The following is a 72,089-nucleotide window of genomic DNA, read 5'->3' on the forward strand; positions in this document are numbered from 1 at the left end:
TGGATGGTGGAATAAAGACTTAGGGGTTATTTATGAAAGGCAAATCCACTTTGCACTACAAGTGCAAAGTGCACTTGAAATTGCACTTGGAAATGCAGTTGCTGTAGATCCGAGGGGGACATGCATGGAAGATAAAAAACATAATTTTAGCTTGCACATAATTGGATGATAAAATCGGCAGAGCTTCCCCTCATTTTAGATCTACCCCTCAGATTTACAGCGACAGCGAAACTAATAAGGTAGTGTTTAGAGAGAGGAAAATGATTGTTGGAGAAGCTGGTCGGAGTGCATAGGCAGGAGAAAACAAGGTCAAGGGTGTTGCTATTAGTGTGAGTAGAAGTGCATATCCATTGCTTCAGGTCAAAAGAGGAAGTTAGAAGTAGCAGGAGTGTTAGTATTAACAGGGATGTTGAAGTCACCAAAAATGATTGTGGGGGTTTCAAAAGAGAAAAAGTAGGGTAGCACATAAATCATCAAGGAAGATTGATACTGGTCCAGGGGGCCGGTAAATCACAGCATTTCTTGAAGAAACTAGAAAAACTAGACAAATACAATGTGCCTCTCATGAGGAAAGTGACAGAGAGGTGGGTGAAGTGCCTGGAAGGTACTATATGGGAATAGGATTCCCACTCCTTTTCCCTTTTGTCCCTTTTGTTTGGGTCTGGGAAAGTGAGTCCAAAGAAGGCCACCTTGGGAGAGGGAAGCAGTAGAAGCAGTGTCAGATTCATGAAATCAGGTTTTAGTAACAGCAAGTTAGCAATAAAGAGGTCGTGGAGAGAGATGAGTTTGTTACAGACAGAGCATTCCTAAGGGCGCAAGAGAAGGGGAAGCTGGTTTTGGGAAGATGAGGATTGGAAACTAAATTCTGTGGATTGTGGCTGCTGCCAGAAGGCGTGGGGTGATGGGAGTGTTGGGCACAGTTAAATGATTGAGGACCAAGGTTTGGAGATATATCTCCAGAGGTTAGAAAAAGCAGAAGGGTGAGGCAAGTAATATGTGTAAAGAGACATGCCCCAGCGTCCTGGAGGCTTTATTAGCAAGTGGGTTTAAAATGAGCAGAAGTAAGTGCAGAAATATGGAGAGGACAGAAGTGAGGGTGCTGTATATAAACTACCATGATTTTTAACTCTGCCAGATCCTGACACTTTTGGACACTTCTGTCTGTTTTTAAAACTTGTGCAGGCCAAAAATCTGAAGATTTCAGCATTTTTTCATGATATATAAATTAGTAAAACGTAAACTGTTGTGTGTCATGGGCAATACCCAATTTATATAAATATATGCAAAGTACAGGATTATCCATTTTATATCCTACATACTTTTTTCTGTATCTCCTCCAAAAGTTCCATATGATGAAAAGTAGCATGCACACTCAAGGCCAGTGGTTCTTAACCTTGTTGGAGTTTCATATGCGCATTCACCGAACCCTTCTTAATTGGAAAAATAAAATATGATTTTGCGTGTGATGGGCACAGTGGCTGCGTGTGATGGGCACAGTGGCTGCGTTTGATGGGCACAGTGGATGCGTTTGATGGGCACAGTGGCTGCGTGTGATGGGCACAGTGGCTGCGTGTGATGGGCACAGTGGCTGCGTGTGATGGGCACAGTGGCGACAATTGATGGCACAGAGGCTGCATGTGATGGCATAGTGAGGCTGCAATTTATATATATATATATATTTTTTTGCTAGTCAGAGAAGGCTCATTTAAAATAACACAATTTTTTTTTATACTGGTCACCTTACCTCAGTCAGCCCCCCCCCCCCCCCAATCCAGCCATTTAATTATACTGTATGCTCTTAACAGGTTCTACTTACTTTTAAACAAGTTCAGTAGTCTTTTTTAGCACACTGTCTGCTAGGTTCAAATTCCACTAGTCAGGCAGGCTCCTCGAGACTAGTCCTTGCCTCTCTAGCTCGTCACAGGCAGCGCCGACACACAGCTCTCTGCGCATCACTCCGAGTCCCCCTCTTTCAGCCGTGAGTGGAGTGACATCACGCCGCTGGAAGGGACCAAGAGACTCCTTCAAAGGGGGAGTAAACAGGCTTCAGCAGACAGGAAAGGGAGCCGGGAGGTGACAGTAAAGTATGCAGGAGTGCACTCGGCACACAATTTGTACAGTGCCGCTGGCCGCTCTGGCAGCCGCGGCCGTGGCAGAGCTTCACCTGCGGCTGCGCTCCCCCTCCTATATGAAATGGTATCGCCCAGGGCACCCGTCCGCCCCTGCCTTGTACCGGCGGCCCTGTGTGACCTCCGCCGAACCCCCGAGACTCACTCACCGAACCCCTGGGGTTCGATCGAACCCAGGTTAAGAACCACTGCTCAAGGCAGTCTGAAGATTTTTTTTGTTAAGCTTCATAGCTCCAGAATTAGAGAAACATAGACACATAATCATATTAAGAATTAAAGTAATAAACATAGGTAGAATTTCTAAATTAAGATTTCTGAGGTAAAAAATATGGAATGTGACTAATAAAGTTAACCAAAAAAAGAACTGTGGTGCCTGTATATACCTTTTTAGTCTGTAAGTAATAACCTATATTGTTAATGTAGATAGTTACACTGCCTTGAAAAGTATTCATACACCTTGACATTTTACAGCAACTGCAAACCTATCAAGACATTGCCGTCCACCTAAACTAACAGACTGGGCAAGGAGAGCATTAATCAGAGAAGCAGCCAAAAGGCCCTTGGTAACTTTGGAGGAGCTTCAGAGATCCACAGCTCAGGTGTGAGAATCTGTCCACAGGACAACTATTAGTTGTGCACTGCACAAATCTGACCTTTATGGAAGAGTGGCAAGAAGAAAGCCATTATTAAAAGAAAGCCATAATAAGTCATGTTTGCAGTTTGCAAGAAGCCATAGGAGGACACAGCAAATATGTGAAATAAGGTGTTCTGGTCAGATGAGACCAAAATTTTACTTTTTGGCCTAAAAGCAAAACGCTATGAGTGGCAGAGATCTAATACTGCACATCACCCTGAACACACCATTCCCAGCGTGAAACATGGTGGTGGTAGCATCATGTTGTGGGGATGCTTTTCTTCAGCAGGAACATAAAGAAAAGAAAGGAGAGTGCACTGACCTTGTGCATTACCAAAAGTAAAATGTATTTAAAGGTATAACAGCATTCATCATACTCGCATACAAACATGATAAAAAAGCTTGGTCAATGCAACAGCAAAGTGAACCATGTCTCTAGAATCTGCAACCTGGAGCAGAATTTACGAAAGATCAGACGGCATTGTAGGGCAGCTTACGCATTGCGAGGGAGAATCCTCTTCCTCAGAGCCAAAGCGATAAGTGGCTGGCCTCCTCTAGTTACCACTATATATACACATAATGTGTAAATAGGTGCTACAGCGCTACTAATAATTAGTAATTATATCACACAATCAATAAACAAATAATAAAGCTGCGATTAAGAAAAGGTGAACCAAACCAAAAAAAATACAAACTTATATATAATGCGCTAAATCAATTTGATTTAGCGCATTATATATAAGTTTATATATACACATAAGCATGTATCTAAGTATACGCCTACAAGATCGTTCCACACCCATCCTGATGGGCCCCACCTGCCATGCAAACAAGTCAAAACACAAGTATATACAAAAGTATAGAATATAAACAAAAAGTGCTACTACCCATACATCACATGGAAAGCAGAGCTCCCGGGTGCTCGATCCACAGTCGCTGGCTGCATAGAATAATGAGGAAAAGATGATCCGCATTCCGGTGTCACAGTGGTTATGACTTAGGCCTTATAGGCTGAAACGCGTCAACCTTTCCTATTGCGTTTGTCTACTGTGGCTTGTCAATAAATACGTCAATTGTTTAAGAACAATGACCGGAGTGCGGATCATCTTTTCCTCATATACAAAAGTATATATCAGCTGTGGGGTTTAGTTAGGGTCATCGGCTAGCACTTCTAGATAGGAACTCAACTCCAATGCTAAGAGGTAGCATTGTTAATCTTCCACCGATATTAGTCGGATCACACATATCAGACTAAAGTGAGATTCTGGGTTTACCCAGGAGTAAAGGGTTCTAGCACTCCCATTATTTCGATTGGTTTTAAATTATTTATAATTAATAATATTAATCTATTTTGACTTCTGTTTTTATTTCCTCTAAGTTAATCGCTTTCAATTAGGCTGGTTTATTAATCTTTATGATTTTTGTATGTAATTTTTCTATACTGTTAATATACATTTTCCTACGGGTCTATTTGTACAGCAAAGGCTTGAATAGTATATTTACTAACTACTATGCATAATAATAATTTTTACTGTTTACATACGTCTGAATGTGCCCTCCCCTTCTCCTTCTCCTCCAGGGGGGGGGGGGTCGCTGGAATCTTATGGGTCCTAGGTGTCACTGTGCCCTTTAGATGTGTGGTTAGGTGATTGGGAGATGGGACATGGCCATTAGTTTATATGGCAGATTGGCCCCCATACTCTGGCAAATATATTGCTTCCCAGCCATTAGATGGGGACGGTGATGCTGTGGGAGTGTGAGAGCTAGTAGTCCACTCCTTATGGACCTTGGAGCCACTAGAGGGAGATGGGCTTAATAATACCGCAGTTCTTTTGAAAGGACTGTGTGTACACTCGGGTGGCAAGAGATTCTTGCAAAGAATCTCGTCCGGAAAAACTATGTTTTTTTTCCTGACGAGATTCTGGCCCGTGTGTACGAGGCCTCAAAAGAAAACCTGTTAGAGTCTGCAAAAGACTTCAGGCTGGGGTGGAGGTTCAAATTCCAGCAGGACAATGACCCTAAACATACAGCCAGAGCTAAAATGAAGTGGTTTAAACCAAAGCATATTCATGTGTTACAATGGCCCAGTCAAAGTCCAGACCTAAATCCAATTCAGAATCTGTGACAAGACTTGAAAATTGCTGTTCACAGACCTCTCTATCCAATCATTAATCACAATCAATGTGCTGTACTGCAAAGCCTGGATATGTAATGAGAAGTATGTCTGCTTCAAACATTGCAAATCTCATGCTAAACTAGATGCAACCAGATTGGTGCTAGAGTGGCTCATCATTCAGTATGTTCCTTGCTTAAAATGTAACTAAAGGTAAAACCTTTTTAGAGTGAAGATGGATTAGAACACCTGTTTTTAATTTATTTTATTGCTACACACTTTTTCTATTTGTCTTGTTTACTGTTATCATCAAAAATGAAAGTAAATTTCGGGTTGTCCACAGAACAGTACTAGAGGGAAAATCTTCCAATCGGCCCACTAGTTCTGGTGACCCTGGGGGGGGGGGGGGGGAATGGTGAATGAAAAAATTACTGTTTTAGCTATGGGACAGGAAGTGAGGGGACAGCTCCACAATGGGACACAGATGGCAAAAAAAAAAAAAGTTAACAGGGGTTATAACCTTCCCTTACTCTATCCAAAATGAAAAAAAAATTGCTTATAATTTCACTTTAATAAATGTATCTAATACCTTATAAGGAATTTTCAGACTTGACAGAAAAGAGTGACCTTGCTTCAACAATTTAATTCTTCTTCTACAAATCAATAATTAAGTCCTAATACCTTAAGCAACTAAACTCCTGATTATAAACCACAATGTATTAAATAAGCAGAAAGAATGATTCTAATACTGTACAATGTACTCTTCATGTGTCAAACTATAGTAACAACAGGCTCGATTAGAGCACAGAGAGAGGCTCACATACACCATTTCTAAGACTCAAATAACATATTGGAGGACTGTCAGCCAAAAACAACTCCACAAAACTGAAAAGATTAGTTCTACAAAAATGTAAATCTCAGCAGAGCATTAGTGTGAGGAAAGGAAATAGATTGAAAAAAAAAAAAAAAAGCAAAAAAATCCAAGTGTATTTGCTTAAGACAAAGGTTTAAGATAATGAATGTCCTCTAAAGCAACGGCACTGCCAACAATTAAAGAAAAATAAATTACTCTCTTATATTTACTAATATAAAAGGCTAGAAGTGCTGTGTACATACATGACTCTGGCTGGCTAATTATATAGGGTCAAGTTCTAGGGGCCCCAGGACACTGCAACAAGCTTTATATTTCAGGCAAATACCTAAAGTTTTTGTCTTCATTTAGTTAGCTTTAGGTTCTAGTGTATGAATATGTGGATTTCACTAAACCCTCGGAGTAGTGCTCCAAAGTTCATAAATACACTTATGCAGAACACAATTGAATGCATGTAACCTATAACACCAGGCACGGGTTTATGTGATAGGATGCCACTTGTAACATGACAAGGTTCTGTTCACATCTTTGTATTTTAGGAATATTTAGTGTTATCAGAGTTTTTTTGTGTAACTTCTGAACTCTAAGCAGCATGCATTTTGCTTGAAATAGCATAAAAGATACAATAGGCGGCATTTTTTTTTTGCCAATACACCTAAAACGTGCCAATATGAATAGATGAGTGAGAGTTTCTCTGTCTCCCCATTTTCCCCATCCAGGGAGGCTGAGCAATACATAAAACCCTGCGTACTCCTAGGATTACATTTCTTTATTTTTGTATACCATTAAAAGCACTTGCATTTAAGGACATGCATTCTTTTTTTTTTTAATGGTCGTAAAGCTCCTTTTTTTTTACGAAAACAATAGACATGTTATACTTACCTGCTCTGTGCAATGGTTCTCCACAGAGCAGCCCTGGACCTTCTTTTCTGGGGTGTCTGGCTGGCGATCTTGGCTCCTCCTTTTCTTCGACAGCCCCCATAGCAAGCTGCATGCTATGGGGACACTCGTGCATGCTTTATCCGGAGCTGGGCTGTGTGCGGCTATAGACAAGTACAGAGAGGCTTAGCCCCTCCTCCAGCTCCTTCCTCACAGGATTTGACTGACAGCAGCAGAAGCCATTGGCTCCTGCTGAAGAATAAAGGGGTAGTGCTGCACTACCCCTTTATTCTTCATTTGTTCCTGGTTTGATACACCATCCAGTGCAGCAGCTGTACCCCTTCTCTCTCCCCCTCCCCCCATACTTGTGGTAAGCGCGGTAATACTCACCCCATCATTGGCTCCTGCTGCTGCCGAGTCTCCTGTCAAAAGAGAGAGAGTTTTTCTGCAGACATGAACAGCACTGAATCGAGATAGGCTCAGGTAAGTGTTTTTGGGTGGCTGGGGCTGAAGAGTTTATTTTTACCTTAATGCAGGGAATGCATTAAGATAAAAAAAAGTTTGCCTTTATAACCACTTTAATGCTTTCCAAATGTAGGGAAAAACGGAAAGCTAAAGGATAACAGCCTTTAAATGCATTTTCAATTTTTGGTGTTTAAATGTCAAATTCAGACTTCACTATGAGTGCTCAGACCATAGTCTGTCACATACAGTACCATGGGAGAAAAGGCAAGGTTGTGTTTAACCACTTGCCGTCGCCGCACCGTCATAATACGTCCACAAGGTGGCTCTCCTAGGCGAGATCACGTATTATGACGTCCTACCTTTTAGCCGCCACTAGGGGCGCACGCGAGCCGCCGGAGGCGCGCGCGCGCGCCCCCCGCTCGCCCCCGACTCCCGTGCGTGTGCCCGGCGGGCGCGATCACCGCCGGGCACACGCGATCGCTCGGTACAGAGCGGGGAACGGGAGCTGTGTGTGTAAACACACAGCTCTCGTTCCTGTCAGCAGGGGAAATGCTTTTCTTCGGTTCATACAATGTATGAACCGAGGATCAGTGTTTCCCCTAGTGAGGCCACCCCCCCCCCCACAGTAAGAACACACCCAGGCATACTTAACCCCTTCCCCGCCCCCTAGTGTTAACCCCTTCACTGCCAGTGGCATTTTTATAGTAATCTAATGCATTTTTATAGCACTGATCGCTATAAAAATGCCAATGGTCCCAAAAATGTGTCAAAAATGTCCGAATTGTCCGCCATAATGTCGCAATACCGAAAAAAAAATCGCTGATCGCCGCCATTACTAGTAAAAAAAATATTAATAAAAATGCCATAAAAATACCCCCTATTTTGTAAACGCTATAACTTTTGCGCAAACCAATCAATAAACGCTTATTGCGATTTTTTTTTACGAAAAATATGTAGAAGAATACGTATCGGCCTAAACTGAGGAAAAAAAATGTTTTTTTATATATTTTTGGGGGATATTTATTACAGCAAAAAGTAAAAAATATTCATTTTTTTCAAAATTGTCGTTCTATTTTTGTTTATAGCGCAAAAAATTAAAAACGCAGAGGTGATCAAATACCACCAAAAGAAAGCTCTATTTGTGGGAAAAAAAGGACGCCAATTTTGTTTGGGAGCCACGTCGCACGACCGCGCAATTGTCTGTTAAAGCGACGCAGTCCCGAATCGCAAAAAGTACTCTGGTCTTTGGGCAGCAATATGGTCCGGGGGGTAAGTGGTTAAAAATTACTAGATTCTTACAGTAAAGACTTTTTTTAAGGTGTAGATTTTTATTATTAGTTACAGAATAAAAAAAAGCATAGCGAGTGCATACATGTTTATAATGCCAATTTTCATTGAGCTATCATACAGATTGTTCATACATCTGAATACAAAAACCTAAAAGAAAATGAACATTTAACCTAATAAACATTACAGTGTCTATATTCTAAATTCAGGCAATGTGACAGTAATGCAATGCATTTTATTAGCAACATATGGTTCTTATGTTTGAAGGAAAATAGTAAAATATTCCAAAAGTATTTGAGCATCCATCATTTTTTAATTAACATATGGATTTAGTAAACAGGTAGACAAATATAACCAGCATGTTTTAAACAGAACTTCGGTCCAAGAGGATGGTTTGTTCCTACCCAAGGCGACCACAGCTTGTCAAACATTTTTGGCCAGCCCCTTACTTAATAGGTCAGTTTATATAATGGTAATGTTTGATTAAGAAGTGCCTGCCAACTAGCAATGGTGGGAGGGTCAAAGGATTTCCATCGCAAAACAATATTTTTCTTAGCATAGAAGTTTAATAGGCGGAGGAGGAGTTTGTTCTATTTAGATATCAGTATCACCTAAATAGCCCAAAAGACATCTAGTGGGGTTAGCGATGTTAGGTATATCTAATACAATGGTGATGAATCCTGATACATCAGACCAAAGAGATCTTATTTTAGTACATTCTTAGACCTTGTTTAAACAGAAGTCTATCTCGATGTAGGGTGTGTAGTAAAGCCGGTTTAAGTACTTCAGTTGAATTGGTCTATCCCAGAAAAGGGAACCAAAGTGATATGTGGGCCTATAATATCTGGCCATGCATTCTTTTGGTGGTTTAACAAATCAGTATACCAGTCATTTAATTTTAGAGTGTATAAAGAAAGAGTAATACTGTATGTAGAAATCAATTTTTAATGTCTTGGGCCAGTGAGTAGGTGCTCCAATTTAGAAGAGAGATAGAGTTACTACAACCAACCCCAGCTGAGCATCTGCATGTCTATTCTGCAGATATCGTAAGAAGGCAGTATTATGTACACCAAATTCAATTTGAAAGTTTTAAAATGATATACAAACTCTCCATTCATATAATTGATATAAATATTTTACTCCATATCTAGCCCAATCTAGTCCTTCACTATAGTTGAAAAGCTCCTTAAGTTAAAGGGGTGTTCCAGCCAATTTTTATGTTTATTAAAAGTCAGCAGCTACAAAAAAGTGTAGCTGCTGGCTTTTAATAAACATACACTTACCTGCTCCAGCGTTCCAGCGATGCGCCGGCCGGGGCTCCGCTACTCTCCCCCCTCCCCGGTCGGCGTCTTCATTACAACTGTGGGCACTCGGCCGTGACAGCTTTCGGCTTCACGGCCGGGCACCCACTGTGCATGCGCGAGCGGCACTGCGCATGCATGCGCGGCCCGGCGCTGCGCCGTCTGATTGGACAGGAGATCGCCTAGGACCTGTGACGTGCCCTAGGTGATCGCCTACAGGGAGGGGCTGCTGTAGGCGATTAAGCTTAATCGCCTAACCAGCCTCTCGGCGGAAGGAGGAAGTGGGACAGGAAGTCCCACTCCTCCTGAAGCCCCCACTCCCCCCCCAAAAAAATGACATGCCAAATGTGGCATGTAAGGGGGTGAGGAGTGGGATAAGCGGAAGTTCCAATTTTGGGTGGAACTCCGCTTTAAGGATAACACCATAAGGGTGTATTTAGTAAGTATGGGGTTTCACATTCAGATAGAATCCTATTGGCTTAGAAAACAATATGTAATGATATACAGAGAATCTCCATAGCTACTTTTACAGTTGGTTGCTTTCTATGTATAAAATTGCGGAGAGTCACAAATGAGCTAAGGATAGAAGCTTCAACCTACATTGCAGTGTTAGCCTTAGGGAAAAACCATCAGTGAACGTCGACGTTGGGAGGCTATATAGCAGTGATGGTGAACCTTTTTGAGCCCGAGTGCCCAAACTGCACAAAACCAACTTATTTATTTCAAGGTGCCAACACGGCAATTAAACATGAATACTGAGGTTTTTGTTTAGAAAACTGTTTTGTAACAATCTTTGGCTATGCTGTGCATATTTGACAGTGAAATGCATGTGTATGGTGCCTAGGCCCTTGTATGTGTTTTTTAGGGTGACAACGTTGTCTATCCTATTCCAGATCACTGCTCCTTATCATGACACAGCCTGGTGATTTCTGACGTGTCCCATGTTCACCCCCAGACATTACAGCACACTCTCATAAAGATATGTATATTTTCCTCTTACTGTTCCTGATGCAGACAGACACCCAGCCAACCAGGTGATGATTGCCCACCCCAGGAGGGATTACAGTCAGTTCAGCACTTTCCCAGCTCTAGAGTCCAGTGTCAGTGCCAGTGTCAGTTTCTCCTTTTGATTATAAGTGAAGTACTAATGTGCTACCAAAAGTGTTAATAATGAGAGTAATAAAGTGCTTAATATAAAGTGTAAAAAACAGCTAAGCTTCTATAGCGTTGCCAGCACCAATAAATATAAATATGGTATAGTGAAACTGCGCTAAATACTGTAAGCAAAAATAAAGTGTGAATATAAATAGCTAAAAATACATATAACACATCCCAATGTATAAAAAATACAGTAAAATAACATCAATAGTTGAAATAGATAGTCCAGTGATAAAGTGCATCAAAAATCTCAAACAGTTGAGGAAAGTAGTCTCTTTAAATTCTTATAAAAAAATTCTGTGCAAAAAAGAAAAAGGGGGAAAAGGACAGGAAAGGGCATCCAATTTTCAGATAGAGGATGATAGTCTGTAGGTGTCCTTCTATAATCCACCCCCAGTGTGTGCTAGCCTCTCACCTTAACCTCCCTGGCGGTATGATTATTTCAGATTTAAGGTGCTGAAAGCGGTACCATTATTTTGCAAGGAAATTTGGCATTTTACATTGTAGGCCTGTAATTCTTAGGAATAACTCACTTAAATCTGTCCGAACAAGAGTCTAGTAGACATCTCAGGTATGAAAAAGTTTGAAAAACAAAATCATAAATTATAATATAATAAATAATTATAAATAATTATAACAAATAATAATATAATTAGTGCCCCTTGATGAAGCGATTTCTCGCGAAACTAGTAGGGCGGAACGAGCGGCACATTTGGCATCACCCCCCTGGACTGCTTGGTTTCCCTGTACGGACGGGTCTGTCTGTATGTATCCGGCTGGGACATCAGACTACAAGGTTTTCTAATCACTGAAAAATTGTGAGTGTTTAGTATGTACAATTTTTTTATATTAAAGTTTTAAAAGGTTTTACACGATCGAGGCCCTCTTTTTTTTGTCTTTTTTTTTCATATCTATGCAACATGAACATCAATGTTTTGGAATAATGGAACGAGGTGATGATTCCTATTAGGCTGCTTCCATCCAACTTTTGGCTTCGCAATCCCTTATACCTTCATGCTACCTGGGGTCCCCTATAATCAAGGGACCGCCGGGATCTGGTAAGCAGATTTATATGCTTTGTCGGTGGAGGATTTCAGCTGATTGGTTGTCACTCTGTATTGGTGATTCATCTGATTACACATTTTGAGGACTCTTTTCTTCACTGGTGAAGGAGCATCCTACTTTATCTTTCCATTGCGGTCACAGATGTGATCCAACGTTTTAATCATTCTGATACATGGACTCTCGCTAAAGGCTTTATGTATTGTCTCACATGTTTTATTAATACATGATGATTGTTATGCTTTAGTTGATCATTATAATTCACGTTTGTTTTATATTTGTTCACACCATAGTTGTTTATAAGGTTTAGCGCAACTTTTTTTCTTTCTATATCCTTATCGCTGTTTAATGTTACACAGTAAGTTGCAGCTTCACATTTTGCTTCACTAGCATCCACTTTTATACCCGTTTGGTTTACTGGTTCTTCCGTTGTTTTACTAGCACAGTTTTTTCCCCCTTTATTTTTCACAATAATATAATTATAATAAAAATGATTCAATAATGTAATCAACTCAAAATCACTGAAATTTGCTCAGTTGCAGAATTGTTGCTGTCATTACTTTTATTTTTTTTATGACGAATTTCCCCACAAATCACTATCGCTCAATTCTGCAAGTGATTATAATTTATTATCGCTGTTTTCTAGCTGGTCTAAAACCATTTTTGACATAAAGGGACACTTTTTGGTTGCTATGGACAATCTACAGTTTGCAGGCAGAAAAAAGAACAGTTTTTATTATATAAAAGTACATGTAGGACACTGGGCAGACCACTAGGGACAAAGGGGGTGTGTATTTTTTACATACAGTATACTGTATGTATTGTGTTTATTTACTTTTTTGAATTTGGCACCGTTCTCCGCCCTTGTGCGTCGTAACGCCGCAGGGAACGGAGCTCGGCGGCACACAGAGACACTGTGAATCGAGCGAGGAGACACCGCTCTATCAGGATCCAGAATTGCAGGATCCAGGGACAAGGTAAGTAAACCATGCCTGTGGCTGCTGCGAGGCGATCCCGAGTCTGGCTCGGGGTTACCGCTTTTGGTAATGAAATACCACCCCGAGCCAGACTCGGGAATACCGCCAGGGGGGGTTAAGGGTATACCCCAACGGGTCTAGTATTGCATCAATGAATGTTTGGCATCGAACAATTTATTTATCCTCCTCCTCACTGCAGTTTCAAAGCTGTCTTTCCATCCAATCCAAGTTCCATGACATGCTCCTCTGAAATAATATCTTCAGACCCACAGGATTAGAGACAGAAGAGAAGAGTCTCCATAGTGTAGTAATTAAAAAACGTCTTTGGTTTATTTATAAAAGTAACATGACAGTTTAAAAATGGCATAACAAGCCAGCAACAAAAAACGTGTCAAACACAGGGACTTCCGATCACGGGTGTAACTGAAAGTGACGTCACCAAGCTCCAGAGGGAGGATCTTGGTGACATCACTTCCGGTTACGGGCGTGACTGGAAGTCCCTGTGTTTGACAAATTTTTTGTCCTCCTTCATGTCCTCCTCCACCTGCTTCCTCATCGCCGCCTTATTGGCTTTGTTCTTCTTGGGATCCGGGGCACCCACTGCGTGTTTTGCGCCTCCGGTTTCCCCAATGTCCTTGTGTGCCGCTCCACGGGTGCCCGCTTTGCCAGAGATTTTTCCACTTGACGATCTTGGTTCTGTGTTGTTGTCCTTGTTTTCCCACCAGGGACAATAGGAAGCCTTGACGGAGTGCTTACTCTTCCCTCCCGGTCTGTCTTATTCTGGAGATTGTAGGCTGTCAGGGACTGATCGGGCACAGGACGGAGGAGAAGATGCTTTTTCCCTTTGTTTGGCTTCTTCTACCACCTCTGCTTGCTTTGCTGAGCATCCAACAGGGGCACTGGAGGGGCGCAGAAAGGGTAGAGCACAAAGTGAAGCTGACATGAAGGCTTGCTCATGTATAGGATTTTGAGGGAGGTGATATGAAAGCGATGGCCAGTCAGCGTGCGCTCGTGTTCCCACAGAGAGGGCTCTGTGTGCCAGCTGTGGCACGCGTGCCATAGGTTCGCCATCACTGCTATATAGTATACCTGTAGCATTGGGAGGGCTTCTTCCAATAATGATAATTGTAACATTACAGTTACGTTTACAGGTAAGTAAATACAAATATAAATACACCTTTTTTTTTATCAAGTCGTGAACTATTCATAATTTAGGAACCAACCAAAATACACTGCTTAGTCTGTGCTCTTGGTTAGCTGAGCCACAAAAAAAAACAATAATAAAACTTCTATTTTTTTTGTTTCAAATTAAAAAGACACAAACATTTCCAAAGGGAGGCACTGCCCATCAGGAGCTCTAATGTTTATTGCTAGAAAACACCTACCTCACCTCTTCCAATTCTGGTCTCATCTATTTGCTGTACAGCCCCTGCCCATGTTCTACCAAACCATACCTGAGGACAATAGTTTGAATATTTTTGAAAGGGTTGGGGATAAGGGGATGGTGGACAGAATGTGTTGTGGGCAATCCTAGGGACCATGACCTGATGCCAGTTTGCAGTGAAGAAAAGAGGTGACCACTAGTGTTTCCTTTCCTCCGGAGTGCTCTGACTTGTGCTTAACCTTCACACCCTGGGTGAGCCTGCTTCACCTACCAGGGGGGCAATGTAACACTATGGGGTTGATTTACTAAAACTGGAGAGTACAAAATCTGGAGCAGCTGTGCCATGGCAGCCAATCGGCTTATAACTTCAGCTTGTTAAATAAAGCTTTGACAAAAAAAGAAAACACTGGAAGCTGATTGGATTCTATATAGAGCTGCACCAGATTTTGTACTGTCCAGTTTTAGTAAATGAACCCCTATGACCTTTAGATCTGTTTTGGCTGCTACTTCCACCAGTCAAAGAAAGCTGAAGCCCTGTACACACGACTGGGATTCCCAGCAGTATAAATTCAGCCCGGAATCCCAACGGGAAAACCAAGAACCTGCTTGTTAAGTTTCCCTGTGTACACACGACCGGGTTTCCCGTTGGGAAAACTGCAGGGAGAGCTTTGTCTGGGAATCCCGGCCGTGTGTATGCTCCATCGCAGTGTTTCTCCATAGGAAAACTACCGGGTTTAAAACCGCCAGGAAATCCTGGCGGCAAAATAGAGAGCAGGTTCTCTATTTTCCCGACGGGATTCCCGGCAGTTTTCCTATCGGGAAAACTTCGAGAAAGCATACACACGCCCGGTTATCCCGGCCAAAAGCTTTCCTGGCAGTTTTCCTTGCAGGAAAATTGGTTGTGTGTACGAGGCTTAATGCCCTGTGCACACGATCGGTTCGTCTGATGAAAACGGACCGATGGATCAGATATCCGATGAAGCTGACTTTCATCAGTCTTGCCTACACACCATCGGTTAAAAATCCGATCGTGTCCAACATGGTGACGTAAAACACAACGACATGCTGAGAAAAATGAAGTTCAATGCTTCCGAGCACGCGTCGACTTGATTCTGAGCATGCGTGGATTTTTGACCGATGGATTTCCCCACATTTTTTTCTACCGTTTTTTTAACCACAAGAAAATTTTTAAACAGGTTCTATTTTTTTTTTACCGATGGGGAAAAAAAACGATGGGGCCCACACACGATCGGTTTGTCCGATGAAAACGGTCCATTTTCATCAGACGAACCGATCGTGTGTACAGGGCATAAGTCTTTGCCAGCGGCCATCTGATGGAAAGGCCTATCTCACAAAAAATAAAATTAGATTTAAAGCCTAAATTCGATTATACGAGGGGTCTTCAAAAAGTTTCCACACTTTTTAATATTTAATAGAGTTACAAAAAAGTGTGTAAACTTTTTAAAGAACTCAACTCTTGTATTAAAAAAAAAAAAAAAAATTTGCAGCTTTTTGTCACATTCTAATTATGATTTGCCTGGAGTGTGCTTGAGTAAGCTTACATATATCTACAAATGTACTTTGAATGAAAATAAATTTGAAAACAAATACTGGTCCAGATATAAAGTAGATCTCTACTTTAAAAATGAGCTGTTTTGTTTTTTAGAAGGGGACCCACAAACAGTAGCACCTGCTTAGTTTTGAAAAGTATAGACTGGATTTGCTTAGCAGCGTGCTTGCATGCTTGCTGCTCTACAGCTGTGGGTATATCAGCCTGCGTGCTTGCTGCACTAGGTTGATATTTTTTATAATTTGTTACAAAATCATAAAGGAAGATAACACACTTGTATTACATACTGACAGGTATTCTTATGCACATTGGTCTAATCAATTGATTCACTCATTTCTATAACCATATCCACTAAAAAAATCTTAGTAGAATAAAATGAAATACTTTACCTGCAGTAATTTCTCCATGTGCCTTGGGTAGCATCAACCCAAAATACAACCTTGGACAGAAGTCAAGTTGGTCCTATTGATGTGTTGATAGTTGGCCTGTTGGCGTCTGTCCCTACAGTTTTCAATAAGCTGAGTTAGAACACTGTGTTTTTGGCTTGAATCCAAATGGCATAAAACCCTAGGCTTTGACTGAAGCTGGAGAAAAAGTTAACTATGTATGTGTTGAGTGAGTGACCATTATTATTTGTGCTTTGGCAAGTGTTCACTTTCTCCAGTTTACAAGATCCAGCTCCAATAACAAAAAGACCACAAAGGAATAATTTAAAGGGGCATTAAACACAACACAAAAATTACATTATGTACTATGCATTTTTATTACGGACCTTTTTTTTAATTTACTGTATATATGACTGCAGCCTATTGGTCTATATTATCAGTCACTCTTGCTTTCTTACAAAATCCTAGCTGCACCTTCAAACCTTTTTTTTAGTTTCTATTGCCATGAGCATCCTTAGCGCTGGGCACCCAGAGCCATCCCTTGCCATCCCTTGCGGGGTTCCCTGGGTTTGATGCTGCGACTGCTCAATTTTTTTTAACTTAACCCCTGACACTTGCACTGCAGTGCTTGCTCATTCTTCTGTCATAGCTTAAAGGAGTTGTAAAGGAAAACATTTTTTTTGCCTAAAATTAATGTCTGCAAGGCAGACAGACAGAATAGTGTAATGATTCTGTTAAAAAACAAGTAAATACCTATTAAATTCCTTCATCTATATCACCTCCGGCATTCTAGTTTCTGTTCTCTCATTCACTTCCTGGTTTGCAGCGCTCGTTCATGTAAGAACTACATTTCCCAGTATGAACTGCGGCACGCCCAGAAATTCACACCTCGTTGAAGTCTCTAACACGTAGAGAGCGTCCTGCCGCACAGATGTAGTTCCCAGGAGGGGGCGAGCACATCACTGACCACCGCAGTAAAGCCTCCCTTTACGGTGGTCAGTAAAATCAGACAAGCAGGAAGTGAACAAAACAGAGAAGAAATAGAGCAACTTCTGAGCAAAAACCAACAATGAGGAAGTGAAAAGAGGAATGTCTGCAGGTAAAGGATGCTTATTATGAAAAACATTTTTTTCCTTTACAAACCCTTTAAATACAGTATAAAGACAAGGAACGGGGCCTGCGCAACTCTGATGTGGGAACACTTTACCTTACTCAGCACTGTACTGATCTGAGGTCTGATAGTTGGATTTAATGAAGGGGGTATGCTTTCCTACCCCCTGCCCTCTGTGTTACACACTCCTGACCCCTGTACTTTGTGCGTTATGTACTCCCAAGTCCTACATTCTTTGCGGTACATACTCCTGACCCCTATACACTTTTGATCCCCTTCACTTTGTTCGTTCTAAACTCCTGACCCCTGAATTCTGTGATTAATGCACTTCTGACCTATGTGCTTTGCATGTTATGCACTCCTGATCCCTGTGTGTTTTGTATTATGTCTCTCTTACTATTGTGCCCAGTGAGTTAGGCACTCTTCACCCCTGCACTCTGTGCATTATGCCCTCTTAAACAAAGCACTGATCACAGCACTCTCTGCATTTTGTATTTCCGAGCTCTGCACTCCTGCACCCCTTCAGACTCTTACCGCAGCCCCGCAGGGTTGATATGTGTTACAGCATCCACACATTTCACCCTGCTGCCAGACATCCATTAGACACACTTCTCAGTCAATGAACAGTCTCTTGCTTGTTTTGTTGTTTTAATTAATATTAAAAATGTTTTTTTTTTAATTGCTGGTAGTTTTTTGTTTATAGCGCAAAAAAAAAAAAAAAAAAAAAACGCAGTGGTGATCAAATGCCAAAATAAAAAAAGCTCTATTTGTTGGAAAAAAATACAAATATTGTATTTGGGTACAGTTTCGCAAGACCGCGCAATTGTCAGTTAAAGTAACGCAGTGCCTTATCGGTAAAAATGGCCTGGTCAGGAAGGGGTGGGGGGTAAATCTTCAAGAGCCAAAGTGGTTAAAAATACATTTAATGAATATATAACTAAATTAAATGATGTATGTTTTTTTATATGACTGGAGTGAAGCTTTTCTGTTTGCATGCATACTGCTAAGGCAGAGTGCTAGTCTGGAAGAATTTTTGTTTGTTTGAACTTTTGCCATTCCAGAATCAAATCGTTAACTCACACAGGTTAGGTCTTGATTTCCACTCCATACTAAATACACCTTTAAGTATTCACTTCAGCTGACTGCATTTTACTAGTTTGTTTTTGAAGTAAAAGCCCACAGTTTTACAACTTTGATGCTGGGAAATCTGTCTCCGAGATGGAGATCGGGTAAAACGTGGAGATAAATAGGACCTTCAAAGCTAAGGCTACAAACCTAGCAAACCGTGTCAGTTAATGGTATTTTTATTTGGTTGCTTTAGACATTAAAACAACATTCCGTGTTACTTAATTTTCAATATACATGTTCTGCTGTTTCAGCACTTACAAAAACCCTGTATTTGAAAATACCAATTCTTGCTTGCCCAAAGATTTTTTTATTTTGTTGGAATACTGGGAAATTATAGAGGTATGTGGAAAAACAAATAAAACTGAATAGTGGCCTTTTACCTATCAGTCTGACTGAAGTATTTATTAAAATGTGCATTTTTATAAGAATATAGGGCCAGATTCATAGAGAACTGCGGCGGCGTAAGGTATCGTCTTTAAGTTACACCGCCGCAAGTTTTCCTAGTACACAAAGCACTTGAGTATAAATTTGCGGCGGAGTAACATAAAGATGTCCGGCGCAAGCCCGCCTAATTCAAATGGGGCGTGTACCATTTAAATTAGGCGGTATCGGTGCTATTTAAATTTAGAGGTAGATCAGAGTTTAAAACAGGGTCTCTGTCTCAGCTTGGCTGTACTGTGGGCTCATTCTGTTGTACTGGGGTGTTCTTCACACCCCAGTGCAGTAGGTGACAGCAGTGGAGTCAAGGTTTGGGTGCTCTTCCCCAGCAGCCAATCAGGAGGGTTGGGCCTCGCTGTGCATGCTAGGGGAGGGTATTTATGGGGCAGACACCATTGGTTCTAGGTTCGTCTTCTTCGTCCGGTGTGGCGCCCACTTTTGGGGTGGCCACATCACGGCGCCCCAGCGTTATGGCCTACCCGTCCGGGGCGTGCGTGCCACGCGATGTTCCTGGTTTAGGAGCCATGTTGGCCCGGAGCATCTGAACAGCGACGGGGACCCAGTGAGTGACTGGGTTCCCACCTTTGAGGATCCCAAGCAAAATTGCTGTTCGGTGGAGAGTCCATCTGAGGAGCGCCAATGAGAGGATGGCGGTCCAAAAGGATTTCGACAAACCACCGGGGATCAAGGTAGCCGGACACTGAAGGATTGATCACCTGTCAGTCGGTACCTGGGCAACATTAAGAAGGAGATCCAGGCGTAATTGCCTCCATAACTACAATCAGAGAAGGCCGGTGGCAGAGGTGTCTCCCTGACGTTCACCAAGGAGGGTCTGTAGCAGAGACTTTTTCTCAAGTTCAAGTTCACCAAGGAGGGTCTGTGGCAGAGACTTTATCCTACAAATGTTTGAGTGATACTCCGGCTGCCAGGTCAGTGAGAGAGGCCTGTCAGGGTACACTAAACCCACTCAGGCAGGAGTGGTACGGAAAGTGTTACATACGGAAACAGGACTGTTCCAAACACTACGCCTGAATCTGCTGTTCTCCTTCTTCTTACAAACTCTATCTGGGTAATAAAGAGCACAGCAAAGACACTTGTTGCGGACATTCTTTTACTATTGCTATATGCACCATTCAACCCTAGGAATTCGGAAGAGCCACAAGGTAAATGTGCCACCCAAAACAACCAGCAGCTCCTCCGGGGGTAGTGCTACAGTAGAAAGTATTTACAAATGAAACGTGTAAATATATGTTAAAGGTGTAAAAATATTAACAAACAAAGCAAACCTTTCTGTTTCAGCGGCTGGGCAATGCTGTTGATATACATTGCCCGGCTGCTTTTTTGACAGCCCTGAATGCCAGGACTTTGTTCACACTTCAGCTGTCAACAGGGGAACCCCACTGACAGCTAAATGAGTCATCGGTTTGTTACCCGTAAGTTATATTTTGAGATTTAATATATCTCAGATATGATTTTGGATTAATGAGTTATTTGACCATGAGTGAAAGCTTTAACAGAACAGTAGAAATGTATTGGTAAATAGTATAAAAGTCTAACAAACATCAATCTATCTAGTTACATAAAAGCAATATTATTCTGAGAACTCTAACATAGTACTAAATACAAACAATGACAAACATTTAGATACAAGTGCAAGGGATATATTCCATTGTTACCATGCTCCTGCCCACGAAGGTCCCAATCTGATGACTGCTCTACCAGAGAGAATTTTCTCACCTCCCATCTAGTCTGTGTATATGATTATAAGCCGGGTGCCTCATTGGTTGGCATGGCGTGGCTCTGATTGGTGGGCCTCTCTATTCCTGTTTAAAGATTGGCTAATCTTCAATCCCTATACTTTGCATAAATCCGCTTTTTTACATACAGGATTAGTAATTAGAATATGGCCTCCTGGTAACTTAACACATCCTGCTTAACCACTTGCCCGGAAGAATTTACCCCCTTCATTACGAGAGCACTTTTTGCGATTCGGCACTGTCGCTTTAACTGACAATTGCGCGGTCGTGCAACGTGGCTCCCAAACAAAATTGACATCCTTTTTTTCCCCCACAAATAGAGCTTTCTTTTGATGGTATTTGATCACCTCTGTGGTTTTTATTTTTTTGCGCTATAAACAAAAATAGAGCGACAGTTTTGAGAAAAATTCTAATAGCTAGATTCAGGTAGATGGGCGCATCTTTGAGGCGGCGTAGCGTATCCAATTTACGCTACGCCGCCGTAAGTCAGAGAGGCAAGTGCTGTATTCACAAAGCACTTGCCAAATGAGGATGAGGGGGGCGTGTTTTATGTAAATGACTCGTGACCCGACGTGATTGATGTTTTTTACGAACGGCGCATGCGCCGTCTGTGAACATATCCCAGTGTGCATGGCTCCAAAGTACGCCGCAAGGACGTATTGTTTTTGACGTGAACGTAAATGACGTCCAGCCTCATTCACGGACGAGTTACGCAAACAACGTAAATTTTTCAAATTTCGCCGCGGGAACGACAGCCATACTTAACATTGACTAGTCCAGCTATTTGTTCGACTAACTTTACGCCGGGAATCGCCTTACGTAAACGGCGTATCTTTACTGCGACGGGCAAGTGTACGTTCGTGAATTGGCGTATCTCGCTGATTTACGCATTCTAGACGTAAATCAATGTTCACGCCCCTAGCGGCCAGCGGAACTAGACAGCTAAGATACGACAGCGCAGGCCGTCGTATCTTAGCTAGGTTTAAGTGTATCTCAGTTTGAGCATACACTCAAACATACGACGGCTTAGATTCCGAGTTACGACGGCGTATCTACTGATACGCCGGCGTAACTCTTTGTGAATCTAGCCATACATTTTTTACTTTTTGCTATAATAAATATTTCACAAAAACCTTTAAAAAAACTAATGTTTTCCACAGTTTAGGCTGATACGTATTCTTCTACATAATTTTGGTAAAAAAAATCACAATAAGCGTATATTGATTGGTTTGCGCAAAAGTTATAGCGTCTACAAAATAGGGGATAGATTTATTGCATTTTTTTTTACTAGTAATGGTGGTGATCTGCGATTTTTATTGTTACTGTGACATTGCGACGGACATATCAGACTTTTGACACATTTTTGGGACCATTCACATTTATACAGTGATTAGTGCTATAAAACTGCACTGATTACTGTATAAATTTAACTGGCAGGGAATGTAACACTAGGGGGCACTGAAGGGGTTAAATATGTTCCCCAGTGAGTGATTCTAACTGTAGGGGGAGGGGACTCACAAGGGGAGGAGACCGATCTGTGTTCCTCTGTACTGGGAACACACATCGGTCTCCTCTCCTCTGACAGATCGACGGTCCTGTTGTAATTGTGGGCAATCACGGGTGCCCGGCAGAAATCGCGGCCGCCGGGCACACGCACCGGGTCCTGAGCGATGCCGCAGACGCGCGCCCCCTAGACGGCCGGGAAGCCCAGGACGTCATATAACATCCACCCAGGATGGGAGATCTCATCTGTGGATGTCATTTGACAATGGGCGGGTAGGGAAGTGGTTAAACAGGGTCATTTGAAAGACATATTGCACACACTGATACACCTCTAACTGAAATATATTCATAATTACAATATTATTTACTACAGCCATTTTAGAGATTTCACATAAACTCATAAGGCAACAGGTTGTTAAGGACCCGGCGGTCCCTCTCCTTAACAACCTTTTTTTTTAACATTTCAGCTGTCGGGGGGGGGGGGGGGGTCCCGCTAAATGCACGCCAAACCCAGAAGCCAAGGATTTAAATAGACTCTATCTGACCTAAGATGGCCACCAGAGTCACATGAGCTGTCAGCATCCAACCGGATGACTGCCCCAGTAACCCAAAGAAGAACCACATTCCTCTCCCTCTGCCGCTGTGGTTGAGTGCCATTTGCCATGGAGAAAATAGACGGCACCTGCCTACAAGTATGTGATCTGTAATTTCATAATTACAAGCACAATAATATCTGACAAAGTTCCCTACATGTATTTCTATCTGTCATGATAATATGAATAAGCTGACTGAAAGGGTTCTGAACTGAGATGTAATGTTTTTTCTCATTATAATCTACTTCATGAGGTCATGTACAGTGGTAATGGGCTCCTTATAGTGAACAGAAACTCCTGAGGTGACTGGAAAGAAACAAGTCTGCACTTTGTCTTGAGATAACACAAAGCTTTATTTAATAAGCCTTTATCCACCTTACAACATCTGACTGATATATCCAGTCTTACTAGATAACAGAGGAAACGATTAAAAACCCCCCATAGAACATACAATCAGTCTATTTTTGCATTTTGTGATGCATATACACTACACACTTATCAAGTAAATCAATATTTTACTGGTTATTTTCTAATAGAGATGCATTATATCTGTATATATATAATCTAGTATACAGTATATAGCAGAAGTACTTGATGGCAAACTGGTGTTGCTGGAATGTGAAACATGGATTAGACAGGTAAGGGTCACCAAAGAAGATGGAATCATAGCGACAAAGACCATTTTATTATATTAAAGGGAACCTCTCAGGATAGAAATATATGATTTTTTTTTAACACATTCGTTTCACTGAGTTTTTCAAAGCTAGGAAGAAACATACTGGCATGAAAGCAATACTATGAATATTGGCTACTAGTGCAGCAGTATACTGTATCTGGATGCACCAATGGAAAAAGGAAGAATATTTTCTGGTGAAGTGGTCCTCACCCCCTTTGATTATAACCCCTCAAGCCACAGCCTTCCACCTAAACTTGTTTGGATAATGGGAATGTAAATCCATCTTCAGGGATTCTCAAACTACGGCCCTCCAGATGTTGTAGAACTACACATCCCATGAGGCATTGTAACACACTGACATTCACAGACATGACTAGGCATGATGGGAATTGTAGTTCCTGAACAACTGGAGGGCCGTAGTTTGAAGACCCATGATCTAGATCATCAAGTCACCCAGATAATATATAGTTAATTTTAGCTGGAAAGTGTTGACTCACATATATGGTCCTAATGATCGCAAGTCATTGATTTATTGCATCACTCCAACAAATAACATTTGAAGGCTCTACTTTAACCCTCCCCTTATGTTAGCTTTCTGTTACTATCCATGATGTTAACGGGTCGGTTTTGACCCGTGTCTTAAATCAGCCATAAAATACCCTCTGAACAATTATATATCATCCGATTTGTTTCTTACCTCTTGGTTACCTTGTTAGGCTTCTTTATCCTTGAAAAGATTGGTTTTAATATTTTTGGTGTGACCCCTTAGACCTTTCTTTTGATAGCATACCTCTCATTTTCAAATGTAAAAAATGGTAAAATAGTCAGCAACTCTGAAATGTATTGGTCCTATGTTTCTTTACTTTATTTAGAGAAGCAGACAAGCGGACAAAGAGATAGGCCCCTCCCTAACTACAGCTCACAGGGTTGAGAGGTGATTGGCTGTCAGTGTTACTAAGCAGAGAGAGTGTTTATGATTTCAGTTTTGGCACTTATTAGTGTCCTATAATCCTATATTATAACTGGGTCAGAATTGACCCTAACACCATAAACATCTTAATTTTCACCACAGTATTTTAGTAATTTAGTGAAAATGATTATTTTTCTATTACATTGTTTAAATAGAGGTTCCTGACAAAGTAAAAAAATCTTGATGCAATAAACAAATTTATGTGATACTTATAGACATTCAAAACCTGAAAACGGGTCGGTTCTGACCCTAACACAAGAGGAGGGTTAAGCCAAATCTTTTTACTGATACAGTAGATCATATACAGCAGATTTCATTAGCTTACTGTATATATCAGCATTGTTAACAACAAATAATTAGTAAAAAATTAAGCAAATATGGACATACAAGATTGTTTTACAAAATCTTTTACAAAATCTTAAAAAAGGGTTTCTTTAAAAACATATCCTCAAACACTGGTCCAGGGTGATGTTATACTGGCCCTCAGATACGATTTAATAGGCCAACGCTTTTCGTGGACTGATCTGCTTCATCAGGGCCTCAAATCTTGTTATCTAGTACTGCAATAGTGTACAAAAATCACACTTGAAACAATAAGTATTCAACAACACATTACATCACATATTGTGTGAAATTGTATCTAAAAATCATTATATCTTAGAGAATCATATCCATTGTGAGTGCTCACAAAAGGGGTGAGTTGATTTAAGTAATATAGTCTACTTCAAACCAAGAATACATGAAAGAAAGGATGATAGAATAACCTTTATAGTGTTATATAATTAATGAAAGGATAATCACCTGTAAAATGATGCATCATAGTTGGTGATAAATAGTCTGGTTGGCCCATGTGGAATTTTCCAAAATCCTCAATGAGCTCACAAACCCGAAAAAAGGACACCGAGCCAAATCTAGGTATCAGAAGATAATGTATCTAAATGTTTAAAGTGGCTAAAAGAGAGAGGGAGGAGAGGAGAGAACATTAAACGTTTAGGTACATTATCTTCTGATGCCTAGATTTGGATCAGTGGGCTAGATTCAGCAATCATTTGCTGAATCCAGATACGCCGCCGTAATTTCAAATCTGCGATTCTCCAACGCAGATACGTCCAAAAAATAGGCTTCCTCCTACGCACATCCCCATTCACGTACGACTTACGTAAACGACGTAAAAAGATACGCTTGTTCCGACTTCCACACTTTGCATTAGCTGCGCCTCATATAGCAGGGGTAACTTTACGCCGGACGTAAGCCTAACGTAAACGGCGTAGCGGGCGCAAGTATGTTCGTGAATCGGCGTATCTAGCTAATTTACATATTCGACGCGTAAATCTACGGAAGCGCCCCTAGCGTCCACGTAACTATGCACCCAAGATACGACGGCGTACTAAGACTTACGTCGGTCGGCTGAAGACAGATTTCAGGCGTATCTACGTTCAAGAATACCGCGCATAGATACAACGGCGCATCTTGTAACTTACGCGGCGTATCAATAGATACGCCGGCGTAAGCTGTACGTGAATCAGGCCCTATAACTATTTTTCTACTTGCTAAGGCAGGCAGCCTTGTATATCAATGCTTCCAAGCCTTAAGTAAATAAGACAGGCTGCTATGGATGTAGCATCTCCCTTGGTACTACTATTATATTATAATAGGATATTTCCTCATTTCCTTTTAATGATGTTCTATGCGTTTGACCTCTCAAAGTCTTTTCTTCATAGCTGCCATGATTCACATTATATTACATACAACTGTGAGCCAACTTCATTCCAACAACAGGAAAATTGAAGAAATCTTCTAGTAAACCCAGCGCTTGTGTCAGGACACAGAGTATAATGCAAAAAACAGTGTGACTAATCATTACATATTAAATCTGTCCTTCATTATGCATGAAGTCTCCCAGGGAGCAAAGGCAATGGTTTAGAGTTCTTTTACATCCTTCAATAAAAATGACTTTTTATATTTAGCTACAGAGAAAATACCAGTGGCCAGCAGGATATTTTCAGGAAATGTCTGTAGCAAACGCTGTCTGTCTATACAGGAAATAACTTTGTGTGAGAAAAATGCTTAACAGACCAATATATGCCCAAGAAAAGACACTGCATCTTGCTCTGAGCAGTCATATATTTTATTACACCACCCTGTGTTTACAGAATATCACATTTTACTGGTCCGTGCCAAATGGTTTGACAATGCTGATATACATAACTGAAAATGAAAAAACTATGCAGCCACTTGTTCTGTGCCAGTAATTTAAATTTTCAGCCAAGTCTAGTCTATATTTGGTATCAGAGGCTTAGTGGTAATTTTAAATGTAAAGGAAAATATACAACACTACCAATATGTTTATAGTCCCATTTAGGTTTATATCTCTAAAACATTTTTTTTATTTCAGAAGTATTTAACCACTTCAGCCCCGGACCAATTTGCTGGTCAATGACCATGCCACTTTTTGCGATTCGGCACTGCGTCGCTTTAACTGACAATTGCGCGGTCGTGCAACGTGGCTCTCAAACAAAATTTGGCGTCCTTTTTTCCCCACAAATAGAGCTTTCTTTGGGTGGTATTTGATCACCTCTGTGGTTTTTATTTTTTGCGCTATAAACAAAAATAGAGCGACAATTTTGAAAAAAAATGAATATTTTTTTCTGTTTGCTGTAATAAATATCCCCAAAAATATATAAAAAACATTTTTTTTCCTCAGTTTAGGCCGATACGTATTCTTCTACATATTTTCTTTAAAAAAATCGCAATAAGTGTTTATTGATTGGTTTGCGAAAAAGTTATAGCGTCTACAAAATAGGGGATAGTTTTATGGCATTTTTATTAATATATATTTTTTTACTAGTAATTGTGGCGATTAGCGATTTTTATCTGTACTGCGATCTTATGGCGGACACTTCGGACACTTTTGACACATTTTTGGGACCATTGGCATTTTTATAGCGATCAGTGCTATAAAAATGCATTGATTACTGTAAAAATGTCACTGGCAGTAAAGGGGTTAAACACTAGGGGGCGAGGAAGGGGTTAATTATGTTCCCTAGGTGTGTTCTAACTGAAGGGGGGGTGGGACTGACTAGGGGAAATGACAGATTGCTGTTCATACATTGTATGAACAGACGATCATTCATTTCTCCCCCTGACAGGACCGGGAGCTGTGTGTTTATAGACACAGCTCCCGGTTCTCGCTCTGTAACGAGCGATCACGGGTGCCTGGCGGTGATCGCGCCCGCCGGGCACGCGCGTCGGCACCAGGGGCGCACGTGCCCCTATTGGCTGAAATGCGAAATGACGTAATATTACGCCGTTTCGCGCAGCCGAGCCGACCTGCCGCCGTAAAACTGCGGTGGCTGGTTGGCTAGTGGTTAAAGAGGTAACAGTTTTTTCAGTTTGAGTTTTGGCATATGCCTGCAGATTTATTCACCCACTGGATTTATATATATATCTCCTTACAATAACATTTCAGGTTTAACTTCATTTTAAAGCCAAGCTGGCCAAAACAAACAATTTATATTACAGAACGATGTGGCCATAGCATGTATTGTAATGGGTTGTAGTAACATTGATTACATACAGTAAGCCACAGTGTGCTGCTGTAATTAAAGTGGATGTAAACCCACTCTCATCTTTTCTAAACTACTGCCATAGTGGTGATCTATAAGGATATAGATGCCTCCTGCATGTATCCTTACCTGTCAAATGTCTCCCCTCTGTCTGTTATGAGAACTGAAAAACTGCAGATTCTGTAGGTGGGTCTGTTGTCCGGAGCTCGGTGGGTGGAGTTCTGATGTCAGTAGACTCCCCGCCCTCCTCTACACTCCCCTTGTCAGCATGCATTTTCTCCTGTGTATTTCTTAGTCCGCGTACACACGGTCGGTCAAAACCGATGGAAACGGACTGAAGGACCTTTTCATCAGTCCAAACTGAGCATGTGTGGACCCCATCGGTCAGTTATCCTTCGGTCCAAAAATGTAGAACTTGCTTTAAAATTCAACCGATGGACACCTAACCGATAGGTCAAAACCGATGGTTAGTACGCAAAAGCATCAGTTAAAAACCCGCGCATGCTCAGAATCAAGTCGACGCATGCTTGGAAGCATTGAACTTCATTTTTCTCTGCACGTCGTTGTGTTTTACATCACCGCGTTGGACTCGATCAGTTTTTTAACTGATGGTGTATAGGCACATCAGACCATCAGTCAGCTTCATCGGTTAACCGATGAGAACGCTCCTTCGGACCGTTCTCATCGGATGGACTGATCGTGTGTACAGGGCTTTACACTAAATTCTGCTATAATCCTTAACATCCAGTCAAAATCCAGAAAGGTAACCACGTGACTTCAGAAAAGGGGTGGGGGTGGGAATGAAAAAATAAAGCCTGTCTCAGGCTCGTGCATGAGATATGTAAATCACCTGTCACTCACAGCAGGGGGGAAGAACAGACAAGGTTTTCTCTGTTTGTCTGTTTTATCTCTCTGAAAAAAGATAAGAGGATTGCCCAGAGCTGGACTAACTCGTTGTGGCAAGACTGGGCACAGATGATCTGAAATCCTATACTATATATTGTGCCAGCCAAAAATTTTTTTGGGGGGTTTACATCTACTTTAAAGAGAGTGCTTCTCCACCGTTCAGGATAAACCTTGTATTTTTTATCAATGAATACATGGCTTCATCTCATTGGCAGATGTGGAGAAGTGAGTAGATGACATCATGATTTCCACCTCAGCCAATCAGAGGAAGCTTTATATTCATTAATAAAAATACAAGAATTCTCCTGAATGGGTGGGAAAGCACTCCACCTGACTCTCTTTAATTCTGGCAGCAGAAGGGAAGTCACCCTTAGGCCCCGTACACACGTCCGAGGAACTCGACGTGCCAAACACATCGAGTTCCTCGTCGAGTTCAGTGTGGAAGCCGCCAACTTTTCCCATTGACTAAGGCCCCGTACACACGACCGAGTTTCTCGGCAGAATTCAGCCAGAAACTCGGTCGGAGCTGAATTCTGCCGAGAAACTCGGTCGTGTGTACACTTTTCAGCGAGGAACCCGTCGGGCCGAAAAGAGAACATGTTCTCGATTTTCTCGTTAGTCAAAGGGAAAAGTCGGCCCGCCGAGTTCCTCGGCGGCTTCCACACTGAACTCGACGAGGAACTCGATGTGTTTGGCACGTCGAGTTCCTCGGACGTGTGTACGGGGCCTAACGAGAAAATAGAGAACATGTTCTTTTCGGCCCGACGAGTTCCTCGACGGGTTCCTCGCTGAAAAGTGTACACACGACCGAGTTTCTCGGCAGAATCCAGCTCCGACCGAGTTTCTGGCTGAATTCTGCCGAGAAACTCGGTCGTGTGTACGGGGCCTTACTGCTACTACCACAGTTTATTAAACGTTAGGCTTTTCCCGGCGTAAAGTTACCCCTGCTATATGAGGCGTAGATGAGGCGTACCAATGTTAGGTATGGACGTCAAACCAGCGTCGATTTTTCCGTCGATTACGTCGTTTGCGTAAGTCGTTTGCGAATAGGGCTGTGCGTAATTTACGTTCACGTCGAAAGCATTGGCTTTTTGCGGGTTAATTTGGAGCATGCGCACTGGGATACTTTCACGGACGGCGCATGCTCCGTTTTCGTAGAAAGCGTCATTTACGTGGGGTCACCATACATTTACATAATACACGCCCACATCTTCCACATTTGAATTAGGCGGGCTTACGCCGGCCTATTTACGCTACGCCGCCGCAACTTTGCTTTGAGAATACTGCACTTGCCTCTCAAAGTTGTGGAGGCGTAACGTAAATAGGATACGTTACGCCTGCCCAAAGATGCACGCGTCTACGTGAATCCGGGCCCGGTGTCTATTTTATTCCCTTGGCTCAGTACAGTTTTCCTTTTAAAAGCTACAATCATATGCATGATTTATTCCACTGTGGGAAGACTGCCACTAAAATGCAAATTTTGAGCAACGACCCATTGTGGTGGAGCTTCCACCGTGTTGTCACTATTGGGTCTTAGACATGTAGGCAGGTGCAGTATACCTCTTTCCACTGCAGGTGGTGCTCAACCGCAGTGGCATTGCAGGGTAGAGGAAGTCAAGAAGAACATGGTTCCTCGATGGTTTTCTGGGTAACTGGGGATGCTATCTGATTGAATGATGACTCTAGCAGCCATCTTGGGTCAGGCAGAGCCTATTTAAGACCCTGGCTCCCAGGCTGGGAGAACTTTTCGTGTGTGTGTAATGTAGAGACAGGTCCGCCGTCTGACAGGGATAGTGATTAGTGGCAGAAAAAGGTTCCTGATGAGTAGGGAAAGGACACACCATCCCACCTGGAGACCCCCCCATTCGGGGCTGGACTGGTCAGACTGCATTCCAACATATGTTTTCAGGACATCTGAGACCTGCTCTGCTACATGTTACTGTTCATGCTGTAAGTGTTCCTGACAGGGTGCCTTTCCTGCTGACTCTGTTGTGAATTCTGGATTCTGCAATAATAATACAAGTTCTGTTTTCTGCAAGTGGAGTCTGTGTAATTACTGCAGCTGCATCACCACGCTGCACCTTCCTACAGACAGATGTAAGGATCCAGTGATGAGAAATAAATCCATCATTCCATGTTTAACCACTTGCTGACGGCCGTACGACTTTGTACGGCCTCAGCGCGGCTCCCAATCTCTAACAGGCCGTCTTTTTACGGCCGCCCCTTTGCACGTTCCCCACGCGCGCTCCCGAGCGCGCAGCGGTGAACTGCTGTGCTGGCCGTGTCCCTTGGACACAGCCAGTCACAGATCGCCGTGAACGGCCAATCGGAGCGGCCGTTTTCTAGGCGATCTGTGCGGCCAATGAGAGATGATCTCATATGTTTACATATGAGATCATCTCTCATTCCCGGCTCTCGCAGACAGCGGTGCTGTCAGGGGAGAGAGGAGACGGATCTGTGTCTCTTGTACATAGAGACACAGATCGGTCACCCCCCCCAGTCACCCCCCTTCCCCCACAGTTAGAACACTAATTAGGGTACACATTTAACCCCTTCCTCACCCCCTAGTGTTAACCCCTTCCCTGCCAGTCACATTTATACAGTAATTAGTGCATATTTATAGCACTAATTGCAGTATAAATGTGAATGGCGCCAAAAATGTGTCAAAAGTGTCCGATGTGTCCGCCATTACGTCGCAGTCCCAATAAAAATCGCAGATCGCCGCCATTACTAGTAAAAAAAAAAAAAAAATAATAATAATGCTGTCCCTTATTTTGTAGGCGCTATAACTTTTGCGCAAACCAGTCGCTTATTGCGATTTTTTTTTTTTTTTTTTTTACTAAAAATATGTAGAATACGTATCGGCCTAGATTGAGGATAAAAAAAAAAAACGTAAAAAAAAAATTGAGCTATTTATTATAGCAACAAGTAAAAAAATTTTGTTTTTTTTCAAAATTGTCGCTCTATTTTTGTTTATAGCGCAAAAAATAAAAACCGCAGAGGTGATCAAATACCACCAAAAGAAAGCTCTATTTGTGGGGAAAAAAGGACGTTAATTTTGTTTGGGAGCCACGTCGCACGACCGCGCAATTGTCAGTTAAAGCGACGCAGTGCCGAATCTCAAAAAGTCCTCTGGTCAGGAAGGGGTTTAAGTGCCCAGTAAGGAAGTGGTTAAAAATTATTGCAAACAAAGTTTGTTCTCAACTCGTTCCTTGCCCTTTAAGAGCTTCTAGATTCCAGGAGGCGGGCATTCGGATCATGTGACTCCTGTGATTGGCTCACAGGGGTCACACGATCAAAAGGTTCCCGAAAACCGGAGAGAATCTCAAAATCTCAACTTACTCTCATGACCCACGATTTCACCGTCGCATAAGCAAGTCATAGCGAAGGCTTGACTATTGAAATATATTTCTCTATCTGAGGTAAAATCCCGAGTCCATTAGACCATGCTTAATGAGAAATTGACAGCTCAGCTTCAGTGCAACATTCCCAAATTCCACGATGTCTGGGAACCTTGGAACTCTACCTACCTTTCACATAACTTTTATCTCTGTGGCCCGGATTCAGAGAGAATTTACGCCGGCGTATCCATAGATACGCCGCGTAAATTCAAATCTGCGCCGGCGTATCTTCTTTCTGTATTCAGAAAGCAAGATACGCCGACATTAGCCTAAGATACGACTGGCATAAGTCTCTTACGCCGTCGTATCTTAGGGTGCATTCTCACGCTGGCCGCTAGGTGGCACTCCCGTCATTTTTGGCGTAGAGTATGCAAATTACCTAGTTACGCTGATTCACAAACGTACGTGCGCCCGGCGGTAGTTTTTTTACGCCGTTTTCTTCCAAATTTGAATTTTTTGCATCTTTTGCGTAAGTCAATCGCGAATAGGGCTGGACGTAATTTACGTTCACGTCAAAACCAATGACGTCCTTGCGACGTCATTTGAAGCAATGCACACTGGGATATGTACACGGAACGGCGCATGCGCCGTTCGTAAATCACGTCAATCACGTCAGGTCATCACATATTAGCATAAAACACGCCCCCCTTCCACATTTGAATTACGCAGGCTTACGCCGGCCCCATTTGTGCTTTGCCGCCGCAACTTACGGAGCAAGTGCTTTATGAATACTGCACTTGCTCCTGTAAGTTGCGTCGGCGTAGCGTAAATACAATACGCTGCGCCGCCGTAACATAAAGCGCAGCTACCTGAATCTACCCCACTATTTCCTAATGCTGTGACGTCTCCTGCGTTTTTAAACACCAAGAGAGAAAAAAACAAAAAAGAAAAATGACTGCTGCACACCCTTAAGAGTTATTACTACGTTTTATTAAATATCAGAAAATAGAGCATAAAAGGCATTAAAAACACACAGGTAACCAATAATGGTATAGTACCCTAGAAGTGACACATGGACTTTGAAGCCTCCACTGACCAACCCTCTCCACCACCTTTGTTTCTCTTTCTCCCCCTTCCACCCCCTTCTTTTCTTTTCTCTTCCTTCGCTAGATACTCCTTCTCCACCCGTTTATTCTATTGTGTCCTGTTCAACTCAGTTGGACATCCTTTACCATTGTTGACAATCTTTATGTGCTCCTCACCAGTTGCCCCTTCTGCTAGAATATGTATTGCATTGTATGGTCATAGATGCCTTGTCATATGTGCTAACACCAAAATAACACAACTATTTGTCCCTAACTACTTTTTGTGATAGCGTTGTGTGTCAACTTTTCACTTGTTTCTGATTAAAAAAAATATTAAACATGAAAAAATAAATAGGTGGAGGGAAAAAGAGCACAGTGTTAAGCAGAGAGAACTCCAAATATTAATTGGTCATAAATTGTATGCCACAGTGTGCATCAGTGGTGTATTTTGGTTTTGTGTTTCCCTAGGCAAGACTAAAATTGGGTGCCCAATCTAAATTTGCCCCACCCCTTCCTGTTTAAGATTCACTCCTTCAGGGGGGTGAGAGAATGGGCAATGAGATTTCAGGTGCGACACCTAGAAGGGGTGGCCGTGGAGTCCAGGTGGAGAGATGACCGCCGTGTGGCATCACAGGAGTATCAGTGGTTGCAGCTTGCTCACTGGGAGAAGAGCTTACAGTACATATGAGACTGTCAGAGGGTTGGTGTGAGGTGCGGTCCGCACACCTGTAGTGATGCCACTAGTAGTACAGTGTCCCTTCGATTTAGGGGCAGGTGGCACCCTCTTGTAAAACACCTTGTTTGCCTTGCGGCAGAAACACCCCAGGTGTACATACGATTTACAGAGAGATTTAAAGTGGTTCTAAAGTCAAAATGTTTTTTTACCTACAAAGAAGTTGTAAAGGTTTGGATTTTTTTAAATAAAAATGTTAAACTTACCTGCTCTGTGCAAAACCCTTGCACAGAGCATTTAAAGTGGAAGTTCACCCTAAAAACAAATTTTTAAAATTAGAGCCAGCATAGTAAGGGCATATACTTTTGGCATTTTTTTTCTTTCTTTTCTCCGTACTTACCTTTATATTCTGATTTGGTCCAGGGCTTCCGCGTTCTGATGACTCCGGGACTGGGCGTTCCTATCCCTGCCTCAGGGTTCCGATGACTGCGGGACTGGGCGTTCCTATCCTTCGGTTCGACCTGTCGCACAACGCGTGTCACCTGATTTCCGGAAATAGCCAAGCTGCGAGTCGGCACTATACGGCGCCTGCGCCCGCCGTGTAGAGCTGACTGCGCAGGCGCCGTATAGTGCCGACTCGCAGCTTGGCTATTTCCCGACATCTGGTGACGCGCGTTGTGCGACAGGTCACCTGTTTCACAAACCGTCAATCATCGAACGGAAGGATAGGAACGCCCAGTCCCGCAGGCATCGGAACCCGGAAGCCCTGGACAAAAACAGAATATAAAGGTATGTACGGAGAAAAAAAAAAAAAAAACGCAGAAAGTAAATGCACTTACTATTATGGCTCTGCTAGATGTAATATTATTATTTCTTTTTTGGGTGAACCCCCGCTTTAAGTATAACATGTTTGTTATTTTTATTTAAAAAAATCCAAACCTTCAAAATCCCCCTTTTCTGGGGTGACCTGCTTGCCCTCCTAGCTCCTCCCCTTTCATCGGGTGCCCCCAGGGATAGCCGCTTTCCCCGACTCAGCCCCGCCCCTCGCTCCTGTGTCACTGGATTTTGCCATTAATCTGGCCAATGAGATGAGAGCCAGCGGCTAGAGCCACTGGTCTTGTCCATGGCACTGGAATAAATGGGCTCAGGTAAGAAAAAAGAGGGGGGGGGGTCTTGGGGGGCGCTGCAGCAAAGAAGGTTTTTCACCATAATGCATAGAATGCATTAAGGTAAAAAACTTTGAGACTTTATAATCCCTTTAATGCATTCTCTACATTAGAGTAAAAACCTCCCCACTACCTATCCTACCCACCCCTATCCCTAAACACTCCTCTTACCTCTCCAGCACTGTCCCGGCTCCAGCACTGTTCCTCTCACTTCCTCACAGGAGACACTAAGAGCAGTGGGACCCATAGGCTCTTCCTGCTTTCATTCAAACTCCAGTGATTAGCGAGTGAGTGCGTGACTTACCGGCACGATGATCACCTATGGATCAGGAGTATGGGCACATGGATGCCTCCATAGCACCTGGTTTGCTAGGGAAGCACCTGAAAGAAGGAGGACAGCACTAAAGGGGGACCACCAAGCACCACAATATCGTTGCAGGGCCGATCCTAGGCAAGGCGCACATGCGCCTGCAGAGGTGAGGGCGCCAAAGTGCCAGAGTTCTCCCTTCTCTCCTTGTTTGTGACCATCCAGAACTAGTGTTCTGAGCATAGGTGTGTGTCCGTCCAGAACTGGTGTGAGAGCATAGGGCAGCCCGTCCAGCCTGACAGTGCTCGGGGGAGGGGCCGCTCCTCTTCCTGACACAAGGATTCTAGTTTTCAGTGGCTGCTGAGTGCTGATGTGCAGGAATGAATTCCTCACACTGAGAGTCTTGGATCCCGCACTGTCTCCATTCAACTCCAGTTCGAATGCCTCCCCCTCCCATCTCTATCTCGAGCTGCACAGAGAGAGAACCGAGGTGAGTCTCAGTGTTCAGTGTACTGGGGGATGGCATCCCCAGCATCCCTTTACACATGCTTGGGCTGCCCCTGCTCTAGTTGTTTTATGGCATGATAGATTGCATAGAATACACAGCCCATGTCCCTACCTGCGCCTTAGTAGTCTGTCTACATATGTGATGTATAATGAGATTTACCAAGAACCCTTTAACACTGACAGTGCGGGGGCTTTGGCAGTAAAGCGCGGCTAGTTTTAGCCCTCCAGGTCCCAATAAAGTACTCTGCTTCTCTTCCTGTAGTTTGTTTATTGTTAAGAGATCATGTATGGATCCCAGAGTAATGAATACTTTGTGGGGGAGCATCTCTGTGGGTGAGTCGTTGCCATAGAAACATTTGTAAAGGAGAGGAGTTAGTAAAATGACCATGCCCATGTGGGGGGGCGCTAGAAATATTTCTGCACCCAGGCACCTGTGACCCTAGGATCGGCCCTGTATCGTTGCACCGAGCAGGTAAGTATAACCTATTTTTTATTTTAATAAGAAAATAACTTTTAGTATTCGTTTAATATAAGGTTTATGCCGCTATAGTTTTTTTTTTTTCAGGCTGATTATACAAAAAGCACATGTGCACACGATAAGAGAGAATGTAACTGCAGCTTGTTTTTTTTTAAACTTCATTTATTCTCAATTCAAGCAAAATTAGCAGAAATAGCTAAGAAGTCGTGTAAGTTCATAATGTCCAAGGCTTATGCTCTGCACCTGAGAAAATAAGACTTTCAATAGAATAACAAGCGGTACACACATCAAACATTTCATTTTATATTCTCTTCTTATTTGCATGGAATAGAAAAAATATAACTGCCACCCATGATACTTAAATAATTGTAAAATCTAGCTGCAATTCTGAATACAATTTCAAGTAAAACTTTTAGCAGAAAGAAAGAAAAATGAATAATACAAAACAAATACTGGTATATCAGAAATAATGATAGCAAACAGATTGATCTCTAATGGATCTTTATATGACATACACATGAAACTGGGAAAATAAATTGTATAATTGAATTAGTGGCTAAAACTGACAGCTCTATTGCAGAGAACCTGCTTGGCTGCTCCTTTTTTACATTATTGCCAGTTACCTTACCAAGTGTTACAATTGTTTATTACACGCCACCTTTACTATGAAATATGAGACTTAAATTCTCAATATAATCTGTTTGTCTGTCTCATAGTTTTTCAGCAAGCTAAAAGTGTTTGTTACACCAAAACTTCATATTCCTGATATGTGCCTGCTGTACCATGTACTTGTATGAGAACTATCCTGTTTTCTTTGTATTGTTCCTTTAAGTGAAATCCCTGGTGTTCCTGCTAGTCCCTCTGCTTTCCTATTAAAAATCGACCACACTAAGCAGGAGAACACGCCGTGGTCAGTTCTCTAGCTATGCTGGGAACTCTCCTGTGCTCTCCTCCAATGATCAGACTTGTCCTGACATGCCATGTGAGTGCTACCAAGCCACTGAACAGTTGTACCTAATAAAGTGGCCTATGAGTGTATATGTTGTCATATGACCCCCAAGAGAAGTACAGCCAAAAAATTACTTTGGCCATACTTCTCTGTTAACATTTTAAGCCAAAAATAGTTTGGATTAGACCCTTCCAGTACAATTCTCCAATCTGTGTGCTGATCACTCAATCTGAGGATGATTTCCTGCATGTTACTCCTACTATATTTCTAATTAATTGCAAGTCTTCGTATATAACCTGGTGCTACATCCCTGGATGGTTTAGGCCTGTCTTTTATAAGAACTCATTAGAGTGCAGTTGTTTCTGCTATGCTGCCTGTGCTGTGTTTGGTCAGGATGGAGCTCAAGGCCAGAAAAAAGTGTGTGCTAATCCTCCACTGACTAACAGGTCCCCCAAACACATGGCAGACACAGAGAAATAAATGTCAGGTCCATGTACAGCCCAGAAGTGCAAGTTGTGTTTTGCAGATGCTGTATGTTATATATCACAGGTTTCTACTTTTAAGCTCAATATCACACCTCAGCAAGACTGATTTCTTTGGTTCAGGATCACACATGTGCCTTTCACCTTCTTCAGAAAACAAAGAGGAAAAGGTGCAGCCGTTTTCACCAAGCTTAATAAAAACCAGGAGAGAGACATGGCGGAGAGCCTAGATTTTGGTAGCTGTTTCATGTCTCTTAGTTTGTGAAGACAGAAGAAATGTCTATGTGTTTGTCATTTTAGGGGCATATGGAAGAGATATATCTACTTAGGGAGGGAATGAATGGACTGATTTTTTGGTAGAACCGATAAAAAATTCATATAGGTTATGGGTAATAAAGGTTCATTGAGTAATCAATCACCCAAATGGCTTTTTCAACATTCTAGGCACAAAAATTGTTATAATTAAAATGGGAGATACCAGCTAAAATAATTTTCACATGTGTTGTATCTAATGTGACCACAAATAACTTCAGGTGAAATACATGTTTCGAGATGCACAATAAGTAGGCACTTGAACAAAGACGGGATGCACGGTCGAGTCGCCAGAAGGAAGCCATTACTATGCAAATGCCACAAAGTATCCCGCTTACAATACGCCAAACAGCACAGAGAAAAGCCTCAAACCTTCTGGCACAAAGTCATTTGGAGGGAGGAGACCAACATTTTGCTTTTTGGCCACAAGCATAAATGCTACCTGTGCATTTGGCTGGTGATTTCTGGACGCACATATATAATGACTGAGATTGTGTTCAGTATTAATGCAATACCCCTTGGATGGCAAATACCCTCCACTGTTTGAAAGTCCCTGCAAAGCTGAGCTATGCTGCAGTTAAATCTAGTGGCCAAACACACTCCTCCTAAATGGTTACTGTGACACATGAACTCTCTTGGTACATGACACTCTGGCCGGTATCCATGCATGGCTCTGACGGATCATTTACTCTTCACATTTTGAGTAATTTCTACTGTTCGGTGGAACGCTCAAGCCACAGCTCCGGAAGTTTCAAGCTTCAAGGACCTGAAGAAGATCTACACTGTGTGTTTTTGAAACAGGTTGGATGTTCTGTTGGTTGACAGCTTTCTGGCTTTCCTTTCAGCTGGCTTTCCATCTGCCCCCAATATTATGTATTTGTTTTTACTATCGTGAATTTTTGTCATTTATGTTATGTGTCATATATATACATTAATACATTTGTAATCATTTTTTATAATCACTGCTTGTGGCCTATTCAAAATCCTAATCTGAGGAACCCATTCTTTACCATATGTATCTGGGATGGGGTCCACAAGCAGCATAGTCAACTGGTTGGTGCAAACTTTCTATTTACTTTTCCCCTCAGATTCTGGTTGTGAGAACTGGTTCCCCCAAAGTCACTCTTCTTGCAGGTTTTTTTTTATCAGTCTTTTTACAGCCTCTTTCGCCAACATCATCACGTGCAATGCATAGTGACAGGCCCGTCGGGACCCGACAGGCAAAGCAAGAATTTGCCTCGGGCCCCGAGCTGGCCAGGGGCCCCAGCAGGGAAGGCCCTTGCCCCACTGCTGCGTCCTCCTGCAGTCCGGTCGGCCATGTACCATAACCGCGCGGTACAGGAGAATCAGGTTCCTGTTCCCGGCCGGACTGACAGGAAATGCACACACTGAGTGTTCACTTCCTTTCAGTCCGGCCCCGGGAACAGAAAACTGAATCTCCTGTTCCGCGCGGCAATGTTACACGGCCGACCAGACTGCAGGAGGACGCAGCGATGCAGCAAGGGCCCTCCCTGCAGGGGCTCCTGTGCGGACACGAACATCTGCCGGCGTGTGCGTGGTGTGAGGATAGAGGTAAGCCCCCAAATGTCTTCAAACGGCCCTGCATAGTGACCATGTAACTTGCATAGGACGTGGCCATTGGTAGGAGTCCCTGCCCACATTTCAGCACTGTAGAGTAGGGTAAACATTGCTTTGTGTTTCCATCCCCCAGAAAAAAATGAGCACTGGATCTCTTACATGCTGGGGGAGGAGGGAACAGGATCATTTTAATTATTTTTAATGCCCGGGGTTAGGCTTTAGAGCAATTCTGTCACAATTTTTTTTAGAGGCTGTGATTGCTGCTAGTTTCCCAACTGCTATGGGGATGCATTTTTAAGTACTTTCTAAGCCTCTGTCCAGGAGCAAGCATAGAGATGAGGAATTCTGAAACTTGTTTGACAGACATTTACAGCATGCTTATTCCGGACAGTGACTAAAAAGTATTGAAGCAGGCATAGCCCACCAACTAGCATATTTGAAAGAGGGCCAGCAATGGCATCCCCCATACTGTTCTTATTAAAGAGCCACTTTCATATAAATGATTTGTTTTTAACATGTAACATATTTACTTTTAGCAACAACTACTTTGGTTATGTATTATCCTATTTACCATGATTATTCAGTATCTCCCCTATCAAGTGCATAATATTAGCTATTCTAAAATAGTTACTGGGGGCCAGATTCACATAGAACTGCGGCGGCGTAACGTATCGTAGATACGTTACACCGCCGCAAGTTTTCATCGCAAGTGCCTGATCCACAAAGCACTTGCGATGAAAACTACGCCGGCGGCCTCCGGCGCAAGGTGGGCCAATTCAAATGGGTGTGTGCTATTTAAATTAGGCGCGCTCCCACGCCGGACCTACTGCACATGCTCCGTTTCCTAACTCCAGCCGTGCTTGGCGCGCCCTGACGTCATTTTTTCGAACAGCGACGCCCGTAGCATACTTCCGTATTCCCGGACGTGTTACGCAAACGGCGTTAAATTTTAAATTTCGACGCGGGAACGACGGCCATACTTTAGACAGCAATACGATTGCTGACTAAAGTTAGTGCAGGTCAAATAACGACTAAAATTGTGACGGGAAACTTGACTAATGACGACGTAGCGAACGCGAAAATACGTTGAGGATCCGCCGTAACTGCTAATTTTCATACCCGACGCTGGTTTATGATGCAAACTCCACCCAGCGGCGGCCGCGGTATTGCATCCTAAGATCCAACAGTGTAAAACAATTACACCTGTCGGATCTTATGGATATCTATGCGTAACTGATTCTATGAATCAGTCGCATAGATAGAAACAGAGATACGACGGCGTATCAGGAGAAACGCCGTCATATCTCTTTGGTGAATCTGGCCCATAGTTTATAAGGTTGAATAAAGACACTGGAGTTTAACCTTAGTGTGTGTGTTAAAGATTTGTATATCTCTATCATAGTCCCTCTTAAGTGTTGCTTCTCCAGGGAGAATACATTTAATGTTTGTAATCGTTCCCCATAACTGAGGTTCTCCAGCCCCTTATTAGCTTTGTTGCCACTCTCTGGACTCCAGTTGAAGGACACCCCTCCTGAGGATTGCTGACGAGAACTGGACAGCATACTCAAGATGTGGCCAAACCAAAGTTTTGTAAAGTGGTAGAATTGTAGTTTTATGTCTTGAGTAAATACCCTTTTTTATTACAACTAATAGTCTAATGGCCTTGCTGCAGCTTGGCATCGCATGTAAATGCCAAGTCATTTACTAGGACCCCCTGATCCTTTTCTTTCCTCAATTCCCCCAGTGGTTCTCCCACTAGGGTATAACTTACATTTTTCTACATTGACCCTCATATAGCCACCCACTCCCAAAGCTGCTGTGTATCCTGCTGTGACGTTTTTGCTCTGCCTAGTTGTGTATTGTCAGCAACACTGACATTTAACTATGTATTCCAATCTCTATATTGTTTATGAACAAGGTAAACTGAATAGGTCCCAGGGTAGAACCCCGGAGAGTCTTGCTTCCAACTCAGACCATTCATAAAATATGCCATTAATCGTCACCCTCTGGACACACTTATGCAACCAGTTTTCCATACAGGTACATACTATGTCATCAATGCCAAAATACCTGAAAGTGGTTGTAAACCCTTTACAACCACTTTAACCTAAAGGTAAGCCTAGATTAAGGCTTACCTGCAGGTGCTTGAAATATCTCCTAAACCTCCACGGTTTAGGAGATATTTACTATAATCAAGGGCGCTGCTGTCTATGGCGCAGGTGCACTGTAGTGTGCCGTTCCTCATTAGGGCCGCATGCGTGGAAGTGATGTCATTGCGGCTCCGGCCAATCAGAGCGCCGAAGCCGCTATACATGGAAGTACCCACCGGATGTCGGCTGCCCGGGAATTGGAAGTAGGGCGGCTGCGGGGGCTTCGATCGGAGGTGAGTATTACATAATGAGCTAGTATGCCATGCATACTAGCTCATTATGCCTTTGTTTTGCAGGTGGTGTTTTTATTTTTATTTAATTTCCTGGGTTTACTTCCTCTTTAATATGTAAATTAATAGTTTGTGGAGTACTGAATCAAATGCCTTGGTGAAATCTAGATACACATCCACATGCCTTCCTCTATCAAATTACAGCTTACCTCTTCATAGAAGGTTAAAATGTTGATCTGGCAAGAACAGTTGTTCATAAATCCATGTTGGTTACTACCAATGATAGTATTTTTATGGGAAAATCCTTAGATATAGTTCCTTATCATTCCTTCCAATTGTTTACATTTTATTGATGTTAGGCTGACTGGTCTGTAGTTTCCAGGTATAAATCTTGGCCTATTTTTCTACATTGGCACCACATTACATTTTGCCAATCTGCTTGCACCATTCATGTCAGTAAGTTATTCTTAAGAATTGAGAATTCTTTGGTGTAAGTCATCTGGTCCTCCTAATTTGCTCACATTATGTTTTTCTAGCCGTTTTTGAACACTGGCCTCTGTCAGCCACAAGGGTACTTTCAACATAATGTTATTAACATTACCGTCTTGTCTATTATACCCCTTGTTTTCATTGTATAACACCCAGTCATTTTATTTTGTAATACACAGACACTAGTGATGTACATTTTTGCATAAACATTTACTAATTCTTGCAAGGTTATTTTAGAGAGTAACATAGCAGCGGTTTTAGCAGGAGCAGTACTGTGGGGGGTGAAATTCTGTCAAAAACCTAAGCAGTTCCCAGGGACACAACGCAGTCACCTACCACAAGCAAACCACAGCAAACACAGAGCTGTCAAGCTAATCAATCAGACCCATTCATACCTCTGTGGAGTACATTGTAGGAAAACAGGACTGTATAAATTGTTCTGCGTTAGCTAGCATTTTGGGACCCAGACAAATGTTTTATTACATTTTAAAGTAATATACCATATGTTCCACAGGTATAGAGTATTTTTTACAAACAAAACTGCATGCAAAATCAATTTGTGAAACCAGCCGCAGACTTTATTTTTTACTTTTCCCCTTCTTTGCATAAGTGGAAGCATTACTATTATTTTGTTAAATACTTTCAGAAACTTTGCATCAAAATTTAACCAACTTACTACGTCCCCCATTTCAGACATAATATTAATGCTTTCATGACGGTAGTAAAAATCTGTTATGACAATTCTGTCAAAACAATAATGAGAAATGATATAAGCCAAAGAGCACCATAAGTTATCTGCAGTTGTTGCAAAATATAAAATGGTTTATATTTATGTTTGATTCATCCATGAGTGCTAAAGTTTTTGACAGAGATCTCATTAAACAGATCCTGCAAGTAAGGTGGTGATTAGACTCCACAATTTCATTAGGATATAATTCAAAGGGCTGCATCTGTTGGCAGTTTTATAAAAGAAACAAACAACCGAGATCTGGGCTATAATCAAGCACAGTGTTCTGATGACTTAATTATAGAGAGAAAAAGAGTACAATATCTTCTGATCTGTTGAATAAGTCAGCAAAACACATATAGTAAAATACAGTGCCAAGACAGAAAGAAAAAAGTTAGATGAGGGATAGAATTAATATGGGCAAAACAGCTTATGTTGGAACCAATGCTGAGTTTTTACCTTGGGCAATCCCCCGTCTTACCACCTCTATTCCAATGGGTGTGGTGTAAAGTGATGAGTGGCTTAAATTAGTAATAGAGTAAACTGGATAAAAGTAGAAAAAATAAAAAGTAATCTTTGCGCTCATGAGATCAGACAAACCATAAATGATTTCTTGTAGATAACAATGATGGTGATAATAATAATAATAGTGGTATGTGTGCAAATTGATAATATATATGAAAAAGTACTTGGTAATGGGAGGAAAGAGATTCCGGGACTGATGCAGCTATAAGGTTAGGGATCCAGCTGGATGGAAAAAGCTTTATTGAAATAGCCAGCAGCCTTATCAACTAGGAGGACAAGAGAGCAGGATATCCCACAGGGATCGATGAGCGGAGGGATGAGTGGAAAGGTGAGTCAGAGCTTGAGTTACAGTGCATCAGTGTTCATCAGATCTGGGAAGATCCTCGTGGGTTTGCAGAAAACATGAAAATGGCAACAGGGTACATGTTAATAAAAGCATGTATCCATTTATTGTACAACATAAGTAAACAATTACATTCAAGTAAACACAGTTCTGCTTGAGCTTGGGACAGAGGAGAGCCGAGTTCAACACAGCCAGTGAACTAGCAGGGGGCTGTCATGCAAAAGATTCCAGACCCCCAAAGGGATGTGAAGACATCGGCGTCTACGGTTCCTAGGACCAAGTCAGCAGGCAGGGAAAAGTAAAGGGCCATATACAACGCGCTTCAGAGGACCTGCCTCCTTTTTTAGGTATGTCAAATAGTGAAGCTTTTGTACTGATGACTACAAGCCAATATGGCAGGTGGGAAAGGAGTGTGCCTTTGATAGGTTTGAAATGACCAATGAGGTTGCAGGGGCGGGATGGATGCATGACAGTAACTGGTTTAAATGATATTAGATGTATGGCTCACCCTTCATACTGCCACAAAAAAAAGCTTCCGTAGCATAATACAATAGATCATGATTATTAAAATCCAGCTAATTAAATAACACTCATAAACATCGGTAAAATTGTGCCCATCAAGTTTGTACATTAGATGCTTCAGAGCCATCAGAACCGGACATGCCAGTAGATGGAGCATCTCTCCAGATTGCATCAGTTCCTGTCCACGTCAGTTCCAGTCTGGTGTCTGATGTCACTGATGGTTGCCGTGCAGCCCTGCCTGACACATTTTGTCTTTACAACTTTGTGAAAAGGGAAAGGCTTGCACAGTACGGCAACCCGAGTTTTAAAGGCCACACATGAATCGGCTTAACCTTTTATCCACAAGCGGAACCCAGCTGCCATGCATTATATTATCAGCTAATTTTTTGTAGCGAGTGCCCCACGGGCCAGAAAATCCCACCGGCTGCCCCCGGGACTTACACTGACAGGCTCTCCTGAGAGGGAGAGCGCACCTGTCAACTCCTGTGGGGCATTTCCCCCCTCTCCTTGTTAACTATGTTAATGTGAGCGGCCGCATGCATTGGGGCAGTGCCCCTGCACCCCATATGGAGTGGCCGCCACTGTTAGGTACAGTGTTTTTTTTTTGGGCCTGTGGTCTCAGGGGACAGAAGAGAGAGGTCTAAAATAAGAGAGGTTAATTCTTCTGCTCGCCTCCTGCCTGGACTCAGAGCCAATTCAAGTAAAGTGATAACCAATCCGGTATAAATTAGCGATTTGTGATTTGTTGCTATTAAAGTGTTTGCCTCTGCTTTTGAGGTTATTTGCCATTGTGTAATCCCCTAAATTCAGCCTGACTATACTGTTGAGTTATATTGCTCTTGAATCTCAGTTATTGCTCTCCAGTTAATTCACTTGAAAATATACTTCCACTACCTGTTACTTTACCACAGAAACTTTACAGTAAAGACAATTTCTCTGTTTTATCATAATGTACTTACACTATGGTCAGGTGTGCCAGAGGGGGCTGAGACTGTTCTTGGGGTTGAGAGGCAGAGTACAGAACCAAACATACTCAAGTGGCTCCTTCGGGGGTAGCACTACACTTTTAAAGGGCTTGGTTTTTAAAAAAAAAAAAAAAAATCATATTTACACATAATCCATGACAACAAATTATTAAATTAACAAACACAATAAATACACAGAATATACTGAACCCATCTATATGACATCCTAATGCAGCACAAATCTTCCAGTTGGTTAAAAAGTACAAAATAACACCTTCTCATTTTAAAAATAAAAAAATCTAATAAAATACATTTCTACTTGGCAGGTAACCCCTAACATAATCCCCATATTCGTTCATTTTTATTTTATTTATAAAATCAGAGCTTAAAAAACTATTATGAAATACTTCTATCCTCTACCACAAGAGTTAGTAATCACTAATAAAACAAATAATGTCAATCTCAGCATTCAAACCTTTTGGTACTAGTGTATCCAGCATATAAATCTATTTGGTCTACCTCCTAACCCTATTTGACCCTCTTTACGAGAGATACACTCTATCAACTCCCCCAAATTTTAAACCTGTGGGGTCCCTCCCATGTACCTGTCTAAAGTGCAAAGACATAATTTGTTGTCTGTATCCACTCAATATATGTTGTACATGTTCTGCGATTCTCTTCTTCAGGGGGTGTTTTGTGCGGTCTACATATTGTAGTCCGCACGGGGACTGGAACAAAATAAACAAAATAATTTGTGTTGCAGAGGATCTATAATTTTCTTTACTAATGTCCCTTTCTCTATATAAATGGAGGATTTGATGGCAATACTGCGTTACCAATACAAAAGGACATGCCATTCAGCTGTTCAGGAGCATACTCCTGCAAAAAAATTTTAATTATTCGGCATTGCATCAGAAAATCTGAATCAGGGCCACAGTTATTTTTAACTCTCATTATTTGGCCCTTTGGAATATTTTTTAATAGGTTGATGTCCACTGTTTACTATTGCAATCTGTTGACTTGAAGGATACATTTGTCAATAAACTATCTCCATATCTAAAAATATTTACATCCAAAAAATTTATCTGTTCACTACTCATTTGATATTCAAATGTAATATTATTTCAATTGGCATTTATTCCAGCCATAAATGTATGTAAAGAATCCTCCAATCCCTCCCATATTAGAAACAGATCAATAAATCTTCAATAAAGTCTGTCTATCTCTGGTCTCCTCATATTGAAAACAAACTTATCTTCCCATTCTCCTATGAAGAGGTTTGCCAGACTTGGCACAAACTTGACCACACCCCTCCTGTGGGAAAAAACTGATCCTGGTACCACAAATAATTATGGGACAAACAATAATCCAAGGCCCTTCTCAAAAATATTTTCTAAGAGTGCGATATATCCCCCCTCTTACACAACACTCACTTTAAGGCCAATAGTGCAGCCTCAGGCTGAATAATAGTGTATAACAAGGAAACATTAGACGTAAATAACAAACATTCTGATTTGCCTTCCAAGTTTACATCCTTGAACAATTGTAGCAAATTGTTTGTATCTTTTAAATAAGCTAGCATGTGTTACACTTAAATGTATATAAATGCTCGCCCAACCTAGCAGTGACTGACCTAATGCCATTCACAATTGGGCGTGCTGAGGATTTTTGCAGACTTTTATGAATTTTGAGTTGTGTATATATATATATATAAGAAGGTCAGTATGGTGGCCTGAGTTTATGGGAGGAGCCCGGAGGGTATTTAAGCAGCCCACTCACACATGCTCTTTGTCAGTTCAGTATGCGATACTACACGTCACTGGGCCGACTCTTCCCAGCTCACCTCATGTCCGTGAGTCTACCCATTCAATCGCATTCAAAACCCTCCCGCCCTTCCCTTTTTCAGGGCACTTCTCAGCATATCCTTCTTCAATTAACTACCCATTACTTACCTTGGGTATGCCCCCTTTTCTTGGCATACTGACCAGACCACCAAGGCACACTTCAGGTCTATTTATGTTGTAAGTCTTGTCGTGTGTTTATGTGATCCACATCTCTCTCGGTCAGAGGGTAACGACCATAAATATATATATATATATATATATTAGGGGTGTAACGGATCAAAAAACTCACGGATCGGATCGATCCTCGGATCAGGAGTCACGGATCGGATCATTTTCGGATCAGCGCAAAAAAAAAAAAAAGTGTGTGTGTAATTATATATATATATATATATATATATATATATATATATATATATATATATATATATATATATATATATATATATATATACACATACACATACATACATTTCACGGGTGGATTAAAGAGGAAGCAGGTGAGGCTGTTTGGGACTTGTTAAAAGTACAATCTTGATGTTTTTACAGCTCTCTCTATATATATATATATATATATATATATATATATATATATATATATATATATATACATATATATATATATATATATATATATGTATATATATGTATATATATAGAGCTGTAAAAACATCAAGATTGTACTTTTAACAAGTCCCAAACAGCCTCACCTGCTTCCTCTTTAATCCACCCGTGAAATGTGCTCCCCCCCCCCCCCTCCTCCTCTCACACTAGTGCTTCTCTGCTACTATTCCCTCTCCATGTCGGCTTGCCAGAGCCCAGTGCACAGCGTGACACGCCTCCCCCGGGAGGCGGGGAGGCGTGTCACGCTGGGCTCTGGCAAGCAGACTGGGTGGAGCAAGATCGCTCCGGAGCTAGGCCGAAGCCGGGGACTTTCCTAGGCCTAGGCTCCGGAGCGCTCCGCGGATCGCGGGGTGTGCCGATCCGAACGGGGTGGCCCGTTCGGATCACGGATCGGTGACGATCCGTTACACCCCTAATATATATATATATATATATATATATATATATATATATATATATATATATATATATATATATATTAGGGCTGGAGAAATTAAAGATTAATTCCTCAATTAATCTTTAATTTTTTTGACAGTCGATATATTAGATATGTTTTATAATTAAAGTTAAACTAACTTGCTATGATTTTCTTAAAGTTTAATAAGAAAAAATTACTTAAGTCAGTGGTACAGTTTGAATTTATGTGAAGTTAAGTCATGGATTGTGGAGACTAACTAATGTCGGGTGATTGTATATAGTGTATACCACATTTACCACTGACTAATGCAGAGTTGCAATGCAAGGAGATCAGCTAAAAGTAGTTGGATCTGTATGTGCATTATAATTAATCGAAATTAGTCGATTAATCGATTAAAAGAAAAATCGATTAATCGAACACAAAATATTTTTTCTCTTTTTTCATAAGAACTCTTGCCATAAACTGATATTCAATTATTTATTTAAGTTTTTCCCTATATCTATTTGTAGGATCCCTACTATAATAACTATTATAAGTAATGTTAAATATGAACAATCCATTGCTGCGTATAATATCAAGAACTAATCCTCTCTTCACAGTGCCTTATTTTGAGCATATGCAATTGCTTTGCAGAAGACTAGCAGACATATAAAAAAAAGAATAAAGCCTAAAGCTTCTTGATAAATTTATTACTGCTCATTGATATTACCTTTGCGTACCTCCATAGAGATAATCAAAGGAGACAATCTTGCACGTAACATGGCATTCTTGGCTACACGCTGAAATAAACGGTACATTATAGACCTAAAGGTTTAGAGGAGTTAATGAGTTAATGTAGAAGAACAGGCTATTTAACACCCCACCTTTTATGTTATATGCAGGTGGGGGTAGAGAACTCTCTCCCCCTTCAACAACACCTAGATCACTGGACACTGGTGGATGATGTCATTCCTCTATGGAATTCAGCCCCATTGCCGGCTGTGCATGTAGGAGGTGGCCCTGTTGTGATTTGTTGTGTGGCCACTGAAGGCATCCCTTTTCCCTAGACTAGACAGAGAGTATATATGGGGCTGTGAAGTGGGTGTGGGAGGAGCTAGGCCCAGACTAGGAGGTAAAAGATTGTCCCTTGCAAAAAGCTTGGGCTCTCTCTGTGACAGATGGGGGCAACTTGGAAAGAAGGCTTTCCTCAGTGGGGATTGCTGTTAACACTCAACTTCATCCCTTTGGACTCAGCCAAGGAGACAGTAGCTGTGAGGAATTCCCATGACAAGGCAAGGGGGAAACACACCTGTATTATGACTGGAAACACATGGCTGATCATGTTCTCTGTTGGACAGTGGTTGTACTGAAGATGTCTAAATTTCTCACTGTAAAAGAAAATAAGAAAGAAACTGCTGGATTGGACTGCCTTCATTTCATGCTGTGGCCTATACCTAGAAAAGTGTAAGTAAAGTAGGGTTCTGGATCTTTCAGATGATAAACGGAAAATGCTTATACTCTGTCTTATAAAGACAAGTGATACATTGTCTCCATCTCGGAGTGAGGATTCACATTAGTGAAGTTGCCAATAGTACTGGCTAATGGGACCTGAGATTCCAATGTGGTGTACTTGTTCATGTGTCCTTTTCTACATGCACATCACAAGATGCCAGGGCTTATTAGCAAAATGAGTAAAAACAGATATTAAAATGTCAATGTATGCAAAACCGTATGCAGTGCAATGGGAAGCAGTGGGAGAAAGCATTTCAAATATGATAATATATATATATATGTGTGTGTGTTATATAGGTAAAACCTCTACTTAAAGTTAGAGGGGGGAAAGCTATGAAAACCTAAACAATTGCTCTAATTTGTAAAGGAATTGTTACCTTTCTCTGTGATAATGACCAGAAAAAAATTATTCTAAAATGGCAAACTTGGTAAACAAAAGTATTTAATATTCATTCATAAAATATCCATTCATTTGATCATCTTGGGATTAGAATGAGTAGATCAAATTCAAAGAGTTTGATCTACTCAAAGCAAATAGACACAGTTGCTCCATAGTTTGGTAAATGAGGTAAATCTTCACTTTGGAAAGAATACCCAGCTACATGCAAGGAAAACATCAGCGTGTACTACCTGTTCAAAAAACGTCTGACTCCCGGTGGTCACCCTGCATCAGGCCCATTTACTACTTCTCTCATATTTGTCTTTATAACTAGTCTATAGTGTCCCTAATGCTACAGAAATAATTTATCCTGTGAAGGAGAGACTCCTAATTTATAAGCCAACAATAATGCTTTAGGAAGTCACAAGTCTACTTCCTAAGACATGCCAGAACTTTGCCTGACCTCTATGTGTTATCTACACACCATCTAACACCTGCATAAGACATAAAACGCTCTTTCAGTTGCAGATAGAGAAATACTATGATAATTTTGAAGGGTAATACATATCTTCAAGTATTATACTTACATATTAATTGTCATACATTTACATAATATAAAATTATAGTTTTCTTTTAAGGCTAGCTTATAATTTGTATCTTAAATATGTATTTTTTTTACAGTATTTATATTTATAATAAACTTCACCTTCTTTTTCTTAACCATACAGTGTAAGACATGCAGACAACAAAATATGCAGAGCTTCTAAAATCATTTTCTCAGTACTTGGCAAATCATCTCATTTCACAACATGCACGTTATGAATGTTATATCCTGTATTCAATATATGCTCAATTCTTTTCTGTGCCAGGCAACTTCGTGCCAACCATAATTGGGGATTAATCTAGGTTTCAGACATCACCTGGCATGCAATCCATCTTTGGATGCTGGCACATGTTGTCATTGTTAAAGTGAGAAGTCTACTGTGGGTGGTATAATCTGAAAACGAATGTGCTAGGCTTTCATACACTCACTTAGCAATACCCTTACAAAACAAGGCAGTTATTCAGTAATTACGTGTTAATATGTGATGAATCAGTTTCCTTCAGAGCTTTATCTCCAATCTATTTCCATGACAAGCATCAATTAAGGTGGAACAAGCAGCGTTGAGAAGACCTGAAGGTGTTGATTTTGTTTATCTTCTCCCTAAATGATATATTTGGCAAGCTTTTCTTTTTTACCCAAATTAAAGCTATTGAAAGATGTGTGTGTGTGTGATACCTGGGAAACTAAAAATAGTAATTGATTGGGATTTTTTTCAGATAGTCATCAGGCGTTGATTAATTTTGCTTGGTCATGGAACATACAATAAGGGTGAGGTAATTGTCCTTACCCATTCTCATGCCAGTTGAGCTTGGCACTGCAACAATTGTATTAAAAGGGTTACAACAGCATTGTAAACAGTTGTCTTCACTAGTACAGACTGTTTTCTGCCAGGCAACTCTTTAGGCAGCAAAAAGGCATTTTTTTGTGTGGCTAAAAGTAAAACAATAAACCAAGTGTTTGCCTTTTTGATTACCTGAATTTATATATTTTATTTTCATAATGTCTAGATGGCTCTAATAATCTGTCTATTAAAAATGGTAGTAAACCTATATCTTACCTGGGGACTGGAAAATTACTTGGAGTAAAGGTTTACTTAGCGGTTTAAATTATTTTTAATCAGTTTATTCAAAAAATATATTTCAGGTAGAGATGGAATTGGGTTTGCTGAATCACCTGCTAATTTCATGTATACCTTTATGCCGCGTACACACCATCACTTTATGTGATGAAAAAAAACGACGTTTTTAAAAACGTCACTTTAAATGACCGTGTGTGGGGGAAAACGTCGTTTTATGTCTTGTAAAAAACGACCAAAAAAAATTGAAGCATGCTTCAATTTTATGTGTCGTTTTTCAAAACGTAGTTTTTTACTTCACAGAAATTGACCGTGTGTAGCAAAAAACGACGTTTAAAACAACGTTTTTACACCCGCGTATGCCCAGATGCTAGTTATGAAGCGAGCTTCAATGGAAAAACGGGGTGAACGTAACCTCGCTTTGCTAGAGCATTGTGAAAAAATGATGGTGTGTAGGCAACTTCGTCTTTGAAAATTGAAGTTTCAAAAACTTCGTTTTTTACTTCACAGAAAATGTTGTTTTTTTTCATCACATAAAGTGATGGTGTGTATGCGGCATTAGACTTCCAGTGGCACCAAGGGGTGGTTTTCCATTTTCTGAAAATGTTATATTTGATTGCGTGGACTCACTCTTTAGTTTTAGATATTGATACATCACATTTTTTGAAGTATGAAGACATCTCCTGAACCTAGAATCATATACTATGTCTAATGAAGATGGACTTCAGCTCAGACATTATTTTTAGGCAGAATGGGGGAAGAGATAAAGTATATGTGTGCCCACACCTTGTAAAGGAACCTATTCAATATAAAATAGAAAGACAAAACATTTGTATATATATATTGTGGAGAGTCAGCCTGGATAGGGTTATTAAAACAGGGCAAATACTTCCCTTTGAGGCCTGCTTATTAGGCACCTGGTCAGAGAAGAAGTGTGTGTTGCTATCAGAGCTGAAGAGAGCTTAATGCTGGCAGGACACATGTTGCTCTGAGTTGTTCCTGCTGGGAGAGCTGTTTGAGTAGGAGAGTTACAGCAGTACACTTTGTGAAAAGGTCCTCTGCTGGATTGTATACCTGCTGGGGTGAGCTAAACTGCATAAAAGCCTGTCGTTTCTTCTGTTTGTTTTGACGTTTTGCTGAATAAAGCCATTTTTCTATTACTGGACTGTCTGAGCCAGATTTTCAACCCTCTGATCCCTTACTATATATATACAGTACAGACCAAAAGTTTGGACACACCTTCTCATTCAAAGAGTTTTCTTTATTTTCATGACTATGAAAATTGTAGATTCACACTGAAGGCATCAAAACTATGAATGAACACATGTGGAATTATACATAACAAAAAAGTGTGAAACAACTGAAAATATATTTCATATTCTAGGTTCTTCAAAGTAGCCACCTTTTGCTTTGATTACTGCTTGGCACACTCTTGGCATTCTCTTGATGAGTTTCAAGAGGTAGTCACCTGGCGCAGCAAACCCATCACTCTCCTTCTTGGTCAAATAGCCCTTACACAGCCTGGAGGTGTGTTTGGGGTCATTGTCCTGTTGAAAAATAAATGATGGTCCAACTAAACGCAAACCGGATGGAATAGCATGCCCCTGCAAGATGCTGTGGTAGCCATGCTGGTTCAGTATGCCTTCAATTTTGAATAAATCCCCAACAGTGTCACCAGCAAAGCACCCCCACACCATCACACCTCCTTCTCCATGCTTCACGGTGGGAACCAGGCATGTAGAGTCCATCCGTTCACCTTTTCTGCGTCGCACAAAGACACGGGGGTTGGAACCAAAGATCTCAAGTTTGGACTCGTCAGACCAAAGCACAGATTTCCACTGGTCTAATGTCCATTCCTTGTGTTCTTTAGCCCAAACAAGTCTCTTCTGCTTGTTGCCTTTCTTTAGCAGTGGTTTCCTAGCAGATATTCTACCATGAAGGCCTGATTCACACAGTCTCCTCTTAACAGTTCTAGAGATGTGTCTGCTGCAAAAGGTGGCTACTTTGAAGAATCTAGAATATGAAATATATTTTGAGTTGTTTCACACTTTTTTGTTATGTATAATTCCACATGTGTAAATTCATAGTTTTGATGCCTTCAGTGTGAATCTACAATTTTCATAGTCATGAAAATAAAGAAAACTCTTTGAATGAGAAGGTGTGTCCAACCTTTTGGTCTGTACTGTATATATATATATATATATATATATATATATATATATATATATATATATATATATATATACACACACACACACACACACACATATATATGTGTGTGTGTGTGTTTTGGACTGGTACGCTCATTGAAAATGCACCTACCGCTTGAGTCTGATCACCCCAATCTTAAGCCTCGTACACACAATCGGATTTTCGGCATAGGAATTGTGTGATGACAGACTGTTGCCCGAAAATCTGACCATTAGTGCACTCCATCAGACAATTGTTGTCCAACTTTCCGCCAACAAATGTTGGATGGCAGCTAGTAAATTTTTGGCGGACAATTTTGTCCTGGCGTGGCAGTAGTGGCATGGCTGAGGAAGGCAGCTGTGGCCTCCTCCAGATTCCTGCTCTTCCTGGCCCTTTTAGCAGGAGGGCATAGGGGAGGGATCTGGGACTCCATCTGGCTGCTGGCCACGGGCTCCTCCTGACTGACACTTTCCTGTTTTTGTAAATGGGACATAATTACATTTTTTTTTTTTTAGGGTTTGGTCATCAGTCACATGCAATTTTGACCTCCTCACTGTTGCAAACTGAATGTGGAAAATAGAAAAGGCTATCATTCTGACCGCAGCATTTTTCATTCTTGTTCAAATCCTTTTTGGTCTTTTGTCTATTGACATGGAAACCACTTTGTTAAGGCAGAAATATTTTAACAATAATGTCTATCTATCACCATTGTATTTTGGGATATAAATATGCTTAACAATGCTATACCTGGGTCAAGCTTGGCTCTTCCACATCTTCATCCTGCCGAGTGTGCGGCAATGTAGTTTCAACCCCCCCTTAGATACGTCCCTGCCATGTACGCGCTCTTTTCAGATCCTTCCAACTGGAGAGGGTTAACTTCTGCAACATCCAACACACCTACTGGCTCTGCAGCCTCTCCATTTGTCACAGCAGCAATAGTGTCCACCTCACTATTACACAACATAGCCGGCTGGGGCATACTTACTTCATTAAATATTGCAAGTGTTTTCCTGTGCCACCCCTCCCAGTCTATCCTATCTGTGCACCAATCACCAGCACTTCGTAGCACTGCTCCATCTGCCCAAGGAGACACAGACAGACAGAGTGACTTGGCAGCAGACGTCCTGCACTAGTCATTGTCAACCACATCAGATTGTGATAATTCATGCTCCACTATTTTAATTATTTTCCCATTTTTTTTCACCTGAGCAGTATAAGAGCTGGTCCTGGACCACCGCTGGCTCCAATACAGGGCATCCTTGTGTGCAGCACTGCCTGTGGGGGAGACAAAAAAAATCAACATTATCAGAAGTACACTTTTCAACATCATCATTATCCACATTCCTGCCTTGTATAGGCTACATTAGTACTTTAGCAGTTTGATATTGTAGGATACTTAGTAAATCACTTTTTACCTCATCAGACACCATGAGCTCCTGTATGGTCTCCAGGGACACCTCTGTTTCACCTGTCAAAATTGCTAGGGGCAATGGCACACATTTCTCAGTGGTTGCCACTGACATATCTGGATGCAATACCACATTTTCACCATCAGCATTTTTTATTTCATTGGTGAGAAACACATTATATTAATTTTACCACTTGTCTTCCTGCTATACAGTACACTGCCTGAAGACAAATCCTTATCAGTTCTCAGTCTTGCTGTGGGGTCAGCATTAACCTGTGTTTCCCCCCCCTGCTAAACAGCAAGTCTCTCTTGGTAGCGTGTCCCTTCACCAGACTTGCCACTACTTCACTGGCATTATACACAAACTCAGTCTTTCACACACATGAAATCGGAACAGTCTTACCATTCCAAGTAGCCGGTATTGGAACCTTCAATTAAGGGCATAGTCCTTTCTTGGCTGTGCTCCCACTGTCATTGTCATTGTCGTAGTCATCTCAGTTATGACCCATCGAGTGGTACACCCCTTGGTGCTCCTCAGAAAAGGCTGCACCAATTCAACCCAGCAACCTCTGGACCACCCTCTGTAGGAAGCAATCATCGCAAACTCATCCAAAAAGTCCTCCACATGTTCAGAAGGCAACATAGACCGTATGAAGTCAGCAGCACAGATTTCTCCTTTGTTGCCACAGGCAACCCCACCTATCTGCTCGCTCCTTGCACTAAGTGATGGCTCGCTTTCCTTTTCCCCTTGCTCCAGTGCAGCCAAATGCATCTTCCACCAGTCTGGGGCTTGTTCTGTCGGTAACAACCTCTCCAGCCACAGGGTTCTGTCTCTCATCTCACATTGCTTCCTTTTTGCATTTTGACCCATCTCTGCAGTCAGGCACACAACACTTTTTAACACAGTTCCTTTTAACTCATGAAAATTTGGTGTACTGTCTCTTTAAAACTTGCAAGCAACACACTTTCACACGCAGACTGAACTGTGTTCACATTAGCTGCTCCTCACAGCATATCTGCAAAACACACAGTCTCTTGCTTCTCACTGTTTTTGGTATGCAATGATCTGGAACTCTACCATCTCTGCCCGCATCCTCCACCATATGTAAGATTGAAGAGATCAGACTCAAGTGGTAGGTGCGTTTTTAATGAGTGTGCCAGTCCAAAACTGTATTTTTAAGGGCATAATAGCCTCTTTTATTTAAAAGAATGGAAAAAAATCACAAAAGACATCAGTAGCCCATGCAGGGGGTTCCACCAATATCTCAGCCTCCTGGCTTACTATCTTGCCACACATGCCTGCTTCAGGCCTCCAGCCTAGGCCTTAGGCCTGCTCCTCAGACCAAAAGAGTTCCTTATAGTCAAGCTCTCTCCTAGCTTGCTCCCGATCAGCTCCTTGCTGCTTTATCACCGACTACATCTGCCTCCTGTAGCCATGCACGTTCTGGCTGCCCCATGCAGCCTCTCTAACTCCTGGAGAGGAGAGGAGTCCACCTGACTTCCATGCACAGACCTCCTATCTGTTGGGTGGAGCCCTGAGCCATAGTTCTGTCACAACTAATGGCCCGTACACACAATCCCAAAAAAAAACAAAATACCGCTTTTGACGCGATCGTATGATAATCGGATTGTTAGTACAGAGCTTTCAAGAGCCCATCACGACAGTTCATCCAAAATTATTTGATCGGACAATCACGAAAATGTTCCTTTTACGATACCAGATCGTACGATTTTCATTTAGTCAGTAGAGTTGTCGTCCGAAAAAACAATACAAATACACAACACATTACATCACGTTCTACTTGCGACTAGTAAGCAAAACATTTCAAGATGATCTGTCGTCAGATTTTTGGATCATGTGTATGGGGCATAATAGCCCAGCACACAGCTGTGCCTGCCTCTCCAAAAATCCATAGTAAACCAGTAATATTCTAAGTAGCACGGGATCCCACTGCTACAATATTTACATAAAATATATTTTAAACTCTCACCAGAAAAAACGAAAAACAGGCCTAAATGATGTCTGTGGTGAATCATCATCCAAATGTGTTGTGTGTTTTTTTTTCCCCAAATCCACTTCCTCCTCAGGACAATGGACATGCGTTGTATTCAAGGATCAAGTAAAACAAAAACAAGAAATATAATGTAGTCCCAAAATGGTACTAAATTCAAAAATGATTGTTTGTTATGGCATTATTAAAATAATATAATTCGAGATTTTCCTAGCTTGTGACGGAAAATATTAATTATATGAAGACAGGAGGCGAGTATCTTATGCATTATCTTTCTTTAATAATGCCCATAGCAGAAATACAGTAAACATTTATTGTAACTTAAAAAAATTCAAAGAACTACCCTTCCCAGCAGCCCCTGGGCCAGTGTAGCCCCTCCCAGACCGTAGCCTATATAAGGGACTGTCTGAGGTAACCTATTCCTCTTTCTTCATGCGAATTAGTGTAAACAGGAACCGAAAGTCCAATTAGACATCTCCGCGGCTGCCGGGAACCTTCCGACCGGAACACAACATCCGAATCTGGAGGAAACGAAAGGACAGGGCCAACACGGACCAACTTCATCCGGACCAGCTTCATCCCAACGGGGACTATAGGAAACCCAAACCCTTCGGAGCCGACCGGTCAGTTGTCCTCAGGAACATGCACCAACGGATTCAGTCAACGGCATCCCGACTCCGGATCTGGAACGCAGTAGGAACCTCCATCTGCGGTGAACTAAACCCATGGATCGAAATGGACAGCAATCCCAACGGGGATAGTGAAAACGAACTCCCGGGGCGTACCAGCCTCCGACTTGCAGGGTGCGTGGTTCATCAGTCTAGAACGAGAGAGAGACAACCTCGTGACAGGGTTGGGTTGGGAGGGAAGATACTCGCCTCCTGTCTTCATATAATTAATATTTTCCGTCACAAGCTAGGAAAATCTCGAATTATACATCAGACAGGAGGCTCATATCTTATGCAAGTTCAAAGCTATAACAATGCATATGACCAAAAACAATCAAAATAATCCACAACACTGACATAGATATGTGTACCTCCTGTTCAAAGCGGGATTGGCGGAAAAGCGGTCGCTGACAACAGTCCGCCGCTATAGTAAGTCACAGAGGAAACCGGGAAGAGAGGATTAACGTAGGAAACGAGGAGTTGAAAGACTTGCGAAGATCGCAGCGAGGCTGTCAAGGACATATAACTCTGTAGACAGCGGACCACATACAGTTGTGGATGTGCGGGGAAGAACGGGTAGAAAACCGATCGAAGTACCGTCTGGTCCAACGCACGACAGAAAAAGACTTGAGTCTCTGAGGCGAGGAATGACGCCTGGATATGTCCAAAGCCTTGACGTCTGACCCACGATGATGGAAATCAGACACAAGAAGACAGTAAGCTCGAAAGACAGTAACCTCAAAACAGAGTGTCAACGTCCCCCAGCCCGAGAACATGATCATGACCTTGGAAAAATCCCAAGTGTGCTGGTACATTGGGCGATTTAAACTTAACGCCTTCAAAATTGACACACCAACGTATCCAAAGAGTCCGCCCGATAATTGGCTATTACAGACCCTGGCGCTTGAACGGGGTCGACCCGTCGTTGATCACACCAAGTAACCCAGAGTCCTCAGGTAGATCGAGATGCCGATCTAGTCCCGGGGCCCAGTCCAAGGCAGGGAATCTATGCTGATATAGTTCCAAAACTTCACAGGAACTGAAGAGCAACCACTCTGAGGCTGTCAGCTACACTTAAAGTGCTCTATGGGTAAATCCTGATGCTAGACGCCTGCAGAGGTGTAAAGACGGTAAGTTACTAGACACTGAGACGCCTTAGGTATCAGGGTGCACCTGAGTTTGAACAAGAGGTGCTGTCTCTATCTAATAACAGTACCAGATGTGAGGTTCCTAAATATAAGCGAATGCTTTATATGGGGAACATTAATATGAGACGGATATCATGTATAGATATATGTCGCTGAACGATGTGTCAGGTTGTAAATAGATATATACCAAAGACCATCAATATTGTGTACATCACATTAAATATCAGCAAAATATGTAAAAATTGCACAAATCCCAGTGTCACCAATCCAGCCTGTGGTCAGGTCGGGCAATTATGCTCAATATTGTCCGTAACTCTAGAATGTGAAAGAAAGAAATTGATGGTGTATAACAGTCTATAGGTATCACATAAATAGTCCATACACGCCCATAAATCATTAAGCATGGGAAATGCAGAAATCCTGGTAGTGCATTTGGAGTCCGATAGCAGAGTATAGATGTGGTAAAGGGGGTGCTCCTATGACACACTACGGCGTGATCCCGGTGCTCCCCTCAGGATTCCCCACTCACCAGATAGAAGTCCCCTCTTGGGGTGGCGTGCATTTATTGTGGGGTCCTGTTTCCGTTGCTCCGCTCCTATCCTTCCTCCAAAGAGAGATGTCAGGCTCCCGATATTCCCAAAACTCTGCTTCCTTGTTTCCTCAAAAGAAAAATCCAAGAACTCCAATGGTATGATAAAGTATGGGATCACGTGGTATAATAAAAGTAGTGGTATTTATTGGTTGATAAAAATAAATAAAATAGATATATATATTTATAACCTGCTGTAAATCTGGCTACTGCAGCAATGTAATAATACCAGTAACCACGCTACTCCAATGGTGGAGTATGCGGATGAGAGAAAAAAAAAAAAACCAAATTTAAAAGTCCATGGTGTATGGCAGATAAAAACAAAAAAAATATATATAGAAAACCAAAAAAACAATCATCAAAAGGTCCGTGGTCTACAGCGGGCAGCGATACAGGCTTTAGATGAGCAGCGTGTATCAGCACTGGCTTGTCTGTAAGCCCAACGTGTGCTGCCTAGGTGTTTGGCGTGCGCTCCAACCAAACCACCAGCCGTAACCCGGAAGTGCCGTGACCCGGAAGTAACGTAACACGTGACGTAGCGTAGCCTGACGTACGTTTCGAAATCTGGTTCGTCTTCTGAGGCTTGTCGTTGTAACGTCAGTTCTTGGTATTTATGGGAGTCGCCGCGCCGCAGCGTACCACCCACCCACTTGGGGCTCAGCCAATGCTCTTACCCCATTAGCACACAACAGCCACTAGTTGGGCAAGGTTGAACGGGGATGAATGATCCCTGGGGCTTATTAAATATCCGCGGCTCGGCGTATCCCATTTAAATACTTACAAAAGGAACTGTGCACAGTCTAATAAATCTATGCCATATAAATTGACAAGGTGCAACTAGTGACATTTAGTATATGGGGAGAAGTTACTATCAAGATGTTTGTAAGATTGTTGGAACAATTCCAACCAATGAGATGTTGTTATATGCATACAGCATATACAGAGACGTCTATAAAGGGGTCATAGGAGAAATGCCTGAGGGCACGGTTTGGATATGCTCCAATGCCTAGTCTAAAGATAGATACTGTCCATGGGTGTGTGACGGAGATCCCGTACATTAATAATAGTGAAAAGTAGAGATGCACCAAAGGCGCATATCAGTGCGATCATAGTGTGAATCTACAGTGAATATATAAATGAATGGACATATAAAAGCGTCCTATATAGTGATATCGTGGATTCAATATGTTACATGTCTTAGTGGTAGTAGTACACGTGATTGCGAGTCATAAAAGTAGTGTTAGATGAAATAGTGTACTGTTTCTATGTCCTCAACTAGAAGGGCAATTATCCTGTGTTAATAAGACCAACATATAACACGTACGGACATGAAGCACTTAGTGTTCAAATACTAGGTGTTGATACCACACCTGGATGCCAAAAGTAATAAGTAAGTAACTCTATACAAGAGTAAGTGCTAATAAAATAAACAATATTATGTGTGAATAAGACTACAGCCTATTAAGGCGTAAACGTGGATGTTAGGCTGGGTATCCCAGCAATAATATCTGTAAAGGATCTACAGATAGTGAGTAAGAGTAGTAGGTGAATGATCATTAAACTGAATAAGCAATGTGAAAGATTACTGTATACGTAGTAAATATGAGTGTCCCCAAGGGACAGCAAGGAGATAAGAGGAGGGGGGGGGGGAAAAATTAGGGGTTAGCTAGAAAGCAATTGAGATCTATGTCAACATTGAGGCCATGTGGCACCAATGTCCCCAGTCGATAAATCCAGCTCGTTTCGTTTTGTGAAACGGCTATTTCTTTGTTCCCTCCCCTCCAATTATCTTTAATGCTGTCTATGCCATAGAATATGAGGCCTGATGGGTCCTTCTGATGAAACTCCTCAAAGTGCCGATACAGGTGGTGTTTGGAGGACCCTTTCCTAATGAGGTTAATGTGCTCTCTTATCCTAATTCGTAGTTCCCTGGTGGTTCTGCCTATGTACTGCATATGGCAAGGGCACTCAATAGCATACGTAACATGGGTAGTGTTACATGTGATAAGATTTCGTATCTTGTACACTTTCTGGTCATTCCTTGATCTGAATTCAATTTTTCTCCGGGGTTGGGGTTTGCTAACTTTACACGCTAGGCACCTCTGACATTTGAAAAACCCTTTAAGATCTGGGCATATTTCAACTTGTTTTGGAGGGTTGATGACATTGTGTACCAAATGGTGTCTCAGGGTCGGGGCCTTCCTGTAAATGAATGAGGGCTTATTGGGAAGAATTTTGGTTAGTATACAGTCTTCCTTCAGGATAGGCCAATATTTTTTAAGGATGTTTTCAAACTCCTTGTACTGGGAATTAAAGCCTGTAATGAAAGGACAGTTGTTCCGGCTTTGGTCTGTTACTGTTTTCTGCTTAAGAAGGTCTTTACGGTCTTTCTGTGAGACTTCAGTTTGTAATTTTTCCAGGCTTTCAGAGTTATACCCCTTCTCTTTGAATCTGCCCACAACATTTTGGGCTTGTCTTGCATAATCCTCATTAGAGTCGCAGTTCCTTCTGAGCCTAAGCAGTTGTCCTTTAGGGATATTGGCCTTCCATTTTGGATGGTGGCAGCTGTTAATAGGAATATACCCATTCCTGTCGGTCTCTTTAAAAAATGTTCTGGTATGTAATGCTGTGCCACTCTTATAGATTTCTAGGTCTAGGTGTTCGATTTTCTCGGTACTAAACTTCCCAGTAAACTTAAGGTGAAACCTATTGTTGTTAAGATTGCCTAGAAATTCTTGTAAGGCCTCTACTGTTCCGTCCCAGAGGATGAGGAGGTCATCGATATAACGACGGTACATCATGATTTCTTGATGATTCCCGTTGTAGATGTATTCATCCTCCCATACGTTCATCATGAGGTTCGCAACGCTGGGGGCATACCGTGCCCCCATTGCCACCCCCTTGGTTTGAACGTAATACTCATTAGCATACCAAAAGTGGTTACACTCCATCGCAAGTTTCAGCCCTTCCAGTATATATTGTATCTGTTCTTGTCTGTATGTGGTCTTTTCATACAGAGCTGTGGCCACCCCCAAGATGCCATCTTCCTGCTCAATACTGGTGTACAGGGAGCTAACATCTATGGTGACTAACACCAGGTTGTCCACTCCCTCTACTTCTCTAAGTTCTTGTATCAATTGGAGGCTATCTCTAAGGTACGATTTTCCTTGTTTGACCAACGGTTGCAGGAAGGTGTCTAGGTACTCTCCTAGTCGTGAAAAGATAGAGTTGATACCACTGATGATTGGCCTCCCAGGTGGTTTTGTCATGTTTTTGTGAACCTTTGGAGTGTAATATATGACCGGCGTCTTTGTAGAGTTGGAGATGAGGTATTCTGCCTCTTTTCCGCTGAGTATTCCTATATCTTTTCCCTTTCCAACATATTTTTCAAGCTTCCTCTGATATTTGTGTTTGGGGTTACCTTTTAGTTTTAGGTACGTATTGGGTACTGAAAGAAGATTCCTCATTTCTTCCTCATAGTCACTGAGGCTTAGAATAACCAGGCCCCCTCCCTTATCCGCCGGGCGGATGACCACTTCATGCTTGTTCCCGATATCTTTAATTATTTTCCATGTGCTTTTGCTCTTTCTATTAATCTTTCTCTCCAATTTTCTGAGATCATTTTCCACCATTTTTTTAAAAGCAATCACACATTGATTCCCTGGATTAGTGGGGTTAAAAATGGAATTGTTTTTTAGACCCGTTTGTTTATACCGTGAGTCATTTGTCACATTTTCCTCTTTGTTGTTGGCAAAGAATTTCTTTAGGTTGATTTTCCTTAAAAATTTCTGAAAATCAATATAGACCTCGAATTGGTCCAGGGGCTTGTCTGGGGCATATTTTAACCCAAGGTCTAAGATTTTTATTTCCTCTGTGGTAAGGGCTACCCCGCTTAGGTTAAAAATACCCCTACCTAATGGTGTCTTGGCCTTTTGTTTCTTCCCTCCCCTACACCCTCTGGACCGCTTTCTCTTTGTGGATGTCTCTGTGGTAATCCTCCTGGTTGTGCCATCTGTCTGTTGTCCCATGTTGGGTCCCGTTGATCCATTCGTGGTTCTCGATGGTCGTCCTCTCTGCGGGTATTTCCACGGGTAGCCCCTCGGTTGCCATTCCCCCTCCAGCCTGGATTGTTGTTCATTGGTCTTCCTTGCCCTCGGCCTGGAGGTCTGTTTCGGGGCCCTCCCCTGCGAAAATCCCTACTTTCTCTCCCTCTCGTGTAAGGTGAGGCTCCCCTACCTCTCTGCTGTTGCCCACTGTGACGAGTACCTATTGGAGGGTATCTAGATGTATCCTCATACTCATCAGAGTACTCATCAGAAAGTGATGAGTGTCTGTAATGTGTACTTGGTGTCCGTCTTCTATTGCCCGGGCTCCTATTGTCCTGGTATCTCACTTTTCTGCGTGGTCTTTGTTGATGCCATCCCTGGTTAGCCGTCACCTGGTTTCTATCTCCCGGTATGTTCATCGGTAGTAAGGTGTTGGCGCCGGGGGTAGGTGAGTCCTCTGGATTGTGGGAGGTTGGGTCCATATCACTAGCTTCCATCAGGGTTTCATCCAGGTCCTCATTAGGGTCTTCCATGGATGCCTGCCATTTGTATACCCTAAGGTCCTTATAGTCGATCACGTCCCTTTTGTATTTTTTCTGTTTCTTTGCCTGTATGTCTCCATCATATTTCTTAATAATATCTTGGAGTTCTACCATCTTATCTTTATAGTCCTGTTGAGTTGCATAAGGTGTCAGTAAGTTCTTAATTTCAACAATGCTGGATTCAATGATTTTAAGTTTGAACCGTCTTCTACTACTGATCTTGTGTAGTAATTCATTTTCACATTTGTTGAAAAAAGAGTACCATTCTTCCATAAGCTCTGCATCCTCGATATTGTCGTTTGGGTGTATGTCCCACCTTAATCGTCTCGGGGTGATTTTTTCTTTAATATACATCTCCAATGAGGCAATATCCCACCACACTCGGAGCTGTTTCTCCATCGTGTGTCTGAGGGATTTCATCAACCCCTGCATATCCTGTCTGTTGGTGATGTCTTCCTGGCTAAAAATCCCCCCTACATCTATCTTTCTGTTGCTCATATAACCAAAGACATCCATAGCTGCACGGAGGGGTTCTCACCCTAGGGTGAGTAAATAGAAAATATAGAACAAAACCTGCGCTAGGATGTCAGAAGTCTGAGGCTGCTGCCTTCCTAAAGAAACTATCCCCTCGGGGACAAGATAGATATGTATGAATGAGTAGGAATCGTGGCGCTGCCTAAGTATATACCTGTATCTGTGTGGGCCTGTTGCTGGTCCACCCAGAACAGAATCAAATGTGAAGTAGCCCAATATTCTCCGTTGGGCTAAATGGATACTATGCTGATATAGTTCCAAAACTTCACAGGAACTGAAGAGCAACCACTCTGAGGCTGTCAGCTACACTTAAAGTGCTCTATGGGTAAATCCTGATGCTAGACGCCTGCAGAGGTGTAAAGACGGTAAGTTACTAGACACTGAGACGCCTTAGGTATCAGGGTGCACCTGAGTTTGAACAAGAGGTGCTGTCTCTATCTAATAACAGTACCAGATGTGAGGTTCCTAAATATAAGCGAATGCTTTATATGGGGAACATTAATATGTTACGTATGCTATTGAGTGCCCTTGCCATATGCAGTACATAGGCAGAACCACCAGGGAACTACGAATTAGGATAAGAGAGCACATTAACCTCATTAGGAAAGGGTCCTCCAAACACCACCTGTATCGGCACTTTGAGGAGTTTCATCAGAAGGACCCATCAGGCCTCATATTCTATGGCATAGACAGCATTAAAGATAATTGGAGGGGAGGGAACAAAGAAATAGCCGTTTCACAAAACGAAACGAGCTGGATTTATCGACTGGGGACATTGGTGCCACATGGCCTCAATGTTGACATAGATCTCAATTGCTTTCTAGCTAACCCCTAATTTTTCCCCCCCCCCCCTCCTCTTATCTCCTTGCTGTCCCTTGGGGACACTCATATTTACTACGTATACAGTAATCTTTCACATTGCTTATTCAGTTTAATGATCATTCACCTACTACTCTTACTCACTATCTGTAGATCCTTTACAGATATTATTGCTGGGATACCCAGCCTAACATCCACGTTTACGCCTTAATAGGCTGTAGTCTTATTCACACATAATATTGTTTATTTTATTAGCACTTACTCTTGTATAGAGTTACTTACTTATTACTTTTGGCATCCAGGTGTGGTATCAACACCTAGTATTTGAACACTAAGTGCTTCATGTCCGTACGTGTTATATGTTGGTCTTATTAACACAGGATAATTGCCCTTCTAGTTGAGGACATAGAAACAGTACACTATTTCATCTAACACTACTTTTATGACTCGCAATCACGTGTACTACTACCACTAAGACATGTAACATATTGAATCCACGATATCACTATATAGGACGCTTTTATATGTCCATTCATTTATATATTCACTGTAGATTCACACTATGATCGCACTGATATGCGCCTTTGGTGCATCTCTACTTTTCACTATTATTAATGTACGGGATCTCCGTCACACACCCATGGACAGTATCTATCTTTAGACTAGGCATTGGAGCATATCCAAACCGTGCCCTCAGGCATTTCTCCTATGACCCCTTTATAGACGTCTCTGTATATGCTGTATGCATATAACAACATCTCATTGGTTGGAATTGTTCCAACAATCTTACAAACATCTTGATAGTAACTTCTCCCCATATACTAAATGTCACTAGTTGCACCTTGTCAATTTATATGGCATAGATTTATTAGACTGTGCACAGTTCCTTTTGTAAGTATTTAAATGGGATACGCCGAGCCGCGGATATTTAATAAGCCCCAGGGATCATTCATCCCCGTTCAACCTTGCCCAACTAGTGGCTGTTGTGTGCTAATGGGGTAAGAGCATTGGCTGAGCCCCAAGTGGGTGGGTGGTACGCTGCGGCGCGGCGACTCCCATAAATACCAAGAACTGACGTTACAACGACAAGCCTCAGAAGACGAACCAGATTTCGAAACGTACGTCAGGCTACGCTACGTCACGTGTTACGTTACTTCCGGGTCACGGCACTTCCGGGTTACGGCTGGTGGTTTGGTTGGAGCGCACGCCAAACACCTAGGCAGCACACGTTGGGCTTACAGACAAGCCAGTGCTGATACACGCTGCTCATCTAAAGCCTGTATCGCTGCCCGCTGTAGACCACGGACCTTTTGATGATTGTTTTTTTGGTTTTCTATATATATTTTTTTTGTTTTTATCTGCCATACACCATGGACTTTTAAATTTGGTTTTTTTTTTTTCTCTCATCCGCATACTCCACCATTGGAGTAGCGTGGTTACTGGTATTATTACATTGCTGCAGTAGCCAGATTTACAGCAGGTTATAAATATATATATCTATTTTATTTATTTTTATCAACCAATAAATACCACTACTTTTATTATACCACGTGATCCCATACTTTATCATACCATTGGAGTTCTTGGATTTTTCTTTTGAGGAAACAAGGAAGCAGAGTTTTGGGAATATCGGGAGCCTGACATCTCTCTTTGGAGGAAGGATAGGAGCGGAGCAACGGAAACAGGACCCCACAATAAATGCACGCCACCCCAAGAGGGGACTTCTATCTGGTGAGTGGGGAATCCTGAGGGGAGCACCGGGATCACGCCGTAGTGTGTCATAGGAGCACCCCCTTTACCACATCTATACTCTGCTATCGGACTCCAAATGCACTACCAGGATTTCTGCATTTCCCATGCTTAATGATTTATGGGCGTGTATGGACTATTTATGTGATACCTATAGACTGTTATACACCATCAATTTCTTTCTTTCACATTCTAGAGTTACGGACAATATTGAGCATAATTGCCCGACCTGACCACAGGCTGGATTGGTGACACTGGGATTTGTGCAATTTTTACATATTTTGCTGATATTTAATGTGATGTACACAATATTGATGGTCTTTGGTATATATCTATTTACAACCTGACACATCGTTCAGCGACATATATCTATACATGATATCCGTCTCATATTAATGTTCCCCATATAAAGCATTCGCTTATATTTAGGAACCTCACATCTGGTACTGTTATTAGATAGAGACAGCACCTCTTGTTCAAACTCAGGTGCACCCTGATACCTAAGGCGTCTCAGTGTCTAGTAACTTACCGTCTTTACACCTCTGCAGGCGTCTAGCATCAGGATTTACCCATAGAGCACTTTAAGTGTAGCTGACAGCCTCAGAGTGGTTGCTCTTCAGTTCCTGTGAAGTTTTGGAACTATATCAGCATAGTATCCATTTAGCCCAACGGAGAATATTGGGCTACTTCACATTTGATTCTGTTCTGGGTGGACCAGCAACAGGCCCACACAGATACAGGTATATACTTAGGCAGCGCCACGATTCCTACTCATTCATACATATCTATCTTGTCCCCGAGGGGATAGTTTCTTTAGGAAGGCAGCAGCCTCAGACTTCTGACATCCTAGCGCAGGTTTTGTTCTATATTTTCAAGGCAGGGAATCCCTAGCTGTTCCCGAAAGGTCGTAGTCTGCGACCGGAACCCCGATACTAACCATGTGAGGAGAGGTAGGATGTGCTTCGTGAGTAGAGGGTGCAGATCCCCGTTCGGACCAGCGAGGAGGTGGGGGGAATGAGGAAACAACCTGGGGAGTTCCACCGTCATCCTCAGAAGGAGGGGAAACCATGGTTGCGTCGGCCACCACGGAGTGAACCGCATGACTGATGCCCTCCGGCTCGCTAAGTGAAGGAGGACCCTGAGGGTCACCGGGAACAGGGGAACGCGTAATGTGTCCCCTGTGACCACGTTTGGTGGAGGGCGTCCACATGGTGCGCCTCCGGATCCGGCCTCCGGTTGTAAGAGCGCGGAAACTGGTGGCTGATACGGGGAACGAACAGGTCCATAGAGAAGGATCCGCGAAGTGAGCGAGGATCAGGGACCCTGACCGGTGCGGTCGCCAATCGTTGGAATCGGTCAGGTAACGAGAATCCAATCTGCCACCCTATAGGGATAGTCTGTGGCATATCCCGCAATCGGGACGATGTTGCATTCCAGGCAGAAGTGCCCGAAGTCTTACTAGATCCGCTAGGATTCTGGATCAGGGGCCCACCAAGCGATCGACGTACCGGACTGCGGGTACGTTGTCCGAACGCAATAGCACACAGCAGATGGACGTGCGTGGCAACAGACTTCCGATGGCAAAAAAGGCCGTCAGGGGTGTACGTGTTGATGTGCAGCCGAGGGTTCTCTGCGGACCACGTCCTACCGGAGGACGAGGGACTGCACCGAGCACCCCAGCCGAGGCGGCTGGTATCCGACCCTATGACGAAATCCGGTGAGGAGTTGAAAATGTCTCGCCGTTCCGTTTGACGGCATGACGTAACCACTACCGTAGGTCCACCATGGCTTCACTTAGTTTGTATAGCAAAGCCCCTAGCGAAGATGTAGAGTCTCGAGTCTCTGGAGGGTTCGACAGTGAAGAGGGGCTGGAGAGTGGCCTGGATTGACACCGGGAACAGGCCGACTAAGCGAGTCAGTCCGCGTAAGGACACCCGCTGCTGCCCAGCATGATACTGATGTCTTTGCGGATGGCGGCTAATTGGGTATGGGTAGCCGAAGGATCGCTTGGTTGGTGTCCACTAAGAACCCCAAAAACTCTATCTCCTGAAATGGGAAGATAATAGGTGTTCGTGATCTATGAGGAGTCCCAGATCGCGAAGCGATCCGACCATCCAGGAGGCGTGTTTGCTCGCTAGGCGAGGGGAACCAGCCATTAGAAGTAGGTCGTTCAAGTAGATGTTCAACCTCACCCTTGTTCCACAGGGCAGTAAGTTGGTGAGATTTCTCAAGCTCCCACCGGACGAAAAACCGCCTTTCTTCTTCCTGATCGGGAAGATGTTGTAGAGGAAGTTCAAAGAGAGCGGGTCCATCTCTACTATCGGCTGTTTGGTCCAAGGTCTAGCAACCTGTTGTCCATTAGGACGGTGTTTAGGTTTAAAAAACCCGAATGGGATGGTGAACCAGGTACACGCCTGGTAATATAACTCCATTTGTCCTACCGTCTTAAAGATATCATCAATTAGCGTGATCCCATTGTGCTAGGTCAACCGGCTTACAGAGGCGGTAGCCTGCTCACTAAGGCGTAGGGTTAGGTGATAGGTCCAGAGATCTAAAACCCAGTACTGTGAGGTCCCAAAGGCCCTCTCTATTCCCTTCCTGGAATACTGAATGATTATGGGATCCACCTCTGGAGTGAGCACCACCGTATTTGGTAATGGAAGGGTGAGTATTCCACCCTCAACTTGTCCGGTTAGCGTACCGATCGAGCTCCGGGTCCAGCATTCGATCTATTGGATCACCTCAGGTAGAGGTGCCCAGTCACCGGAGTGTGGGTGGCCAATCACCTCCTGATCGAAAAATGGTACTCCACAAGAGTCTAATAAGGTTTTACCCTGGGACCTAGGGTTGGCGTCGTCATGGAGCGCCATGTGCCCACTGCTCACATAATCATCATCATTATCATCATCATTTTCATCCTCAGACTCAAAGGTGTTAGCCGCCTCGTACTCCGCGGACGACTCTGGAAGAGTCCACGAGGAGTCTGGCTCAGTCCGTCTAGCGGATCGCTGCCTCTGCATGTGCATCTCCCCAAGGCTCGGGGGTCAATTGGAGTCTGGGAAGGCAGTGGGTCGGCAGGCCCGGGAGGGTACTGCCTGGGGCATGTTATTTACTTCCCCTGCCGGGGAGTCCGTGGGTCGGCAGTCCTGGGAAGGTACTGCCTGGGGCATGTTATGTACTTCCCCTGCCGGGGAGTCAGAGGGTCGGCAGTCCTGGGAGGGTACTGCCTGGGGTATGTTATTTACTTCCCCTGTCGGGGAGTCAATGGGTCGGCAGTCCTGGGAGGGTACTGCCTGGGGCATGTTAATTACTTCCCCTGCCGGGGAGACGGAGGCCACATTAATGTGACGGCGCATACGGGACGCCATGCCCTACTCAGGGGCGTTATATCCTTGCCGGGAGATCCGGACATAGGGGTGCATGTGGGTTGGAACAACCGATGCCCTGGTAGTCTGGACGGACCTACCGACCAGCTCAGGAACCAGTGCAGCACTGAGGTAGGTAGGGCCTTCCAGGGCTGCGTCCACCACTTCAGTGGCACCAGTAGGGAGTAAAGGATCTGTCGCCAGCCACAGGAGAAGAGTCAGCTGTCTGCGGACAGCACGGCCGTGCTGACATTAGGATCTACACAAATTAAAAAGGCTGCTGATAACCAAATAACAAGCAAGCCTACATAAAAATTATAAACATAGAGTAATGTACTTATCTGAGTTCTGGCTATGAGCAGAAAGAAAGAGGAATAGGTTACCTCAGACAGTCCCTTATATAGGCTACGGTCTGGGAGGGGCTACACTGGCCCAGGGGCTGCTGGGAAGGGTAGTTCTTTGAATTTTTTTAAGTTACAATAAATGTTTACTGTATTTCTGCTATGGGCATTATTAAAGAAAGATAATGCATAAGATATGAGCCTCCTGTCTGATGTATAATAAATGTTAAAACGCCCAGTGTTGATCCATGCTGTGAACTTCCCCTTGTACAATACCTTATTGGTATTACTTTTTCTTTTGTATATATCACAGTTCCCAGAAAGGCATCCCTCTTTTCCAACATCCAGATGATTCCCACTCCACAATGGTATGGTACCGAAAAGAAAAATATATAACAATGTTGTGATACTGTTTTGAACTGGGTCACATCAATAAAAAAAAATCATATCTGCTCACATAAAGTGCTCAAAATTATGCCAAACCAGTCTGTCTTCCATGAAAACATGCAATGATGGTGTCAGTCCATAGTTGGTAATTCGGGGCTAAATGCCT

The sequence above is a fragment of the Rana temporaria genome, chromosome 1 (genome assembly GCF_905171775.1).
Source record: "Rana temporaria chromosome 1, aRanTem1.1, whole genome shotgun sequence".
In the NCBI taxonomy this organism is placed as follows: Eukaryota; Metazoa; Chordata; class Amphibia; order Anura; family Ranidae; genus Rana; species Rana temporaria.